This window comes from Gossypium hirsutum, chromosome A05 (assembly GCF_007990345.1).
Source record: "Gossypium hirsutum isolate 1008001.06 chromosome A05, Gossypium_hirsutum_v2.1, whole genome shotgun sequence".
Taxonomy (NCBI): domain Eukaryota; kingdom Viridiplantae; phylum Streptophyta; class Magnoliopsida; order Malvales; family Malvaceae; genus Gossypium; species Gossypium hirsutum.
The window spans coordinates 14,245,850-14,308,358 of record NC_053428.1 but is presented as its reverse complement, the minus strand read 5'-3'; the positions used below and the strand labels follow the sequence as shown (position 1 = coordinate 14,308,358).

The window sequence follows — 62,509 nt, the reverse complement described above, 5'->3', positions numbered from 1 at the left end:
ACCAATCTTTCTCTCTTAGTTTTCTCTCTTCTCCCATTTGAGAATTCTTAAGGAATTCTATTTGTTTGTAATACTTTGGAGATAGTAAAGTTATCATCTGGTGTTAGTGCCCGAGGACGTAGGTATAATTTACCGAACCTCGTTAAAACTCTTGTGTTCTTTCTTGTCCTATTTTTCTTTCAATATTTGAGGGTATAATAGTAGTATTTAATTGTGCTATTAAATTACTATAGAAGGGATATTCTGTCTAAGGAAAGACTTGGTATTTAAGAGATCCATGTGATCCACCTCTCTTTCCTGGGAATTGAACTTTGTGTGATTTTTTAGTACAATAATTTACACGCTTCCGACCCTATTGGAACAACAAGTGGTATCAAGAGCCGAAGGTTAATCGTAGTATGCTCTGTGGTTGCAGTTTAAACTGATCTTCCACATCAGAAAAGATTTCCTTAGGTATATTGAAAGATTATGGAGAAAACGGTCGGTGTAGGAGCTTCAACATCGTCCATGTGGACAAGACCGACAATTGCAAATGCAAGATTGGCCGTGGAGATCTTTGATGGCACGGGCCATTTTGGTATGTGGCAAAGTGAGGTTCTAGATGCCCTTTTTCAGCAGGGTCTAGACATTGCCATTGATGAAGAGAAACCAGATGATGTACAGGAGAAAGATTGGAAGGCGATCAATCGGTTGGCATGTGGCACAATTCGATCATGCCTTTCTCGAGAGCAGAGGTATGCTTTTTCAAAGGAGACTTCTGCAAATAAGTTGTGGGTGGCACTTGAAGAAAATTTTTTGAAGAAAAACAGTCAAAATAAGCTCCACTTGAAGAAAAAACTGTTTCGCTTCACATACGTCCCAAGTACCACAATGAATGATCACATCACCAAATTTAATCAGTTAGTCACTGATTTGCTGAATATGGATGAGACATTCAAAGATGAAGATTTGGCTTTGATGCTGTTGGGGTCACTTCCTGAGGAGTTTGAGTTCCTAGAAACTACTCTACTTCATGGCAGGAGTGATATATCTCTGAGCGAAGTCTGTGCGGCCTTATACAGTTATGAACAGAGAAAGAAGGACAAACAGAAAAACTCAATCAGAGATACAGAAGCTTTAGTAGTCCGAGGTCGTTCATACACTCGGAAGAAAACTCAAAAGGGGAGATCAAAGTCAAAGTCCAGACTCGGGAAAGATGAATGTGCTTTTTGTCATGAGAAAGGCCACTGGAAGAAAAATTGTCCGAAGCTGAAGAATAAGGGAAAAGCTGCTGTAGATGCTTGTGTTGCTAAGCATGATACTAGTTACTCTGAACTATCACTGGTTGCATCATCATCGTCGTTCCATTCAGATGAGTGGATATTGGATTCGGGTTGTACCTATCATATGTCCCCTAACCGGGAGTGGTTCTCTGATTTAGTAGAACTAAATGGATGAGTTGTTTATATGGGCAATGACAATGCCTGTAAAACTGTTGGGATAGGTTCAATCCAATTAAAGAATCAAGATGGATCAACCAGAGTTCTGACTGATGTTCGGTACGTGCCCAGTTTGAAGAAAAATCTCATCTCATTGGGAGCCTTGGAATCCAATGGTTCAGTTGTTACTATGAGAGATGGGATTTTGAAAGTGACATCTGGCGCACTTGTGATATTGAAGGGCATCAGGAAAAATAACTTGTATTACTACCAAGGTAGTACAGTTATTGGAGCAGTCGCTACAGCTTCCGGTAACAAAGAATTGGACTCAATGCAGTTGTGGCATATGAAGTTAGGACATGTCAGCGAAAAATCCTTGCAAATTCTGGCAAAGCAAGGATTGTTGAAAGGTGCAAAGGCTTGCAAATTAAAATTTTGCGAGCATTGTGTTCTGGGAAAGCAAAAGAGAGTGAAATTTGGTACTGCTATCCATAATACAAAAGGTATTTTGGAATATGTTCACTCAGATGTGTGAGGGCCTTCCAAGACACCTTCATTGGGAGGAAAACACTACTTTGTTACTTTTGTTGATGACTTTTCCAGAAGAGTTTGGGTGTATACCATGAGAACTAAGGATGAAGTGCTTAGAGTTTTTCTTAAATGGAAAACTATGATCGAAAACCAGACTGGCAAGAAAATCAAGCGGCTTAGGACGGACAATGGAGGGGAATATAAAAGTGATCCGTTCTTCGATGTGTGCCAAGAGTATGGTATTGTTCGACACTTCACAGTTAGGGATACACCACAGCAGAATGGATTGGCAGAGCGTATGAATCGAACATTGCTGGAGAAAGTTCGATGTATGTTGTCCAATGCTGGGTTGGGCAAGCAATTTTGGGCTGAGGCTGTGACATACGCTGGCCATCTTGTTAATCGTTTGCCATCATCTGCATTAGAAAAAAAAACTCCTATGGAGGTATGGTCTGGAAAACCGGCTACAGATTATGATTCCTTACATGTGTTTGGAACCACTGCATATTACCATGTGAAGGAGTCAAAGTTAGATCCGAGGGCAAAGAAAGCTCTCTTTATGGGAATCACTTCTGGAGTGAAGGGATTTCGTCTTTGGTGCTTAAGCACAAAGAAAATGATCTGTAGCAGAGATGTTACCTTTGATGAATCTGCCACATTGAAAAATGTAGCAGATAAAGATATTCAGACGAGCAATACTCCACAGCAGGTAGAGTGTACTCCAAAACAGGTGGAGTTTGAGCAGATGGGGATTTGCCCAGTTAATAAGTCTAATTCTCCAGCCACAATGGAGGAATTAGAGGTTGAAGAGGTTCTGACCCAAGAACCACTAAGTACACCAGAACCAGTTGCAGTTGCAAGGCCACGGAGAGAAATTCGTAAACCTGCTCGATTTACTGATATGGTGGCCTACGCCCTTCCCGTTGTTGATGATATTCCTATCACTTATCAAGAAGCAATGCAAAGCTTAGAAAGTGATAAATGGAAAAGTGCCATGGATGAAGAAATGCAGTCTCTCCGGAAGAACAATACTTGGGAGTTGGCGCAATTACCGAAAGGTAAAAGGGCAATCGGATGCAAGTGGGTATTCGCAAAGAAAGATGGATCTCCTAGCAAGAAGGATATTCGCTACAAGGCAAGATTGGTAGCTAAAGGCTACGCTCAGAAGGAGGGAATTGACTACAATGATGTATTTTCCCCTGTTGTGAAGCATTCCTCCATTAGAATTTTGTTGGCCTTGGTAGCACAGTTGAATTTGGAGCTAGCTCAACTTGATGTTAAGACAGCTTTCTTGCATGGTGAGTTAGAAGAGGAGATCTATATGACTCAGCCCGAAGGATACACAGATGCTGGTGGTAGAAATTGGGTTTGTAAGCTGAACAAATCGTTATATGGATTGAAGCAATCCCCGAGGCAGTGGTACAAGCGATTTGATAGCTTTATGAGAAGGCAGAAGTACACAAGAAGCAAATATGACAATTGTGTATATTTGCAGAAGCTGCATGACGGATCTTTCATTTATCTACTCTTTTATGTTGATGATATGTTAATCGCTTCGAAGAGCCAAAATGACATAGATAAGCTGAAGGCTCAGTTGAATCAAGAGTTCGAGATGAAAGATCTAGGTGAGGCCAAGAAGATTCTTGGCATGGAGATAAGTAGAGATAGACCGAGAGGCAAGCTCTGTTTAAATCAGAAGCAATATCTGAAAAAGGTATTACAATGTTTTGGTGTAAATGAAAACACAAAACATGTAAGTACCCCACTTGCTTCTCATTTGAAACTTAGTGCTCAATTATCTCCGAAAACTGAAGAAGAAAGAGAATATATGGCGAAAGTCCCATATGCTAATGCAGTTGGGAGTTTGATGTATGCGATGGTGTGTACGAGGCCTGACATTTCACAAGCTTTTGGAGTTGTGAGCAGGTATATGCATGATCCTGGAAAAGGACATTGGCAAGCTGTGAAATGGATTCTACGGTATCTTCGAAAAACCGTAGATGTTGGTTTAATTTTTGAACAGGATGAAGCACTTGGTCAGTTTGTAGTTGGATATGTTGATTCCGACTTTGCTGGTGATTTAGATAAACGTCGTTCAACTACGGGGTATCTGTTTACTCTTGCGAAAGCCCCAGTGAGTTGGAAGTCTACCTTACAGTCTACAGTAGCTGTGTCTACTACAGAGGCAGAATATATGGCAGTTACAGAAGCTGTTAAGGAGGCTATTTGGCTTAATGGATTGTTGAAAGACTTAGGAGTTGTTCAAAGTCACATAAGTTTATATTGTGACAGTCAGAGCGCTATTCATTTAGCGAAAAATCAAGTCTATCATTCAAGAACCAAGCATATCGACGTAAGATATCACTTTGTGCGGGAAGTCTTTGAAAAAGGAAAAATTCTACTTCAGAAGATTCCGACAGCAGATAATCCCGCAGATATGATGACCAAGGTGGTAACAACAATCAAGTTTAATCATTGTTTGAACTTGATTAACATCCTGAGAATTTGAGCACCTTCAGGTGTATGGCGCTCGAGAGTGCATTTGTAGGCACTACAAAAGATAGCTTTATCGAATTTGGGGAGTTGAAGGAAGTGTGTGAAGATGTGATTATCCTAATCAAATCTTCAAGGTGGAGATTGTTAACATTAATGGGAGACAACATTAATGGCAAACAATACAAAGTGGTGCAAGTTTAGCACCCTAAAGTTGACTTTGAAAAAGTGGCATGGGATAATTTTTTTTTGGTCCTTGAGATAATGGGCTATTTATTGTTTGGTCCTTAAACCTCAACTATAAATAGGCCTTCTCATTTCTCATTTCAATTCATCCCAACCAATCTTTCTCTCTTAGTTTTCTCTCTTCTCCCATTTGAGAATTCTTAAGGAATTCTATTTGTTTGTAATACTTTGGAGATAGTAAAGTTATCATCTGGTGTTAGTGCCCGAGGACGTAGGTATAATTTACCGAACCTCGTTAAAACTCTTGTGTTCTTTCTTGTCCTATTTTTCTTTCAATATTTGAGGGTATAATAGTAGTATTTAATTGTGCTATTAAATTACTATAGAAGGGATATTCTGTCTAAGGAAAGACTTGGTATTTAAGAGATCCATGTGATCCACCTCTCTTTCCTGGGAATTGAACTTTGTGTGATTTTTTAGTACAATAATTTACACGCTTCCGACTCTATTGGAACAACATAGGATATGGAAGAGTACGGGTTTTTTCTGGCTTACTAATCAGGCACTTATTTGCCGACTACTGTTACTGTTACTGTTACCGTTACAGTTATCGATTCAACACTTTGTGTGTCGAATACTGTTACTGTTACTGTTACAGATTCAGCACTTTGTGTGTTGAATACTGTTACTGTTACTGCTACCGTTGCTGATTACTGTTGAGGTATTGTGTACCGTTAAGGCACAATATACCGTACTGGTGTGTTGGTTGGAATCCGTGTATCCGTCGAGTCTGAGTCAAGTTAATAGTGACAAATGAAATAAATTTACTGATAAAACTAAATTTGAATGATATGGCATATGTGAAAGTTGAGAATTGAAATAAAGAAATAAGAATGGTATATATATATAACCAAAAGATAGCATAAAAAGATTGAATTGTTCATTAAGTGATGATAATTGTAATGTAAAAGTATGTGTGTGATTTAATGTATTTAATTATAAATTGAATTATAGTGATACCACTGAGTATATGTATACTCAGTGTACGGTTGTTTCCGTGCGCAGGTTGTAGTAGTCAAGTACTGAACCAACATCCAAAGCCAGACTCGACTTCAGCAAACTTTTGGTGATGCATATTTTCTTTTGGTAATGTGGCATGTACATAGGATGTGTATAAAGGTTATTATGTTTTGAATATAAATGGTTAAAAATGTTAGTATTACAAGTCTAAGAATTGTAATGAAAGAAGTTTATCCATTTCAATTTAATTTAGTACATTGATAAATTTAAATTAATATTATATTGATTGAGTTTGATTAGAAGATATTTAAAATAGAAAATGAGTATGTGAAATGAGTTGGTTAAATTGGTTATGTTTGAAATGGATACGGTTTTAATTGCAGGGGGTTTTATGTAAAAATAAGCAGAAATGCTATCGAAATTTATAATAAAAAAATTCTGGAGTACTTGAACGAGTCCCGTTTCACTTTTAATACATGTTTTAGACTTCGAGAGTTCATTATAGGGACTTAGTTATTAAATTATATTATGAATGTTATTTTATTTGTGAATTACTCGTAAGTTGTTTGATATATCCGGTAATGCCTCATAACCCTGTTTCGACAATGGTTTGGGGTTAGGGGGTGTTACAGTACCAACAACTGAAATTAAAGTTTTAAATTTAAAAAATTAAAATAACAAAACTCTTTAAAAATATATTGGAATTGAATATTAAATGCACAAATATTAAAGCATATTAACCTAACACAAAAATATGTAATAAAAGCGTAATCCCAGGCTCAACCAAATGCGGAGTTGAGAACTTAACTCAGTCACTTAAAAAAATGACATGAGCAACATTATTATAGTTAATTTATTATTATAAATACCGCTGACCCATTGGCTGGCAACCCCAATAGCTGCACCATGTCCATTATTGAAGAGCAATTAATCTGAGAAGAGCACCGCCATATTTCTCCCCTCTACATGCTACTATTACTTTAATTCCAAACTTTTTGTTGTAATTCGAGACTTAAACAAATAAAAAGAGTGTGATGTTTTTAAGGTTGATTATTATTTTTATCAAATTTCAATTAAAAACTCTTTTGTCTCGATAAGAATTTAGGATTGATGTAACCTAATTAGACGTCCTATGCAAATACATTAAGAATAATAACGTAAAATACTATCACTTCCAACCTTCATAATTAAGAATCATAACAACATCCAAAGGAACGAACGACCAATAAGGTTATTCCTTTGAAATATTAAATTTAAAATTAAAAAAGAAGAAGAAGAAGAAATGTTATTCCTCTGAATCTAAGAGTTCAGTTTAATTAATTAATATAATTATTCTTAAAATATAATATTTTGTAAGTTTAATAGTGGAAACATATCAGCTACATTTTCCCTATCTGTAAAAGAATATATATATAATTTAATTACCTCTACAATTTTGATCCCTTAATCAAAGGGAATAAGAATAGAAGTTAAGACGAATTGACATCATTTGATGAAATTTTGTCAATTAATCATGAATTAACTGACGTGAATACTAGACATAGAAATTATTATATCCAGTTTTCTTCCAAAATGTCACAACCAGCCCTCAATCTTCAACCTTTCTTTCTTTTTAAGTTCCTTTTGATACTTGTTGAATACCTAATTCAAAACCTTTTTCCTAGATTTTTCTATTTGTATGAAAAAGAAAATGACTGTATCAATAAAAACCTAACAGCCAATAAGTTACACATATAAGCTAGTAAGGCATGAACCAAACCAAATATAAAAACAACAACAATAATAAAAGTAGCGACCCACCAAAAATTGAATCATTTAAAACGTGAACCATACTTTTGAGTTAGCTTAGCTAATAGCTAGAGTGAAGGCTCCAATAACTCGAGAGTGCTTCAAATCAAAGTGGCAACCAAATCCTCCAACCAAAGACATATATATATATATATTAAACTAGTATCCAATGAATCCAATAACTAAAAGCAAAAGCATTAGGAATGTCTCAAAGATGATGGCCTCCATTATTTCTGCACTGAGTACGAACCCATTTTTTTGTCCATATAAAAATGATGGGTAGGGCATGGAAGTTGGTTAATTAATTAAGCAAAGGTCACATGCGTTGGTATTGGATTTGATAAATTAATTAATTTTAAACCTTATGATATATGGGGATTAAGGAAAGAAATGATGATTCTGGTTGTACCATAATTCTCATCCATTTCGTAGTTGATGTCCCCCTCCCCTCCCCTCCCAATATCAAAAACCAAAATAATATTATAATATTGTTACTAATGAGGCAAAATGAAAATTCGTACCCGCAGACGTGTTCCTCGCAATCCAATGTCGGTTAAAAAGGAGCCAACCCTTAATCTAATCACCCTAGCAGTAGCAGAGAGCCACTCTCTCATAATTACATCATTTTAAAAGACTGTCTACGTTTTAATGTATATTTACATTAAATTAAGAAAGTAAAAGTGTAATGTTCGAGTAGTTCAATAGAAAAAGACTGGGAAAGAAGCAAAGGCACGTGTCATGGTTACAGAGGGCGTGCAATCTAGCTAATATCAATGCACTTGGCTGACTTCTCGATGCCACATTCTGAAAACGAAAACAGAAACAAATAACACAGTCATGTTATTATTATTGTTTTCTAGTTTGATGAGTCTCTGTCTCTCCACCACTTTCTACTCCGTTTGCAAGTGTCATGGTCTTGATGAAGAAGGTGTAAAAAAAAAAAAAAGCAGTAGTCCAGAGCTTTTAGCTTCCTTTCACTCAGGGTTTTCACTTTTAGCTCAAGTTTTTACAGTTTTTTGTTTTACCTGCCTGCCTTGGTCAACACTTAATACCGCTCTGACATCCCATGACACCATGGGCTAATATTTGCTAAGATTTATGCTTAAAATGTACCAGATAGCAAGGACGAAGCACTAAAATAGATTGGGATAAAAATACAATTATACTATAATTTTATTAAAAACATTAAGAGATTAATAGTAAATTTATTATTTTTAGGAGCTAAGGTTATTATTTACCCCTTTATTATTACCTTATCATATCAATCTTAAATCAATATAAAAACTAATATTTCCTACCATAAATTGAAGGCATGATATTTAGCCATGGTTGAAATCCGATCCACAATAATGAATTAATCATCATTTGATATAACTTGTGTGTTGTGACCATCGTTTAATTTTGAGAAAAAAGGTTGAGGGAATTGTCGAATGATACTATATCATCGAGGTCGTCGATGCATTTGGGCAAACGAGAAGTTCATGTTCTTTATGAACATATCAGGCTTTGCTAATGAATCCATTACAATATTGTTATTTTATTGATCACTACATACCATCATCTCAGACATCATCATTATCATCAAAAACAACTACATAATACTCACCTTAGTAAATAAAAAAAATCTACTTCAAACTAAATATTCTCTTAATATCCCTAGCCTAAATTTACTTATGAATCCTATTTCTTCATTTTATTCAACCTGACATTATTCCTAAACATTATGTTAATAGAATATTACGATGGAAAGATTATTTGGTCATCTTAATTGGATTGGTTTGAAAAATTATTGAGTCATTATATAATGGATTGGTTTGAAAAACTATTTGGTCATCTTGTTAATTGAGAATATAAGATATTAAAATTATGAGCAATAGTAACAAATTTAAGAATTTTTTAATAACATATCATAAAAAAAAACACTAATTTTATACTATGACAATAAAAAATAACATAACATGTAACATCTCAAAAAATATTAATTTTTTACTTGATGATAGTTTAAATTTAAATTTAAATTTTATTTAATTAAAAATGTTATATTTCATAAATTGGTTAAAAGTGTTAGAGTTAGCGATTAGTACCTAAAGTAGTACGGAATAAAACTTTAGATACTTAAATGAAAAAAGAAATTATATAATTTAAATAATTATTTTTCATATAAACCCTAAATAAAAAGCTCAGCCAAAACAAATACAACGAAAACATGAATGGTTTTGATATATATATTTAAATGAATCTCTTCCAAACAAGAACTAAAATTTAAAAGGAACTTTCTACTTTGAGGAAGGGTAGTAAACGTTAAACTGGGAGAAAATATAAAATTGTTGATTACTCAACAAACACCCCAGCTTCAGACTCTAAAATAAGAGCAGAATCAAAGATCTTTATATAATGTTAATCATCAGGGGATGTAGCTCAAAGGGGTAGAGAGCTCGTTTTGCATGTGAGAGGCATTGGCTTCAATCCCCTGCATTTTCATTGTATTTTATTTTTCTATTAACAAATATTAATTGGATGTGAATAAGTGTTTGATATATTATATTTTGGTGCAATAACAAGAAGAATTGTATTATTAAAGAAATTATTTTAGTTTAATCTTTGAAGATAATATTATTAAAAGAGATAACTACGAATTTTAAAAATTATTAATAATTTTATTAAGAGAATTTGGACATTAGAGGTATAGTGTGTTTGGTGTTGGCTTTTGCTGTGAAAGAATGAAAGATTTTCATGCTCACTTTTTAATTCAAAAATGATGATTTGAAATATATATATTTATGCACCCAATTTATTTGTTTAATGTGTAATTAGATGGCATTGGGAGTTCAAACTGAGATTAACAGACTTTTTCCTGTTGTTTTGAACAATCATTTGTTAATTTGCAGGCAGGGGTATCTGGGAGAGGTAGCCACTTGCTGGCTTTGGTTGAATGGTATAATTTAATTTAAGTACTTCTCAAATACATATTATTTAATTTAAACGCTCTTAAATTATATTTAAATGGACAAATTGCAATTTTGGTCTTTCTTATAAGTTTACAATTCAATTTAAAACATTTAAATGTAATCTTTTTAGCTTTGACCCCAATTTTTTTAAATTTTATCTCGACACTATCATATAATTCCTGAATTTGACTTTGTTTACGAGCTTCTGCGTGTTATAATTTTGTATGGAGAAATGAAAATTATATGCTGATAACTTAGTAGTTTGGATGGTGTTCCCAGGCTGAAGAAATTGTTTTAAAGTTAAAAAACATATTTATATTTATTTACCTAAGTCGAATCACTAACATTGCGGGGAACTTCACACACACTTGAAGCTTACAATTAGAAATGGGTAATAAATATTGTTTCCTGGTGGTGGGTGGGGAGGAAAGCTAAAATTGACAAGTGTGGGTAGCTATGCTATCCGCCACAACTGTAACAGTGTAACTCCATTAAAAACTCTATAGGTTTTTTTAATCTTTGCCCACTTGCCCACTTCTTTGCATGAGTAATTTATGATGTCGACAAACTTTGATGACGTAAGTCAGTGAGTGCAGGGTTTTGATTTCGTAAGAATGTTCATATCTAATTCAAAATCAAGAATTTGTTTTTATTTTCATTGATAGACTGTTCAGCGAAAAGGGGAAACCTTTTTATTTGAAGTAATTATATATAATGTGTTGGGCTAGTCCTACTTAAGCTTGAGCCCAAACCCAATCTCCTTCTTCCTTCAAGTCCCTACTTCATAGTCCTAGGGTTCTAATTTTTTCACTCATTTTCCTCTTTCCCTTGTTTAAGGCTGTCGAATTAAGTAAAAAGCGGAAGATGGCTGCAAGCTTAGCTTCCAGATGCTCCAGGGGTATGTCATGTGATTTTTTCTTGGTGTGGGCGTTTTTAGTTTTTTTCTAAGGGTTTTTGTTGTCCTTTCTTTCTGTTAATGGACATTTTCAGATTACCACCTCTTCTATGAATAGCTTACAGAGCATTCCGATCCAACTACGTCCATATGCATATAGTTTAAGTTTTTATTGTGTAAGTTTTTCTTTGATTGATATAGAGGAAAAATTCTTCTAGTTAGCTATAAGTTTGGACCGAAATGAATAAAGGTTTTTAACCATTGAACCCTGGAAATTCAACGATATTATTTTTTGGAGGGGTTGAGATGGGGTTTGCTGGAACTTATTGAAGCTTATCTAGTCTCAATAGTGTTGCTTCTTGCACATCTTCATATGGAAGTCTTTTGGTGATTCGTTAGCATTTTGTATCCTGTCTACAATTCTGTGTTTGAAACTTTTTTCACTGTGTTTTATGATTCTTTTAGTCACTTATGTTTCGTTTGATGAGGATAGCTTTAAGAAGACTCTTACTATGTGGGATTTTAGGATGACCTGTTTATGAATTTTGTTTGTATCTATTCTATCATGCTGGGTTTTTCTTTTTCCCCTCTTCTTACCTGTTTACGTCTTCTAGATAAGTGCCGGGAACCATTGGTTAGGTTCTTAATGCTTTTAATCTGACTATCCGCTGAACTACATTGGTTTTGTTCCTCCCACAATTGATGTAAATATGTTTTTGTATCATAAGATTAAGAGACCTATATGTTCATAATTCATTTTGTATCTAGTCTTGTTTCTCTAGCTTTTGTTTGACTCTATGGTATATGCAGTGGGACGTTCATTGATGGATGGCCTTCGAAACAACTTCTCTAATTTACCAATCACATCAAGAGAGACAACATTTGGCAGTTTCCTGTATCAGGTCAGCAAGGTTTTCTAGCATGATGTTTCTTTTTAAGCTTGTACTGCAATTGATGGAATCATTCACGTGGAGCACATGCTAGTGTTCATCCTATATTAATATTATCCTTGGAAATTTAGATCAAGTTTCCCAAATCTCCGGGAATAGACAAGCCTGTGGGAACAGCTTTGACAAGGTTGGTCATGATGTCACTTTTTATGGGCTAGTCTGAAGTTATGCATGTCTCATTAGCCTAAATGGTTCAAAGGGATAAACATATTGTTAATGAGCATCAAATTTTTACTAAAGTTTTCCCTTACTTCCTATCTGTTTCTTAAGCATCAAACGTGTATAAGAAGTAAGAACCATTGAGACAGCTTTTGAAGAGCTGCATATGAGCCCGATAGGATGGCAGCCTGAACTACTTAAATATGATTTCATGATGTTGATAGGAGTTGAACCTATTGTTAACGAAAGTTATTTTTTGAGTCTTTTGTTAGGATCCACATAGCTTATTGGAATAGGATAATTACTCTTGTAGCTTGATGTGAGAGTGAAGAGAATTTTTTTGAATGTTCAATATTGTAAGTGTATGGTTTAAGTCCTGACAATATTCCATGGTTCTATGATAATTGCCTTCGTGATATTTTCTTTGATAGGTAACCTTTATATTTCATTTCATTCTGCAGCAACAAAGGACTTTCATACAGATGAGAACTGTTCTCAAAGTAGTGGACAACTCAGGGGCAAAAAAGGTAATGTGTATACAAGCATTGAAGGGGAAGAAAGGGGCAAGATTGGGAGACACCATAATTGCATCTGTAAAGGAAGCCATGCCTAATGGAAAGGTGAAGAAAGGAAAGGTGGTATATGGTGTGGTTGTGCGTGCTGCCATGCAGCGGGGTCGTTGTGACGGGAGTGAGGTCAAGTTCGATGACAATGCAGTTGTTCTTGTTGACAAGCAAGGCCAACCAATAGGGACCAGAGTTTTTGGGCCAGTTCCGCATGAGCTGAGGCAGAAAAAGCATGTCAAGATCCTCACTTTGGCAGGGCACATTGCCTGAGGCATGGATCCATAATATTTTTCCCCCGAACACAAGTTTTTTTTAGCAATCCAAGCATTTAGATATTTTCATGTTGTCCCAATAGCAGGAAAAAAATGGGAAGAGGGAAGAACTAATCTGTTGTTTCTATCACAATCCTGGGCAATGATTAGTAGATGTTTGCCTTATCTTTAATGAGAATGCAATATATCTGATGAGACAAAATTGCATTGATGACCTCATGCTGTTCATACCTGGTTGAATAATTAGGAGATGCTCAGAAGAGTCTTTTTGTAGAAAAAAAATTATGATATTGAAAAGTAGTTCGCAGTTACATTTGACAGTTAATTCATGCCCTTGAAGTACTGCTATTTACCGTATAAAATACTTTATACTTAGAAATGCCTTAAAGAAGAAGCTTGGTACAGAACATGTATGGCCATTTTCTCACACTGAGATCAGTTCTGTGGAGAGAAAAGAGAGGAAAATAGCAGCTTTGATTATCAAACTAATTGAAGATGCAATGCCCAAATTCAAGTAGCTTGGCTCTTCTCATGTGGTTTATTACCTTTCTCCCAGAACTTGTAGTGTAAAGCTCTACCCTCCAACATCTTCTCAATCTCCTCGATAGGCAGCCCCTTTGTTTCTGGCACATAGATGATCACAAAGAGTAAAGCCACCACGGAGATTACCCCAAATATTAGGAATGTCCAAGATGTTCCTATTGCTTCTGTAAGTGATAGAAAGGACTGGGCCACTATGAGATTCGAGATCCAATTAGCTGTTGCAGCAATTCCCCCACATAATCCTCTGAACCTGAGTGGATAAATCTCAGAGTTCATTATCCATGGGACACTTCCCATTCCAGGTGAGAAGAATATGATGTAGAGAGCCAGACCGATCAGCGCGAGCCATCCATATTTGCTTGGACATCCCCTTGTGTACCATAGCCTAGTTTCTTTATGGCACGTATCCTTCACTGCGTCATTTGAGATCAGACAAGCTCCTGGCAGCAACTGAAATAACGAGAACTGATTAATGAAGGCAAAACATGCGACTTTATCAAAAGTTATATTTGGATTTTTTGTTTTTCCATGTGATTTACCTTGTTTGTTGGTGAAGAACAGAAACCACAATCTGGAGATGAAGCCTTCAAACACGTCATGCAATCCCAAGCACCGGAGTTTAAAGCTGAACTATAATCCGGACATGTAATGTTTGAAAAGTGAGATGTTTCAACCCTGCTAACCATTGGAGAATGTGTTGTGGTCTCATGGAAAACTCCTGATAATACACCAAGTGAAACCACCACTCCAATTAAACTAATTATTAGCAGCTTCTTCCTCCCTGTCCTGTCAATAAAGTAAATGCTGACAATGGAGCCAAAGGCATTGAGGCCTGCAGTGACAAGGGAAAGGAGGAGAGCTGTCCGGTTAGAGGCAAAACCAGCTAACTGAACTATGGTCGGACTGTAATACATGACTGTGTTTATGCCAACAAATTGTTGGAAAGCTTGGAGTCCTACGCCAGCAGTGAGCCCTCGCCTCACTGCTTTGGTTTTCAACAGTTTAATAATGTTAATCGTTTCGGAAGACCCTTCTTCCTTGATTTCAGCCTCCACGGATTCCTTTAAATCTTGAATTTCTTGTTCCACTTCATGAGCTGGGTAAATTTTCCTCATTATCACTTTGGCTGCTTCTTCTCTTCCCTGTATTTTTTATTAAGACGACAAATAATCAATATTTAGAAGCTTGAAGACCAAATACATGCAACATTAGAATTCAGGGAACCTTGCGGTATAGCCAACGGGGTGATTCTGGAAGAAGTAACATTAGAATGAACTGCAAAAGTGCTGGAAATCCTGCAACTCCAACCATCCACCTCCATGTCCCTGGTGCCTGAACAAAAACATTTATTCAGTTTTTTGGGGGCGAGGGCTATCATTTGCTAACATGTTTTGGTAGCTTACTTTGGTAAAAGCCAAGTTGATAAGGTAGGACAGGAACTGGCCACCAGTGATAAGAAATCCGTTGGTACTAACAAGGGCACCACGGATTTTGGCCGGGGATGCTTCTGAAATATAAAGAGGAGAAGTCATTGACGCCATTCCGACACCGAGTCCAACAAAAATTCGGCCGACAATCAAAAAAGCAGCACCAGGAGCAGAGGCCATGATTACAGCTCCAACAAAAAACAAGAAATCAGCAATGATAAGTACTCTTCTCCTTCCAAATCGATCATTCATCCACCCACCCACTGCAGCTCCAATGATGGCTCCAGCAACTGCCATGCTCACTATGCTCTCCTGTTACATGTATACATCGAAAAAACTGGTCATGTAATCAAAATGGCTTAAGTAGCTAGTAGTAAATTAGTTGCTACATGGCGATGGAAGGACCCAGAATTCGTTTCTGCCAAGTTGCCTCGGCGCTTGAACGAAATTCCCTGATAGTAAACTGTTCCAGTTTCAAGGGTGTCTGGGTTTTGAGAACATTCTCTTTTGTATTGAACAAAAGCCCAATCTCAAACAGCCCAAGTCATGTCTTTTATATATATAGTTTTATTGTATATCTGCAAGTGAACTTTTCAAGACAACAATAATCAATTCAAGTCACGCGAACTGCAGAAATTTGTTGAAAAGGTTCAAATGTCAATTTTTTGTAAAGGCAAAAATGATTATAAAAGAAAATATTTCTGATGAAATCCAAGAAAACGTTGACGACAAACAGTTTTGCCAAATCAGAATAAACAAGCTTGGGACAAGGACTTTAAACGAAACCAGAGGCCCCAAAGACTTGTACTTAGCTATAGAGAGTTTACAGTGTTTAAGCCAACAATCCAGTGGGATTATCACCAATTTACCAGCATTTTTAGATGAAAAAATGGTAACCGATTGCATAGCCAAAGGCTAGTTTAGCCATTTCAAGGGTCTACGTAAGAGCGGTTGGTGTTGTATCTACTTGGGATAAGTAAAGACAGATCCATTAAACGGACAATCATTGTCCAAAAATGGACAGATAGACCAAGAAATTTAGACAAGAACCTGGAAACATTTACATCAAAAAATTCATAACATGAAAGTAGAAGCAAAATATGTAAAGTTATGTGACCTGTAGAACAGTCTCTCTATCCACAGACTTGAAATCATCTCTAATGTAAAGGAGAGCACCAGATATCACACCTGCAAGAAATATATCTATATATATATTTCCAGTGTCGTAGAAAGAAAAAGGAAAAATTATATCAAAGAGATGCATAAAAAAAAAGGAAGAAAAAGAACCAGTGTCGTAGCCAAAGAGAAGGCCACCAATTCCAGCAGAGAAAGCAAGGCGAAGAACATAAGGGTTTCTCCATGTTAGAGAGAGACATTCCTTGAAAGCTGAGGTATCAGTGCTTGTATGTATCCCTCCTTCCATTTTCTCCCCTACAAAGGCTAAAAGATTTTGCAAATTACTTGAATATTCTAGCTCCCAAAAACACACCAATATATATATAGCTTATAATTTCCAATGGAATTGTTTAGATGGGCAATAGAAAGATAGAGGGAGTCAAACAATGGGGTTTAGTTTTGTTTCTGGTTTCCTAGAAAATTAGAGAGAAAGAGAGGGTGAGTGAAGAAGCAAAGAGAAAAATGAGGGAAATCGGGGAGATAAGAAGGATTTGTGTATTTGAACATCTCAGCCTAAGTGAAGACTGAAGAGTCGACCAACTTTTTCGTCTGCTTGCTTAAGTGCATGATCCCTGTGAAAACAATTATAAACGCTAATTAAACAAGATTAAGAAACACGCCCTTAATTGTTATACAATTTATTTTTAGAACAAATTTCACCAACCGTTTTAAGTTGGTCTTCAAACTTTAAAATATTCTAATTACATCCCAAAACTTGGAGGTTATATCAGTCAAGTCCTTCCGTTACTAAAACCATTAATTCACCATTAAGTGACACCTCCTATCCTATGTGGAATAATTTGAAATTAAAAAATTAAATTTATTATCCAAGAAAATAATTTTTTAATTAATCATTTTTAAAGAGAATTAAAAGTTCACTTGTTTTCTATCGATTAAAACAAAGTAAAGTGAACCATCCCAATCAACATGGTTGACAAATATTTTGGGAGACAGCAAACTCAAAATTAGGATATTCTAAACATTAACATCTCGAATATAAACTTCAATCGTCTTTTTCTTTTTCTTCAAAAAACCAATTATATATAATCCCAGCTTTTATATGGAAAGCATATTTTAGAATATTAATATATTTCTATAATTAAATTTAGATAATTAATATTTTTATTAATTAGATGATGATCATAGTTGAACCTTGCTCTGGAATATCATGTTTAAGATCAATCATTGAGTTTTCAGCCTTTTTTTTAGTATGACTAGGTATTAAGATCATTAGGTCCATATATTGAATAAATTGAATTATCGATGGCATTATTACGAAATAAAGCTTCCTAGTATTTTCCCACAAAATAAGATTATGAAAAAGAAATTCACTTTCCATCTTCGAGCTTTAAAAAGAATCTACCAAGGGATAAAATTTCTGTACTATATATAGTATATTTTTGTTCGTTCATTAAGTAACATCAGCAGCACGTAGTGTGAAGGAACTTTGTAATGCGGTCCTTGGATGTTCAAAATGGACGTATGCTATTAAACTACATATTATTATCATCATTCAACTTTAGCTATGAAAAATAGCAAATGACATTGGTTCATCATCCAACCCCAGTTGCCATGTATTGACCTAACAGTAGCAAATGGCAAGTTGGATTTTGCAGTTTAATGGAAGAAAAATATCGAAGTCCCAGATTCCTCTGCCTTCTTTTCTTAGCGTGCTGGTATTCAACTTTTAAGGGACGGATCAAAGTTTCAGTCCTAAAACCTTTTTAATTTGTAAGACAAAACATGTCCCTTTCATTTGCCTTACTTTTTATAAAATGACTTTTCAGCTATTATCATGAAATATACATTTTATACACTGAAAAGTGGGATTTATGGGAGCTTTTGCCTTGTATTGTTCTATGACCACAGAGACAGATCAAAGTTGCTAAGCACTTGCGGGAAAAAATGGATCAATCAGGCATACATAGAAATAAAACTAAACAAAACAAGAATCATATCATTATTTGCTAAAAACCCATGCATGTTAACTTGCATTTGATTTGAGTAAATCCCAAGCAATAATTCATTTATAACGATTAAAATTCAAGCCTTTTAAAAGGAATTGGATAGACAATTCAAAAGGATGAAAAAGCAAAAAGGAAAAAGAACAAAAAAAAACCATTTCATTTTGAGGATTATATATTCTTATGCAATTCATCTGGACTTTAAAAGCATGTAAATATACTTGGGAAATGTTTTCCTATGAAATTAAGCCTCTCTCAAAGAGATTCTTCAACACAATCATGGTGGGTCACTTTCAATAATATTTTCTTAGCACATGCCGATGTCTAAAAGAGGAATGGGAACCAACACAGCTTTATATAATTACATGAGCTTTGACAGTTCTTATGTATGGATATGATATGATATGATTCAGGAGTACTGACAAGAAGTTTCCTTAATTTCTCCTAAACCATATGGGTATCCTACCATCTCACATCTTTCTCTTAATCTATTCATTTAATGTTTATTAATTTTTGCATGTTTGTTGCACGTGAATGATTTAAAACATTTGTATTGTTTAGATTTAAAAATACTTAATTCTCTAAAATCATGTCTTTTATATGTGCTTTTCTTGTTTTATAATGCAAAATTAATTTTCTTTTATCGTATAAACTGACTATTCAAATAATCATACAATCCAGACTAAAGTTGATGAACTGAACTAATTAGTTATTAGACTAAAACCTACAAATAATAACTATACGTCATAAAAACTCGAATAGATGTATATATATATTATTGTACATAATAAATTTCAAACTTAAATATTCAAGTTACATGAAATAGTTAAAATTTTAAATCACCTTTTTTTACCATACAATAAATGGAGGCCAATTGCGTTGAAAAGTAATTTACGGGACAAGTTAAGTTATATGGCTATAGTCTTCAAGATTATAAAGGTCGGGATACTAAAATGTAATTATATTAAACTTGTTTTGGTATATTATCAAAAGGAAATTATTTTGGTATTTTTTTTATTTTGATTTTTTTTTTATATTTTAGTCATTGATTTTAGGTTTCAATATGAAATATAACACATCCAAAGTTATATTCAATATTTCTATTATATATATATTTTTTGAAGAATCATTCTCGAAATTACTTTCAAATATGTAAAAAAATTAATTTTGTTTATTAAAAGAAGAAACATAAAGTGAGAGAAAAGATAAAAAGAGTGTCTAAAGTTGATTCTTTTCCTGAATCTATCCACTACTATTTTAGTAATGTTTTCCTTAAATTTATGATGCGATATTGTGGACAATTCTTAACCTTGAAGTGTCAATATCAATTAACTTTGTTTACTTAAATAATTTTCCTCCTCTCTTTATGCCGTCATTTCTTTTTTACATATAAAAAGGAATCTCTCTTTTGAACAATCAAGCTTTTAAGATAATAATTTTAATTATTCTAAGACTACAAACTAATCCATATAGATGCTTATATCCAGTCATTTCAATGTGAAATGGTGTAGCCCATGACCCAGAAAAACAACACAGGCTAGCTCACTAGACCCAAGAACTTTTTAGAGATCTACTGTAGAATATAACTTTCATTTGTATGGGATAACCACCATTTATACTACAAAAATTAATTAATAATATATATATATATATATTTTATGCTTATAAATAAAGATAAATCTATATTAATGTTAGCGTACATAGGATTAGTATGCATAAAGTTGTTAATATTATATAACAAAACAAATTATTGTAGTTCTACATCGACAGTTTTAAAATCTAGACTTTAAATCCCTACAAGGTCATTCATCTTTGCTTACAAGGATAAATAAATAAACCATTTATATATCAGAAATTTAGTATAAACAACCTGCGCTTTATATGTTTTCTAACGTCAACATAATTTTATGTAATTGTGTAATAAAATATTACGTATCAAAGAAACAAATTTTTTTATGCAATATCTATCAACCATTTTTTATCTGAGTTTGAATACATTTTGTATATCGTAGTATTAACTCATTAACGGTTCTTCAAAATAAATTTTTATAGAGAATTTTGGGTCCAAAATCATAGAGTGCAGCGACAACTAGTTTTAGATAAAAGGTACAAAATTTACTTTTCCATGTAGATGAAAAGTAAAAATATACTACTAATGTAAAATTATCATTATTTTATTTTAATTCTGAATATTAATTTATTCAACCCTGTCTAACAATTTAATTCTTTTACATAAATACATGGTTATATTTAAAAAACATATGCAAGAAAATAAGAGAATACAAAAATGTTGAAAGAAGTTCTATATAATCATTTCTCCCTTATTGACTTAGTATTCATATTCGTCCTTGCAAAAACAAAACTTTTAAAAATACATTTATATTATTAATTATTTATTATTAAACAATATATTTAATTGATTGGGGTGCATTTTGAGCCATAAATTGATTTAGAATCCATACATGACCAAATGATGGAAAAAAAAACTACTACCTATGTGAGGAAATGTTTTCAATTTAGTTTTAACCTATAATAAATAAAATTTCATATATACAATATTATAATATTTAAATAAAAAGGATCATAAATTTTATTTTTATCTCATTTAATAATATTAACTTTAAAATATTCATTATTAATTAAATATTAAAAATAAAAAACCCCTAACAAGGTTATAGGTTGGTTGTTTATTAATTGGGTCGGATTTTGATTAATCCTAACCATAATATCAATATTATATATAATTGCTTAGATCTAGCGTGAAATATAGGTCTAAAATTTTACTTAAATTTGTCTGTATTTTTAATTAATTAATTCAAGTTCGTTTAGACCCTCCCATGTTATTTATACTTGTATGGTTCCATGCTTCACAATGGGTTTAATCAATTTTTTTTAAAATCTGACTGATAGTTGAACCTGTCAGGCCACCAATTCATTAGTCCAATTAAAAAATTACTAAAATTAAAAAAATTTAATTTTTTTTGTTCAATCAGTTCGTACCAATTCTTAGTCTAGCCAATTCAAAGCCACTTTTTAGACTGCCCCCTCAGTCGGATCTCGGTCCAACTGGTCCGATTGACCAGTCCGATCGTGTTCAAACAACATTGACAATTACAAATAAAAACTTGAATGTTAGTGTAATATCCCGAAAATTTTTACAGTAAAATATTATTCTTAATATAGTAAAATAAAGAAATAAAGTGACAAAAAGGGAAAATTCTAAGTTATGTCAACATTGGAAAGTATATTATGATATATTAATTCAAGAAAGGACTAAATTGTTAAACTGAGAAAAGTTTTCTTGCACAAGAGTAAATACTCAAAATTTGAAGGGTTAAAATGTAAATATGAAAAAGTTGAAGGACTAACAGTGAAAATATTTTAAGGGTGGAATGATCTAAAAACTAAGAAAATGGATGAATTAAGACTAAATTGAATAGGAAAAGAATTATGAGGGACTAAATCATAATTTTACCAAATTATGTGATAATTCAATGATGGAATTTTAAAAGATTACAAAGGGAATGGTCAATTGGAAGAGAAAAAAATCTAGAAAGTAATGATGATGTTGATGATATTTTATAATTATTAATTAGATAAATATTATTTTATTAATATTTTAATAAGATATTTTATTATTTTATTATTATTTATTAAGTATAAAAGGAAGGAAAGATGAAAAATTTTCATCATCTTTCCCATGCAAACCAACGTGAGAAGAAGAGAGAAAGAAAGAACGAAAGTTTCGCTTTCTTTACAATTTGGTCCTTTCACTAAAAATCCACCATTTTCACCTAGAAATCAAAAGAATTTCCATAGCCATTAAGAGAGAAAGATCACAAGGAGATTATGGGGAGCTAGAATATAAGTTAGATTCAATAAATAGAAGCTGTAGGAGAGAGAAAATTAAGTTAAAGATTGAAATCAATGGGACATGGTAAGAACATCAAGATTTCAATATATTTTTAAGATTAATATTATTGAAAAAGCATGGAATTGATGTTAATGTAGAGCTTTCTTATATATGGTTTTATGTTCTTGATATGTTAGTGAAGAGAAAATAAGAGAAAGTAATGAGAAATAATGTAGAGAAAGAAAATAAGGGTGGTATAAACATAGTAAATAAACATCTTGCACTAAAATAGTTTTGGATAGCAGCAGTAGGCTAACTTTGAAAAATCACCATAAATTGTGGAAATCGAATTAGAGGATGAATAAATATGTAATTAAAGCTTATTTAGTCTAGTTTCGTATAGAAGAAACAGTATAAGCAATAGAATTGTGAATTGTGAGATATAATAAATTTAGTGAGACAATGTCAGAATGATTTCGGGTTCCCCTGTTCTGACTTTGGAAAATCATCAAAAATTGGAGAAAAATAATTAAGGGCTTGAATTTATATGTTTAAAATACTTAATGAGTCTATTTTCAAGAGAAATAAGTGGTAATCTTGTACAATGAGATAATTAATTCTTAGTGAAGAAGGGTCGGAACTATCAGACAGCAGAACATGGGTAACTTTAAAGAATAAACTGTACTTATTGGCTAAACCAAAAATTCTGAAAATTTTATGGTAAGAAGATATGTGAGTCTAGTTTCAGGGAAAATTAGTGAATCTTAATTTGGAGTTCTGTATCTTAAGATAAAAATAATTTAGTGACTATGATACGGATGGATAGCTTTGAATATACATATAAGTCAATAGTGAAATTATAGACAATGTTACTTATAAGCATGATATATACATCAAGGATGTGGAATGGAGAGGAGGAGGAGGAGGAAAATATATATGAATATTCAGCTAGCATGGCTAATTTGCGTGTTTTAAGCTTAGGGACTAAATTGAATAAAAGTAAAACTTTATGGGTAATTTTGTAAAAATGTCAGAAGTGACTAAATTGCATGAAAAGGATTATCTTATTATTTAAATTACAAAATTGAATGAAATTATTAATTTAGATCAAGATCGGGTGAAAACATGTTTTAGGGATTAAATTGAAAGTGTTGAAATTATGGAAAATTTTGTTATTTTATAGAATTCATGGGCTGTCATCAATATATAAGAATAATTAGGCTCAAAAAAGGATTAAATTGCAAGAACTTTATTTTTCTTAGCCTAAGGATGAAATTGTCATTAATCAAAAGTTCAGGGGTAAAGTGGTAATCTTGCCTAGAGCATTAATTGAACGTATCAGAATATGAAATAAATAAAAATGATGATCAAACTTATTTATGAAAATCCGGGCAGCTCAAATATGAGACTTGAACGTGGAAAAAAAAAGTTTTCGAATTAGTGAAATTATAAACACGAACAAGAAACGAAGTAAGTTCATGCAACTTGAATTGAATTATTGAACGTCTGAATTGTATATTTATGTGAATTGAATGTTTAATGTATGTTTTGGGCTTCGAGGGCCCATTGAAGGACGTTATGATTATTTTCAAATATATGAACAATAAATGATTCGGAATTATCTGAAAATGTTCAGTAAACTCCGGTAATGTCTCGTACCCTATTCCGACAACGGATACGGGTAGGAGGTGTTATAGTTAGAATACGCTCTAAGTCTCTATACACTTTGTCATTTGAAATTTAACCCATTTACTTTTATTTTTAGTAAACTAGTCTCCATACTTCTCAAATTTAAAAATTAAAGTCTAGCTATTACTACCATTAAACTTCTTTTATTAAATTCACTGTTCTACAATTTTAAAATTAAAAAACTTGGTGGTGATATAACAAAAAAATTTTGCATTGAAAATGTCGATTTAATTTTGTTGGAATAATGTTAAGAAAAATGACTTGACATTAACAATATTAATCATTTAAACTAACTAATCACATTATAAAAGTAGAATGACCAAATTTTGTAAAAAATTAGAGTATATGTATTCAATCCAAATTTCAGCATAGAATAAATGTTAATGTTGAAATTTGATTATTGCCTTATAATGTAAAAAAAAAGCAAAAGAAAAAAGCAATGTAAACTCGAACGATATGTCAATCTCTAAAACTTTTGGAGCATTTAAATTATATATAGTCATGTAATATTTTAATAAAAAATGTAACAATATTAATTACTTGGACTAGTTAACAACATTACAAAAATATAAGAATCAAATTATGTTAGAAATTAAAATATAAAAATCAAATCTTAAATTCATACAAAATAGTGAGACTAAAACTATAATGTAACCCTGTCTTATAATGTAAAAAAAAATCACTTAATTTTATATATAGTATATAGATTTATTTAAAAATATAATTATTTTTATTTGATTCTATCTATATATTTGTTAAGATTTCAAACCTAAACAATTTAATTTATTTTTTAATATTTATGTCATAGTATATTTAATTTTGAAGGCTAGTATTATATATTTAATTTAATATAATATAAGTTATAACATATATATAATTAAATTAGATAGAATTTAAATTTCAAATATTTAAATACGAGCTCAATCTATATTAGAAACCTATTTATTTTTTGCTCGTTAAATATTTTTTTACCTAAACATTTCCAAAAATCTCAAACACGATTTGAAGAACAAAAAAAGAAAAATATTATGGCATAAAATAACTTTTAAAAAATCATTAGAAAAAAGTAAAAATGACAAAGATAGAAATTAGTTGCATGTTAAAAAAATGTAGGATTCGGAAGGGCAGGCCCAGGGGTAGGGGTAGCGAATCAGAGCCGTAGGGATGATGTTTAAAATAACAGACAGGGCATAATCTGACGGCGCCACTGCAAGCAAAGGACAAACCCCTCCTCCTGCGGCTGCCACTGCGTATAAGGAAAGCGACGTACTGGCCTCCCCTACGACGGCGTTTCAGTCGTTCCTTGTCGGCTTGTCGGTTTTCCCTACATGTTTCTAAAGTTTTAAAACGCACCTCCCAAGCCTTTCTTTCATTTATATCCGTTCATTTATTTTTCCTAAAACTGAAAATTGAAATTCTTCCCATAAAAGAAAATAGAAAAATTCCCGTACTTTGTACTATAGGACACGAGTTTAAAGAGAAAAAATATATATAATATTATTAAAGAAACATGAGTTTTATTTAATGTTTTCTTAAAGGAGAGTGTTCTGTTCTTTGTCTGAAATTGGCGTGAACAACAATCCTTTTTCTGTTGGGATATTTTGGAAGTGTTTCATATATGAAGGGTCCCACTACCATCCTGGCCCCACCCTCATCCATTTCACACTACTTAATGTATTTGATCTTCTTCGTTGTTTGACTGCAGGCGGGTTTTACTTTGAAATATCTAACAAGGTTTTTTTTTTCCATTTAAAAAATAATCAATCGAAAGTGGAAACTCAAGTAGTATAATATTATTTATTATATAGTTTGCTATTTGGGTCTGCACGTCAAAGAAAGCAAGGCATGCCTCAAAAGTTGGATGAGTAGAGGAGGAAGGGTTACTGAGTGACAGACTGTTGTCCGTACACTGTTTAGAAGGTAAACAAAAAACCTTTGGCAGAGCTTAAGCCCTCCCCGTCAGGTTTTGCCGGGCGTACCCACTCAGTTTCAGGTTCGACCTCTCTCTTCTCAGGTTTTATCATATTCTCTTTTTATTTCATATCTTTGATTCTCTCTCTAGGTCTCTCTTTCTTTCACGTTTTTGCACCCCTAGCATGGTAGAATGTTTCATTTTACCCTAAAGAAAAAGTATTTCTTTGGCCTAATCTAGAGGTGTTTCTTCGGCTTAATCTTGATGTGTGCATAGCCCTGGACCGGCTCAACTTAAATTTTAGCCCGTTTGCTAAGTTCAGGTCTAACACAATTAAAAAATGAGTTTAAAATTTTATCCAAATTAGACTCGGATAAAAATGTTAAAATTTGGGTTCGACTTGATCCGCCTATATTAATTTTTATATTATCTTTTATATAATTTTAAAACATATATAATACATCAAAAATATTAAAAACATCAAAATAAATATTTTTCAACAAATTAAAATAAATTTTTAAAAATATGTATACTTAAATAACACTAAGATAGATGCAACTTAATAAGCAAATGTCTCTAAAATAATAACAAAATTAACAAATGTCTATCAAATAATAACAAAATTAACAATAAAATAAGTTTTATACAATATCCAAACAATAACAACAAAATAGTAACAATATAATAGTAAAATGGTAACAAAATAGGGAGAAAACAATAAGAAAATAAATATTAAAGAAAAAACATTTTTTTTATTTAGTGAATTCTAGCTAGTCTGAGGTCGGGCCCGGGCCAAAAATACCTTAACTGAGACCTGGCTTGTTTTCTAAAAGGCCTTTATTTTTTTATCCAAACCTATTTTTTGTATCTATATTTTTTCCCAAACCTTTTTAGGTATTATTTATTTATTTATTTTAATACTTCTATATTATATTATATATATATATGTACACAGTGTAAAAGCGATCAGAGTCAATTGTCACTGTTTCGTTTTATCTTTCTATTCTCAGCTTCAAAATATATACCTACAAGAAAGCTCTTCATTTCACATTCCATTTTCACCACTCTTCTCATTTATTACTGGTTTTCATCATCCCCTTCCTCTCTTCAACCTGTAAAAACTCTTTCGTTTTTTTTCCCTTCAAAAGTTTGTTCACATATTTATTCGTGTTCTGCTATTATCTTTTGTTGTTGTGATCGAACCCAAAGATGCAGGTGACAAACAAAACTGGGATTCGGATGGCAAGCAACATAGGGATAGAAACCGAGGCATCAGCAACAACGATGATGCTTGACAATCCATACAAGATAGTGAGGCAGCTGGCTTCCACAAACGCAGTAGTTCTGTTCAGCATGAGTGGCTGTTGCATGTGCACTGTGGCTAAACGCCTCCTCTTCGGCCTCGGCGTTGGTCCCACCATCATCGAGCTTGATCACCATGGAGCCGGTCCTGATATCCAAGCCGTCCTCTTCCAGCTCGTCGCTGATGGTCGACAGCCTGTCCCTGCCGTGTTTGTGGGTGGCAAGTTCCTTGGTGGCATTGAAACCCTCATGGCTTGCCACATCAATGGCACATTGGTCCCTCTCCTCAAAGAAGCTGGCGCACTTTGGCTCTGATTCTCTTGTTTAACACTCCAATGTTTAACAACAGTTTACCGGAATATTCTGGTCTACCTAGGCCTAGCTAACTCTTAATTATTATATGAATTAACTTTTACGTTTATATTTTATCAGATTTATATATGAATTATGATTTGCAATCTGTTTTACTTTTTCGTTTTTTTAATTAAAATACAAGGTTTTAAAATAGTGTAAGCTTTCTTTTTCAACAATAACTGGCTAGCTAGGGTTACCGTGCAGAGTACGGAGTGACGCCAATGTGAGCTGAGCTTATTTCGTGCTTGTCAGCTTTTTTTTACTAAGCATTAACTTACAGATTTTCTCATCTTATTATTATTCACAACTTTAATTCTTCTTTACAGAAATCTATGACTTCTAGTATCAAAATTTTCTTTAGCTTGGTATATGTGATCATCATCATCCAAGAAAGAAGAAATAATCTTATACTACTATTCTTTTTTCTTTCCATTTTACAAAGAAAAAAAAAATCCATCAAGCTTGCCGGAATATATGATGAAGTGATCGCCGGCCACATAAAGAAAGAAGAAAAAGAAGAAGAGCCATGTGGAAAGTGGGGGGAACAAAATAGGGATATATGATATATCATAATATTGCTTAGGATAAATGGTTAATGTGGAATGCATGGCATGCATGCATATCATGAGGAATTGTGAATCCCTGGGTTGACAAGCGAAATTTCCCCAGGAAAATGATGGACTGTTGTTATTAATTCTTCAAGAAAAAAAGGAAAAAAACCTCTCACTCGGCTATCTAGGTTGTCAGTGATAGTCAGATGGCGTGAAATAAAAGGAGTACTATGTGATTTCTTTCTTGCTTACTTTTGCAGCGCACTCCTTACTTACACAAGTTTCCCTCTAATTAAAGCAATTTGTAATGTAAAATAGCACTGATTTTTGAAGTTGCAAAGATGGTTACAGAGAAAAATTAGCGTGAATTGAAATACAAATTATATAAATGGCATGCAGCGAGCGGATATGAAGAAGAAAATTAGATGGTCATAATAATTATTTTCCATATGTGAAAGCTTTCACTGTCTCAACTACGTAGTCTGTAGTGATGAAGAAAATAAAAGTGGTGAAATTCGTCGCAGTAAATTAATGATTACACTGTCGATTTACCAATCATTTTCTAATATTCTTCCGGGGATTTATGACACATATTTGACCATGATTGTATATAATAAGGTAAAAATACAAGCAGACCATGATTTTCTCATTTCCTGAGACAGAACAGAATCATGATGAATGAAGCCCCCCAATTCTGTTTGGAATTTTTTTTTTAATTATGTTAATTAATTTCTCCACATTGACTGCTTGTCAAACTTTGTCTGACAGTGATTGTTATATCCAACGGTACATTGATGCTATAATTTTGTTTTCCTTCGTACTTTAGTTTTTTTCTATTTGAGAGCCAACCAAAGTATGCGAAAATATTCGATCAAAAACAAAAATATGCGAAAAATAAGAACCTTATTTTAACCTACATAGATGATTAGAACCCTAACAAATCTAATTATGCCAAATAACAAATAATTTAGATAATTTTTTTAAAAGATAAATTATAATATGATAGAGTCAGGCGAGTGTTACTGGTTCAAAACCCGGATCCTGTTCACTTGAATCTTCTAAAAGCAATCCATTAATAGGCCCAACTTTTAAACTAACAATATTTTGAAGGTTTTTTCCCCCTTAAATATCAGCCCAGTCAAGTCTCTTATTATTAACGATGAGTAAAATTCGATTTGATTCGAAAATTTTGATAAAAAAATTAAATTTTTTAATTAAATAGTTTGAGTTATTCAAGTTAATCGAGTTATTCGGATTATCTCAAATAAAAAAAATCAAAATTTTCGATTTAACTCGAATATGAATTACTCAATTCGAGTTATTCGAAAATCTAAATAAGAAAAGGCAAAACTATGTCGTTTTGATAAATGTTTACCTTTTCTAAAGTTAAAAGTTAAAACTACATTTTTTTAAATGTTTACCCATTAAGTTAAAAAATAAAACTATTATATTGTTTACGTAGTTAAATAATCTTGTACTTCGTCTACCCAGTTAAATAATCGGTTCATGCAAACGTAACATTGAGTACAAATAATAAGATTCGTTAACTCGACTCGAATCAACTAAAATTTTTTTGATTCGATTCAACTCGATTGAATACTCACCTCTACATATTATTTAACAATTTAAAATTTAGTCCCTTATTTTAATTTTGAGAAATTAGGTTATTATTTATTTATTTAATAATTTGATCCTTTCGCTAACATCCATGTAGTTTTGCTATTAGTTGATGACATGTTAATTGTAAAAATTGGCGGAATCATTTACAATTTTTGTTAATTTTATCTTTGTTCCTTTAAAATTCATTTCAAATTCTAATAAATAGAATTTTTTTTTACATTTTGTTAAAAATCCTAAAAATTTGAAGATATATTTTTAAAAAATCTAAAGATTATGAAAGCTATTAAAATTTTTTTAAAATCTAAAAAAAAAATTAATCTTTCAATTTTGGTAAGTTTTCAATTTAGGCATCTAAAATAAAAAAAAATTGTAAATTGGGCACTCTTATTGACAACTATTTTATTATTTTAATCATTTAACTTTATTAAATTTTTATTTTAGTCACTCATATTAATTTAATGTTATTACATTCCACCTAATTTGGCCATCAAAATTTATGATTGCTCTACTGAGAAAAGAAAATTATTTAAAAATTAAGTGATACTTATATTTATATTTAATTAATGTATCATTTTAAATTTTAATAAAAAAATGCATTTTACTGTTTAATTGTTCATAAACATGTAATATATAATTTTCATGTAATTAACTTGAAACATATTATTTTAATATTAATATAACATAGAAAATAACAAATTCAAGTAAAAAATCATTAACTTTTTTAGTGTCTATTTATTCATTAATTTCTGGATTTGGTAAATGCATTTCAAAGTTTTCTTTTAAATGGTCAACGCGAGTCAGGTTCAACAAACCGACTCAAAACGACATGTTCCTCTGTCAAATATCTACACATCTTTTTAATGCACTGATATAAACAGCAATAATATAGATCGGTATGGATTTATTTATATTTGTGTAAATTTTAAATAATTTTATATTATTTGTAATTTTTACATATTTAATATTTTAATAATTAAATTGTCATATTTTACACTTCATTTATGTGGATCATGTATAATATTTTTGTTATAAATTAAAAATTTATAACTATTCATTTTATGTAAAATACTTTCAAATATTAAATATATATTAATATAAGTAATATTTTAAAAATATCATATTGTTTAAAAAATATACATGTATGACAAGTACATATATTTTGATAAATTTAATGGTGTAAAAAATTACAAAAATTTAATTTTACATTGGTGTAAGTAAATTCATCACATCTAAGTTTGTTATTTATATATAAATCACAATAATTTAAGTATAGTAAAAAATATCCTTAGAATTCATTAACTCAAAATGTTAAGATTTGTAATTGTTTTTTTTATTTGGATAAATAATTAATTTAAAAAAATAAGTTATTGAAATTTTATAAATTAAAAATAATTATATTATAAATAAATAATATAAAATATATTTAATATCGATATTATTAAATTTATAAAATTTTATAAATAGTTTTAATAAAATAAAATATTAAAAATATATATTATGATTAAATAAAAATGATTTTTTATATATTTCGTTGTATGAATAATGAATGTGTTTTTAAATTAATACCACATCTACGAAAAATAATTATAAATTTAAAATTAGAAAAAAAATGAATATTTATGAAAATCCGAATATGTTATATCTGTTTCTTACACACAAAGGTTCTTGTTCCTGTTTTTATTTCAGAGGTACTACATTAAATTGGGTGCACCCTCAAGCACCATATCGCCCCCTTCCATTTTCTCCGTGTTCCAATGGTTTGAAACGGTACAGACTACAAAGAAATAAAACCAGAGACCAAAACACCAAGAGATTTCTTAGATCATCTCTCTCTTCTCTTTGATCCCCTTCAAATCCCAGATTTTCACCGTCTTCTAACCCCAAAACCTACTCTTGCAAATAACACAACCCAAAGCACGAAATTCCATCACCTTCATCACGACTATATTCTAACAGAATTAGTATCGTTACCATTTTTTCTTGTTTTCTATTGAATTGCAGGACACAAAACAAGGGGTTTCGGAGTTTTGGTGCTCTGGATCCTTTTTCTTTTACTTCGTCGAAAAGGTGGTAGATGGTGGAATCAGAAGTAAAGAAGATCAAGAAGGGGGATAAAATGAAGTGGAGATGGGTGATCGGAGCTTTCACTACGATTCTCCTTGCTATCGCTTTGGCTTCAAGAAGTACACCAAAGATCCCTTTTAAATCTGGACAGTTTAGCAAGTCTTGTCATTGTCCTCAGGTTTCTCTTTTCTCCCCTCTTTTTCTTCTTTCCAATTTGTTAAATTGGAAGACGTGGTTGGAATGAAATGAAAAAAGAATTTTATGTTATTTCACTTTGATTTTTATTAAATTGGCGCCAAATTCAACTACTCATTCCCGTATTCTTGTGATCTTATCCTTCTGTTTGTAAGCTTTTAGTAGTGTTTAGATGAATTCATTGGGTACTAAAAATGTAGTCTCTTTCACATTTATGTGTCTAATTGATACAAATTCAAGTACTCTGTTTCACTTTTATGTATTTCTAGTGAACCTAACTTCTGGCTTACGAATATCTTAGTTGCTTTTACATGAATTTCTTGAAAAGTTGTTTCCTTTGTTGAACCCCTCTTTTCTGTTTAGGTTGAATGATGAGATAGTTGATTTATTTTTTTTTTGGTATGGCAATGACTCTTCTTGAATTTGTGCAGGACAAACACAGGTATAGTGGGATTGTAGAGGATTGTTGTTGTGATTATGAGACTGTTGACCATCTTAACGAGGAAGTATTACATCCATTACTTCAGGATCTTGTTAAAACCCCATTTTTTCGGTATTTCAAGGTTAGATTAATGCCCAATACCCATTCTATGATTGAAATATTATGTGAATATTTTAGTTTGTTATTTTAGAGATAATGTTCACAATGTTGATGCTGGGACCTGAAAGCTTTCCAATAGAAATGTTTATATATTGCAGTTAATTACAAGAAATTATCAGATAAATGGTGTGGTAAATGGCGTGTTCCGCAGTTATAAAATTCTGTTCAGTAATTATAGTATTCTGTCTATGTAGTTTGAGCTTCCATTTTCATTTGTCTGATATTATTTTCAATGCAATATTCATACTTGCCGTACTTGTAGAGTGCAAAGGAAGTGATCATAGGACTTGTGCAAGTTTTGAAATCTAACATGTTTATAAAATGAAAAATGCACACTAGTTTAAGTTGTTGAGAAGTCTAATTATTATGATGCAAACATGGAATGAATTAAGGAATAAGAACAGATTGCTCCCATTTGAAAATCATGCTCTATATAGATCCCTTACCTGATTTTTTTTTTTTTGAATCCTAGTTTTTTCTATTGCCTTGGGCAGGTTAAATTGTGGTGTAACTGTCCATTTTGGCCCGATGATGGTATGTGCCGTTTGCGGGATTGTAGTGTTTGTGAATGTCCAGAAAATGAATTCCCTGAATTATTTAAGAAGCCCTACCATCATGGCCTTCCATCAGATGACCTTAAGTGCCAAGAAGGAAAGCCGCAGGCTGCTGTTGACCGCACACTAGATAGTAAAGCTTTTAGAGGGTGGACAGAAACAGATAACCCCTGGACATATGATGATGAGACTGATAATTGTGAGTCCGAATCTGTTCTTGACAGTTCAGACTAATTTAAGTTTTTTTGCCAGTTTTTATGTATTGGATGCTCTCAAGCTCCATGTTTGTGTCCTTGAGATTAATAGTTAAATTGATGTTTTGCAATGAGTTAAGATTCAGTGTTGCTCTCTTGGCAATGCTAGTTACAAAAAGACTTGCAGTGAGAATGGTGGTGTTTTAATATATTCCAAAAAATTGAACTTGCCCATTATTAAACAATTTCAATTTTGCAGCTGAGATGACATATGTGAACCTTCAACTGAACCCGGAGCGCTACACTGGCTACACTGGTCCATCAGCCAGAAGAATATGGGATGCTGTGTACTCGGAGAACTGTCCCAAATGTGAGTTCTCACTTGTTATTCTGTAAAGCGTGAGTGAATGCAGGTCACCTAAGCATTTTTTGTACATTTAGAGGCGTTAGGCCCTTACTCCTTAAAAATTTGATTTTTGAGTAATAACTAATATTGTATTTCCTTTTATTAATTCTGTACTTGATTGTCTTAAGGAGCTTGCTGTGAGTTTTGATCTCCTGATCAGAACCTGATACATAGTCTTTATTAGTGTTAATATATTTGCGACCAGGCTTGTCTCATAATACTGGTGTTTCTGGCTTTTGATTCCATCTTCCCTATTCTCTAGATCTGGCATTTATGTATTCAGATTGTCATGTTTGTGTGTTTTTACACATTATAATCATGTTTAATGTATTATAAAATTATATAAAATTTTATATATTTTTACCACTTGTCTTATAAATTTGCCACAACCATGATTGTATTCGTGTTGTCACATTAGTGTTGTGTAATCATATCATGTCTGAAATTACCATCTCTCTCTGACATACACAAACAAGCTCGCAAATGTTCATGTATTGGATTCTTTTGCTATTTGAAGAATTTATTAATTACCACGATTGGCATGATTTATGTTCTTTCATGTCCACTTTGTTACAATTGTCCTTACTGGAAGATAGGAATATACTGATGAGTCACTTTTTTTTATTCCCTCCACAGAAGTTACTTTTAAAATTTTTCTCTGCTATGCAGATCCAGCTGAAGAATTGTGCCAAGAGGAAAAAATACTTTACAAATTGATTTCTGGACTTCACTCATCTATTTCGATCCATATAGCTTCTGATTATCTACTTGATGAAGCCACAAACTTGGTATAAATTCTTAATTTTGTGTATCTTTATTCGTAGGTGCATCATAGTTCTATGGATATTTATCTTATTTGTTTTTATTTTCTTATTTCAGTGGGGCCATAATCTTGACTTAATGTATAATCGGGTTTTAAGATATCCAAATCGTGTGCAGAACTTATACTTCACATTCCTCTTTGTGCTCCGAGCTGTGACAAAGGTGAGTAGCATGAGTCCAAGTACTTAATAAATCTATTTTTACTAGTCAAGTATTTATTAGTTCTGGAGTCAGTTATTTTACTAGAGGTTGCTTGATGCATTGCAGGCAGCTGATTACTTGGAACAAGCTGAATACGATACCGGTAATCCAACCGAGGACCTGAAAACACATTCCCTAATGAGACAGCTACTTTATAATCCAAAATTGCAAGCTGCATGCCCACTTCCATTTGATGAAGCTAAATTATGGAAAGGACAAAGAGGACCTGAACTGAAGCAGAAAATACAAGCTCAGTTCAAAAATATCAGGTTTCTCTAATTTCCTTGTTGGCAATGCATTTAAAAAGCGACAATTTCTTATTTCTATATTATGCATTGGAAGTTGGAACATATAAAATGAGAAACCATATTTACTTAAATCGTACTTGCGTCAACACATTAAGATGGCTGAATTCATTGAAAACTTCGACATTCTCAAGAGGAAATGAAATCTGAAATTGTATATTTTAACTTTCATTAGGTTCTTAACCCTCACTTGCAGAAGAACTTTAATGTACTGTTTCATCTTTCTCTTTGATTTCTGACGTTTGATATCTGTGCCACTGATTTAATTTGTGTAGCTATGATGTAATAATTGCATTTGGTTTGCAGTGCGTTGATGGACTGTGTAGGGTGTGAGAAATGTCGACTTTGGGGAAAGCTTCAGGTTCTTGGTCTTGGAACTGCATTGAAGATACTTTTCTCTGTTAATGGTGAAGATCACTCGCATCAGACAGTAAGGAGTTCCTACTTTTCCAACTCTACGAGCTAGAATTTTGCTTATGGAACTTTTGAAGCCATTAAAATTATGAATTCCTGTCTACAAGATGATGTCTTGTATAATGTCTTCATTCTCTGTTGCAGTTAATAGGGTGTTGCTAATTATTCATCTTTTGATTGTGTTTTTGTATCGTGAGATTTATCTAGGTTGCCGTTGGCAACTAGTTTATGTGTTCTCTTTGCATGGGTGTACAACTTTTCATTTGGACTAAAGTTTGGTTCATTGACCCATAGTTGGAGTTGCAACGGAACGAAGTGATTGCCCTGATTAATCTACTCAATCGACTATCCGAGTCTATAAAATTTGTCCATGAAATGGGAGCAGCAGCTGAAAAACTCAATGAAGGAACAGTAACTTCTACTAGGTTGAACAGCCTGGTGCAACAGGCATGGGCGTCGATTGTTAAGACATAGGTAAGATGTTATTGACATCCTGGCTTGTTTCGTACATGAACATACATGTTCGACTTTTGGTTTTGCCTTACCACACGCATTCTGTTGCTTGCAGGTGATGATCCAACTCCAAAGAACTGCATCGTTCTTCCAAAAGCTAGATTAGGGTTTTGAAGAAATATAAGCATGGCAAGTGTAGAACCAGCAGTTTTGCTATAGTTGCATATTTTGAAATCTCATGTAAAACAAGAACTATAAAAAGGTAACAGAGAAATTAAAATTATCCCGAGTCAGAATCTGTATAACAGATTATATGGTATATGAACAATAGTTTACATATGAAATGAACCCTTTCTTCTAGAACCAAATTTTTGGTACTGAAAGAAGTTACAATCTTGAGATGGACTGAAAATGTTGTAGATGTTGGTTTCGAATGTCAGATAATTTATCTTTTGACCTTTTCAGGGGTGGTTAATACAACAAAAACTGGAAATAAAATTAGAAAACACACCTAAATTCCTATCTTTAAATAATTTTGTCTTGTTTTGGTCCAAATTGCCAGCCAAATTCGTCTTTTTTCCCCCTCCCGATCTTTCTTCTATTTTAAGTCTGTGGAATGCGTCTATATAACAATCTCCTGAAACCATCAAGTGTCATCGTCAAAAGAAAAGCCGAGCTGAAGCAACTTCATTTTCATCAAGTGAAAGAAAAACCCAATCTTGGATCAGCTTTTGAAGTTAATAATGAAGGAGGTGGGATACAAGCGACACTGGTGCGAAGTAGCTACTTCCCCTCTTATTACTCCAAGAAGATCATCATCTTGTCCACGGCTAGAGACCATTCTTGAAGAAGGGAGTGAAAACAAAGGTGTTTCCATTCCTTCAAAGAAAGTCTTCCTTCTTGTCCCGGTCGTCTTGTCTACGGTTTTCTATTTCTTGCTTAAAAAGGATGTCAACTTTTCTGCATGAACCTTCCTTGTTTCTGCGTGACACCAACTATCTGTGCATGGAGGAACTTAAGAAACGCTTGAAAGATAATGATCAGAAGCATGGTTATGGAGAAGAAAAAGGAAATCAATGCTTTGTTCAATAAGTTTTTAGCATTGTAATATGTGAGAATATGAGATGGAGTGTTTGGAGAAGAAATTTGGTCAACTTTTTTTGCAATGTTCCAAATTTATAAACCATGTTTTATTACATCAATCCAAACATCTCCTTGTCTCTGTATTCTCAAAATTTATGATTGCAAGATGTTTCTGTATTTCAACGACCAGTATCAAAGTGCATTTGTTATATGAACTCCTGAGAAATTTAAAGAAATGGATTGTGTTAGCAAGAAATTAACTATATATGAAATTGAATGCTCTCCATAAGTGAATTTCATAAATTTGGTTTTGGCCGTTATGATTAGAAAGCATATGACAAAGCTGGTTTAGGTCAGACATTTTCTTCTGTGAAATCAGTGTTTGAAAATCATACATGTCACTTGTTCACTCAAGTAACAGATTCTGAAACTGATTTGTTTTCTTGCAGATTGCACTATCGGTGCGAGCTGTTCAATGTTCTTCAACTTCAAACAATTTAGAGTGTGTTTTCTCTGATTTTTAACTTTATGATTAAGTTTGCCACCTCTACTTGAGATGGTTCACTTCTGATTTCTTAGCATGTGGTAAAAATCTAACAAGCCATACCAATGCATGCTGTTGATGCATGTAAAAACTTATTATTAGCTGCTACATGGAAACTCTTCCCTTCCAGAAATGGCTACGATATGAGTATCAAATACAATAGTTTAATATCTCCTCATCTCAAACAAGACAAGTTTCTAACATGTCCCCAAGATTAGCATCTCCTTTTTTACATCCATCGCAATCAAAACTTTTCAACATGCCAAATGGCAGCTTTAACACGATGCTAACGGGATTGACATTGTAAAAATATCATCCAGTAACTTGATGCCGATGGAACAAAATCTTACGAAATGCTGTCAGGAAAAAATCTAGACCAGAATTATGGATCTTCCAGCTTGGGAAACGAGGACACCAATAAAAATTACCAGCTACTGCTGCTGCTTTGAATTGAGAGCAAGATGGAGACCCTACCAAAACCATGAATGACAAATTCCATTGGATATATGAAACCAAGAAAGTGCGAGTATAGATGGTGTAATTAACAGTATAGATGGTGTAATTAACCCAAATCCTGATTATAATCATTAATTTCAGAACCCTTTTATCTGTTTTAATTTAGTTTCTCCATTTCCATCGAGTTTGACATTTTTGAAACTTCCTTGGAGCTTAAAGATCATTGTAGGCCGAAATATGTAATTGCCAACTATAAAAATTGTCGTGGAGACAACATGAAATCTCCATTATATTGATACCAAAATAATTCATTTTGGAGTGAAATTTCTTAGCATTCGACTTTTCCTTTGAATTTCAAGTTTTAAAATTCAGTTCTTGTTAAAGTTTAATACTCCTTCCAGGGGATTAATCTGCCTTTTTTTGGACTGATAAATAAGACGAAGAACAAAAGTTGTAGCATTCCAGGCAAATCGGTTTTCAAAGGAAACAATAAGAAAACAAAACCTCCAGAAATGAAAATAATCATTTTAATATCAAGTGTATAACAAGGGAACTGTAACATAATATCGGCTATTCGTTTCCCAAATGAAACCTTGTTTAATGTTCCCCGTCCTTCAGATTCCTCCCTTTGAATGTTGTAATGTCAAGCAATGTATCTATACAACAAAGCATACAAGGACAGAGAAAGCAAAATCGGAAGAACAACAATGACCCTCTTCGGCACACGTACTCCACCACGTTCCTCTTCGACGATGGTCTCCAATCGCGGACTGCTCGAAGATCTCTGGCGAGATATCAAGAGGGCGGGTGCCACTTCGCCCCATGTTTGCATGTATCGAATGTCCTTTGCCATTTCTTGCGTGCGTACGACGGAAGCTCTCAAGAAAGCTTGTATTTGAGGAATGGTGAAAAATCAAATGTTGTTGCTCAAAATTCCTGGGGAGAATCATCTGTGAAAAACTTGAAATTATATAAAGTTTTACGTTATGAGTTATCGAAGCTGAAGGGGGTAATTGGTAACAACTAACAACGTTAGACTAAACTATAATTAGTGCGAAAGACAGGCCAGACACTGTCTTGAAAAGTGCAAGGACAGTTTTAAATATTCTACCTGATAGAAATAGAAAATGGAGATTGGGTGCTAAAATTAGGGCAACCAAATGAGTTAGAATAGGATGAATGTGGTAAATTAAATTAGAACATGAACTGCTTTTGATAATCTTATCCCTATGTAGGGAAACATTAGTTTTAGTTGGAATTGAGTCCCGATAGTTGGCACTTGTTCAATACACATGATCATTGAGGAAGGATTTGTCATTAATGGAATTATTACAAGATTTTTTTTTATTGCATGTGATTTGAAGGATATTTTTTTTAATATCAATTGAAGGATATTAATGTGTTTAACAAAGGAGTAAAAACAATCACATCATATTTTAATATCAATTTCTAATATCTATCAAATATAAATATTTTTAAAATAATTAAATAACTAGTGAAATAATAATTAAACAAAAATATCCAAAACCTTCTGTCACCCGAATTGGGAATTAGTCCAAGTAAGCTAATTCTTAAAATATGTAATAATGTAAATTAAGAAAATTTGAAGTAAATCTACCACAATGTTTAATTCAGACCTTCCTTCAAAAATGGTTTCAAGAAATTTCTCCGACCAAAATAGTGAATGTAAACGTGACAAAACCAGTTTTGGTCATCAAGGCAAAGGGGAACAAATTTGGACCATTCAATCAATATAGAAAAATCAAGATGACAGATGTCAGAAAACTGGTTGGTGCCGGTTAAGCTCAGAAAAGTGAAAATTTGGAAGCTATTGATTCCAACAAAACTCGTATCTCATTTTTCCATTCAAACTTCGACACATAAAGGATAAAAAGGTCCCACTCCCGCCGCGTAGTTATCTCTTGGATCTGCTATTGCAAGCATCTAATACCGTAATACTCGTGCAGATTAATATCAACAGCAAGTGGCGGCACTAGGTGTTAAATATTTTGATTAAGACTCATTGACTAAGACCACTCGCTCATTTTATGCCTAACGATGTTGTTATAAAATCTTACTCATACCTTCACTCTGTGCTCATATAAAACCAGGATGTTTCATTTGTAAATCCTTGTTCCTTCCTACGGTTTTCACATTTCAGCCTTTTTCCTTCTTATCAGAGATGGCCAATTCACGTATCCCCAGGTTCGTTATGGAGGTTGCTCCACCACAGTTTATTACTGTGATGAGGCATAGAACAAGGAAGATGTTGGACACTATCAGTGAAGAGGATAAAGATGGTAGCAGCTACAATGACTCTCTTTCTGCTGCTTCCAAGGCCTCAGCAACTGTGCCTGTGGGTGCCATGCCTGCTGCTGCCAATACTGTGACGGCTAACTCCAACTATATTCTCAAAGGGTTGTCGAGTTTTTCAAATTTCGATAATTAGAGAGCGAGTTGCTTTTGGTGAAATTGAAGATGCATGTACTTGGTCATATTGTAACCTGTGTTATGATAAGCCGAGTAAAATTGTTTGCATGGATGCTGTAAAGTAATGGGAAATTTGCATGAATAAAAACTTTTATTGATACTTATATTTTTACTATATTGAGATCGAGGAGATTCGGTTGTTATGAATGCTCAATGCCTAGCAATTCGGAGCACTGTTACGTTTTGAATCCATAACTTTAGACATCTAGCCCATTGTTTTGTATTTGAATTATATAAATCTTAAACATTTTTTTGGACATCAAGACATTAATAGCTAGTTTTTCACTATTTCAGTATATTCTCAGATGTAGTCTATCGCTGGCAACTGAACAATAATATTAATATCTATGGAGAAGTTATCCCTTGGTTTTAGGCCATTCAGATGACCAACTTTAAGTTCAAGTTGCTCTAATGATGTTCCCTAACTTTGTTAGAAGTGGGAACATCTTTAAGCTCTAAAAAATTCCAATTTTTTTTTTTTGGTACCAAATCTGGATTTGTATGTGATAGTTTTCAGTATCTTGGGTCTGAACAACACTAGGGTATTGAGAAAAAGTAATTACTGCTCATTATCAGCTTATAAGCAAGAGTGGCCATTATGCCCATGTAGTTTTAACATAATAAGAAAATCCCATCCAATCCAAATTTGCTTAAAAAGTCAAAAGACGTGAGCCTGATAAAATTTGAGTACCAACAATTCAAGCTTAAAAAAATCTAATATGAAATAAAATTAAGTCGTAAAATTTGAGACGGCTTTAATGTAAACCCGTTATTCAAAATATGGAAAAGTCTAAATTAATAATTAAAAAGCAAAAAGCAAAAATATAAATATTATTATATAATGAAACTTAAAATATAATTAAATTACAATTTTTTATTTATAAACATTATATAATTACTCATAGTTGAAATATACAAAATTTAGATTTAATAAATGTATTAAAATTTTAAACGATCTCTCCAACTGATCCAAAGTTAAAACTAATTTAATTAAATTAAATTGACCAAAACGGCTTAGGTAAGTCAATTTCAATTAACTTTAGTTCACCTTTGGGATGTGTTTGGTTCAATGTTAGGCAATATGAGATTCCCAAATGACATCTTCTCATTTGGGTTTTAAATATTATATTGATTTAAGATGCTTGAGGAACTGATATTTTTAGGAGGTGTTTGATTTACAAAATGTGATATTACTTTTAGTAATAGGGTTGTCAAAATTTAAAATTACTTAACACATAGCTTCAAAAAAAAAAAAAAAATTAACACATTATTGGATATGTTTCGTTATCATGTTTATTCTTCTCTTTAAAACATGTATAAATAAAAAAGTTGAAACTATAAATTATTAGCACGAAAACTATTTCTTTTTAGAATTTACAATATAACTAACAAAATATATTATAAATTGCATAAAATTAAAATAAAATAAAGTAGGAAATTATTAAAAAAATGAATACATAAACTAAATACAATAATAGATAAAACGAGATGCGACTTCCCCCTAGATATTTTACACTTTCTCCCACAAAAAAACTTGTAATGCCTACTCCATTTGTAATTCCATCGATTACTCGCCTATCAAAAAAATGAGTTAATTCGGCCAATCCTCTTATACCTTTTGTTAATGATATTGAATAAAACATATCTATGTAACCACGATTATATGACCAATCATATATCAAATATATCATTTTATCCAATAAAATTCTTTTAGGACCCCTTTTCACAAATGAATTTAGTAAGTTTAAATTTTGTACAGATGAATAAAAAGGTTTATATAAAAGGAATGTTGTAAATATTCCGAAACAAGCTATACTCACTGAAAAAGTTGCATTTTTAAAAAATTGATACGAATCCTCAAAATCATTTGAATTTTGATGTAAAAGATTTATATTTATTTTTTAAAAACATTAATTATACTTATGAAATTAAAAAAACATATGATAAATATATATATTTAACTCAAATGTGAAACAATACTAAGGTAAATTATTGGATAAAATTTTGTGTAATTGAAGTCGATCCATTTTGACAAATAAGTCTTATGCAATCTAATTATTAAAGTAGTTCATTAATTCCATCTAATTTAAAAATGGTTAAATTATCTCAAATGATAAAAAAAAAGACAAAAATAAAAATAAAAATAAAAATTAGAGAATAAGTTGCATATAACACTCAGATATTATATTAGTGATGTAGTATAACATATTATACAATTCGTATATATAACTATTAATTATAGTATTGTACGTATAGATTGATATAATATAATATATATTATTTCCATAATTTTGTAAAATTTGAGCTAAATTCAATTAAATTAATAAGATAATGAATTGTTTAGTATAAACAACAAATGGAGGAGAGGATAACTCACAAAGTTTAGAGCCTAGTTTTTTTGGTGGGGCTGAATTGTTGCTTCGTTTATGATACTAAATTATTAATCAAGCTCATATTACTTCATATATGCTTTATTAATCATAAGTATATGCTATAACCAGATGACGTACGTATAGCATATGGTTGATGGTTGTATACTCAGTATAATATTATATACACATTATAACATTGATAGTTTATTATAATACTAGATGTGTATATAGTTTAATAATATATAAAATATGTAATCTTTATATTATATTTTTATTTAGGTTTTTAAATTTTACAAATTTTATTTATGTATTGGATTTATTTTATTTTTGTAATATATTTGTGTTTGGATATAAATATTTTTATGATATGAGTTTAACTTATTTTTAGAATACAAGCATTGAGCTTATAAATTTTAAAAAAAAATATTTTCTCATTTAAAATGAATAATAAAAATAAAAATCATGTGAATGAAATAATTTAGCAACAAAAAATATATATTTTTCTCCTTTTTAATTTTTTTTAAACTCGTAATTTTATATACATTATAAATAATCATTTAGATATACAAAATTCATATACGTATATAATCATAAATATTAAATATAATTATATGATAAACACTTTCTGTTATATTATATAAAATATTTCTATTATATGTTATAATAATAAAAAAACATCAAAATAAATTTTCAAAACAATTTGAATTGTATTATCATTATATAAACATATAATTAATTATTACAATTGAAATAAAAAAAAATTTATGGATATGAAACTTCAAAATTATTTGTATCAGATTATGCGCAACCGACCTAAATTGATCCGAATTAAAAATAATCTGAATCTCAGAAAAAAAACCAAAACTAAAAAGATCCAAATCCAAAAAATTCTAAGCGCGGCAATCCAAGCTTAAAATAATCCAAATCCGTGAACAACCTTCTGAACTGCTCCAACCCACTTGGTCGTCACCTCTATGCACCCAAGCATGAGAGTATTATATTTGTGTCTTCATATCAAGACACGGATTTTTTTGCCTGTGTTACAATAGATCATCCCTTCCGACGGTCTGTTGGCTTGGTCCTGCTCAATTTCGAAAACTTGGAACCAAATTTTCTCTTGCGAGACGCTTCTGATTCAACCGTCTCTTTCAATTTTCCTAGGGCTGATGATACATTATAAACAATGAAAACCTTTAGTTTTAAGGCTTAAGAAAAACCCTCTATCTCACTTTCTAATATGTCAAATCATTTTCAAGCAGAGGCATGTAAGTCAGTGGAATAGCCATGGATAAGGGACCAAGAAATTACCAGAGTTATAAGCAGCACGCAATGACTCAATTGAACTAGAAGGAACAGAATAATGAGGAACCGACTCATTGTCTGCTTTCTGCAACATCTTCTTGAAACGTTTCACCTGAAACAAGTAAAACAACAAATAATTTCACAGCTCAAATTTTACCAGAAGAAACCCAACGTTCTTTGTTAACATGTTTCAAATCGAGCAAACATTTGCCTCGCTGAAAAAGGACAAAAAGGTTAACGACAACAAAGCTAGAAGACAAGTCTTATCCACATATGCTCATTGACATATAATAACCACCACGGTTTGAAGCAATAACAAATTCACATACCTCGTATTTATGTAGCAATGTGAAGCAACGCCCAGCTTGACCTGCTCTAGCAGTTCGACCAGCTCGATGAATATAGGTCTTTATAAATGCAGGAATGTCATAATTAATGACATTTCTCACCCCTTGAACATCCATTCCACGAGTCATTGCATCAGAGGATACAAGTACTTGCACCTTTCCTTCTCGAAATGATTTCAACGTCTTGCTGCAGCACAAAGTTTCATTTCGTTAAAACTCATCGAGCATATATATAATCGCCTCACAGACATTATCAAAACGTTGTGAATGATTGTTATCAATATGATATAAAGTGGCTGAAAATAATCCAGGCATTACCTTCTTCGAGACTGATGTTGAAGGCCTGAATACTCCTTTATTTTTATACCTAAATCACCAAAAAGGTTCAGCAACATACAAAGGCGGTGAGTTGACTCAGTGGATGAGGTGAAAACAATACACTTCTCTTCTCCTAATTCTTGTAGAAGGGCAACCAAATACAGTGGCCTCAGGTTCGATTCACAAATCTGTAGAATACATAGAAATTTAATAAAACCAGGAAAAAAAAAAGGCACCTGCAATAGAAACTAAATTTCAAAAAAAAATTCATAATTCAAAGCAGGAAAAAGGACAGCACATGAATTGCTAAAACTTGTAACACATTTGGTTATTGTCTTGACATTTCACAACAAACTGATGAAGAACTTTAAGTGAGCTTTGGCCAAAGGAAAACAATTAAGATTCAACTTTCCTTGCAATTAAGTTTAAACCCCATATTTTAATCAAGCTGGAAAAAAAAGAACTTGACAATGTTTGAGCTCAAGAGGTTGTTGAAACACTAATAGACTCATGAAGAACACGCCATATATATTCGCAAGAGTTTTGAAGAATACGAGTTTGTATGATTCCAATTTTTCAGGAAGCTGGTAACGTCTTTTCCCTGTTGTCATCAGCAAAGGGTGATGAAGATTAAGCTGAGCAAGCTTGCTTGGATCTTGGGTTAAGGTGGCAGATAAAACCATCTTCACAAGCCTAGGGTGAGGTTTACCCTTGAACCCCCTTTCCACACCACTGCATCAAATATGCAAACCATATAAAATATCTTGGGATATATTTTGAACATATCATTATTCAGAGGATGGTAAACTTTCAAGAATTTGGTAAAGGAACTCAGTTACTATTCTTGACACTCAACAGTTCCAAAGACACCAAAGGAGGTAGTTTCAAGCATTTATAGATCAATATCCAAGAGAAGACTATTTTACACAATTTTACTAAATACTATATGAAACCCATATGATTAAAGAAAAAGGCAAATCGTTTATACTAGACCATGCTATTTGTCAAAAGAAAAAAAAGATGAAAAATCTGATGAATGGTTAAAGCAATCAAACATCCACCCCTGCAAGAAGGCTACTTCCAGTATGAATACATACACAATTACACGTATCCAAGCCTGTCTAAATATGCATGTAAATGCTTCTAAACAAAAATGCACATCTTACAAATAAAAATGTACAAACAAATGAGAAACTAAGTTCAGATAATTTTGTGCTGAGGCTCATTGCTAAATAGTAAACATCAAAGATTAAGAAATGAAAAAGAGCATAGAACTTACCATCTCCTTATGGTTTTTAAGGAACCAAAGGTAGATGAAAGAAAAGAATTAGCAAGAGGAAAGAGGCTTTCTTCATTAGATTGAGTAAATTGAAGTACAGTTGGTAGCCAAGACTGATATGCTTCTCTGAGCAGTCGATCTGTTTCATCAACTACCTGAAATAATTTACCATAGGAAGTCAAGTTAGGATAGAGAAATTATCAAGTCTCGAACAGAAAGATCTCAGGTAAAATGTTTCAATCCCATGGACAATGTTTAGGAACAAACATTCTAAAAATACTATTGGAAATGGAGTCAAGGCCCAATAGTAGTTGCAATGCATACAAGTAGGCAACCACTTACAAGGTAACAGAGATGCTCCAGTGTAAATCCCTTTGTAGAGTTAATATGGTCCATAAGCCTCCCTGGGGTTGCCACTAATATATCAACTGAACTTTGCAATTCACATGTTACATCTTCTGGGTCATAACATATGCCTGCCTCAAGCTTAGGTCTCTTTATAAGCTCTGATATTTCATCAGCAATCGAAGATTGACCCACCGCTAAACCAACAGATAAACCTACTGCAGGTGCAATGGCTGCAAAAACTTCCTTAACCTGAACAAGATGAACCAAAAACCGACATGTTAATCCCTCCTAGCAGCGAGACAAAACAGAACTAACTTGTAAAAGGAGGATACAAATGACCAAAGAAAAAGCATATGAGATAGTTCAGGCCATTGTAAAGATTTCATAAGAGGGATTTGAGTCACTTTACAAACAGTTCACCTGCATGGCCAAGTCGCGTGTAGGCAAGACCACCAAAGCCCGTAGACATTTAACAGAACGAGTAGACAGCTTCTGTACGATCGGCAAAGCGTACGCTAAAGTCTTCCCACTTCCTGTTGGTGAATTTATGCAGAGATCTCGCTCGAAAGCCCCAGGCCCTATTGTCTCTTGCCAAACAGCAACTTGCACTGGGAAGAGTGAAGAGAAGCCCATTTTGTCTAAAGCCACCTCCAACCTAACTTGAAAGAAATCGATAATCAAAATTGTCTACCTTCAAAAATTATTCAATATTCAAAGTCAAAATGGGAAACCAAGTTAAAGCTTAAAGGGTGAAAAAAGAAAGAACTTCTAACCTGGGGTCAAGACAAGGGACAAGATTGAGAGCACAAGCTTCAAACTGATTCACGTCAACTGGGCTTCGCATCCATGGAAGAATTGGGGTACTTCTTTTCTTCACTTCCATCGTTCTTTTTTCCTTTCTGATTCAAGCTTGAAACATTAAGGAAAAAAAAAACCTTAAACCCTAAACTGTTAAATCTCAGAACAACGGTTTTAGACGCGGGAGAAAGAAAGGACTTGGCTCAATGCTCTATCGGGCCTTGTAATGACATTTAAATTCTACAAGTGTGGATTTTCCACTCGCTAATCTTAATTACCTCCTGGTTTGCTTCAAGTCTATAACTTGAAGGCCCTGTCTGAAAAGAATAGAAAAAAGTGAAGAAGAAGACAATGACAAGGAAGCAAGGCCTGGGAGGCCCGAATACCTGGAAAAAAGCCCGACCCAGGAACAATATAATACTGATATTTCAAAAGATTTCATAGGTCAAGTGGAGGGAAATCGCTTCAACGAGGGAAGAGGTTATTAGCTCTGTTGGATCATAGGTCCCACCCTGCTTCGAGGTACCAACTCTCCCTCTCTCGGGCTCCTCTCCTTTTTCATATATTTTTTTTGTGAAGATAGGGCTTTTATTTGCTGTTTTTCTGTATGAATGTTTGTGTTAGGTTTAGTTGGGTGCATTTGGCAGCTGGGGAAAACAAGAAGAGAAAAAGATTGAGAGTTCAACTGTTTTGGAGGTCAAAAGTGATTCAGAGCAAGTTAAAATCCAAGAAATTTTTTTTTTTTGGGGGGGGGGGAGAGGGGAGAGGGAAGAAGGAATAGGAAAAATTGAAAACAATGAATAAGTTGATGTATATCTGCACACACGCTTAATCATGGATTTCGTTGGAAATGAATCGGTTGCACCCACTTTTATCCCTTCCGCCTTGCTCTTTTATTATTATTATTATTGGTTGGGTTGTTCACTTTTATCTCTAAAATTATCAATCTTGAAGGAATTCGTGCCCCTTGGTAATAAGCAATAATGTAAGAAGGCAGAAATTGTTGCTTGAATTTTGAGTGATTAAAACAACAGAAGAGTGAAAAGCCATGATGATCTAGAAAACATAATGACGTGCCTAATCCTTTATATTCATTCATCCATTTTATACGAGAAGTCATATTCACGATGTTTCATTAAAAATTCAAAAGCAGTTTCTCTATCTTGTGTTGGATCCCCACACCACGGATTTCACTTAGCAGTAGTGCCGGTGGATCGTCAATAACTTTGTTTTGATCCTGGGGAAGAGGGGATCGTGATCGTCAATAACGCTTGAATAGAAATGTACTAGTGGATACACTTTGGGTAGTTTGGCTCTATTTTTTATTCACTAAGCTCCAATGACACATGAATAAGACAACAAAAATCGCTCATTAGAAAACTGGCTGTCAACGAAAAAGTAACATTCCCCTCTTGGACTATCAGGTGTGCACAAAATAATTCTATATTTTATGATATTCGTAAATTCTGTATCTGTGCTGGATATCTCTTGCATTTAATGTAAATGAGCTCCATGGTTCTCTGTCTCTTGTTTCCTTTTACTAGTTGAGTAATGACATTGCATTCCTGAAATCTAACCATGTGACTTGCGAGTGTAATTGTTTGAAACAGCTTTTTGAGAACTTTCTGAGACAACAATCTGTTGTCACTGAATTGATACGATGCAACTTCAGATTGTCATTCGCTTTCAGTAGTGGTAAACCGTAGTATGGCTTGAATCGCTTTCATTCAGCATGCTGGAGCAGTAAAACTAGGTATTCTCAGGATCATAAATATTTGTGTCTTCTGGGCGAGGGTTAATTCTATTGAGTGCTAAGTCATAGGCAATTCTAACTGACATTACCTTTATCACTTGACTGACTTAAAATCATCTCAGACTTTAGTTTGCGTTGAAACTATTTGTTTCATTTAACTGCATGAAATATCGAAGGTGGCACTTATTTGTTTGTTTTCAGGTTAGAGAAGAGGATAAAACCAAGAAACATTAAAGTCTTACAAAGTGGGGTTAAATTGCCTGTGGCTAACATGCTAAAGACCACTGGTGAAGGCAATAGCTGATGATTTGTGGTTTTCTTCTTTGTTTGAACCTTGTGACATATGTAAATTTTGCCAATTCTTATATTGCATTGTAAATGAAAGACCCAAAACAGTAAGATTACCTTGTGCTGTTTTTTAACTCTTTTTTCCCTCAATCCACATATGGAAAATTACCATATGTTTGTGCAATTAGGCAACAAATGGACTATGTTATCTTTATGGACAAAAGATTAAAGGCTCAAGCCTCAAGGCTTCGGTTTTTACTTTTTACAAACACTTATGAAATCTTTTAAAAGGAAAAAAAAATAGAAAACCACAATTGTCCTCTTTGACTGATAAAGGCACAAAGATAATGTAACCAAATCAATGACCCACATCTAATAATGTTATTCTGTGTTGCTGTAAGACTTTAAATATTTCTCGGGTAGTTTCTAGGATTTCTGGGACTTAAAGAAAAAAACCTTGTTCTCTTGTCTTTAGCACTTTCGTTTTTCTCCCTGTACTGTACTGAAGATTGAACTTGGCTTACAATCATTCATTCACATTTGTGTCAATGCTTTTTGCAGAACAAGACCCTCATTTACTCTATCAGATTGAACTTGTCTTATAAATAATTCATTCACATCCGTGTCAGTGTTTTTTGCAGAACAAATCCCTCATTTACTCTATCCAGTTCGATTCATTTTCTATATAATTTATAAGTATAAATAGGTCCTTGTTTTTTATCGTTATTTCCAAAATTTGTTTCTGATTAAAAAAACATGGTGTACCATTGGTGGGCATAGTTGCATGATAGTTCAGGTTTTAATTCAGATAGGTCCGTTGGTGGGCATAATTGCATTATACTTCAGTTTTAATTCTGATAGGTTAGAACTCATAAAGATCAACCCTCGATCAGAGAGACTGAGTTATCTTGGGAGTATCGAAGGTGTGCATAGTTGCATTATAGTTCAGTTTTAATTCAGATAGGTTAGAACACAGAAAGATCAACCCTCGATCAGAGAGACTGAGTTAGCTTGGGAATATCAAAGAACACTTTTAGATATTTTTTTTCTCTGGCAAATTTGTCTACTGAGTCATCATGGTCAAATCAAAGGCATAGAGTATATATATATTATAATCCTTAACATTATTTTCAAACAGCATTTTGATTGATTTTCCGGTTATTGGGTCTTCCTGGATGAATGAGAAATGTAGAATGTAGGTATCTTCACAAAACATCAAACCACCAGACAAAATTCTTGCATATATGGTCTAATTTCAGTTCTTACCATATCTACCAAATTAACATAATAGATACTTCTTGCACATTCCCATAGTTTTTAGCCTTTTAAACAGACCTCCTCAATCCTCTGAGTCCAAGGACTGTTTGTTTGTTACAAGCTTCCTGGAAAGGTTCCGAAATCCCCTGGGGTCTTCGACTAGTTGAAGAAGACATCTTGGGAGATGAAAGCAGCCCATGCATCCTACAGTGTCATATAGCATCAAATTAAAACCTGAATTTCCATTGAATTTCACAATGAGTCACTTCTATTTCCTTAAAATTCAAAGCGGAACCCTCTTTGTGTTACCTGGAGGATGGAAAAGACCTTCTCTGCAACATATTTTTGCGAAAGGGATGCACCTCTTTGTTGCAGTTTGTCTGGGTGAAGACATAGCCTAGCTTTCTGATAAGCTTTTTTCACTTGTGAGCTTTCTTTAAGACTTGTTAACGGGATCATGTTCCAACCGCTATTAGGCCACAGAATCTGAATACATTTTCAATTAACCAACCAATAAAAAAATTACATGTTATAATCTCGCCTGGAAAAAAATGAAATCCTTAAAACAAGGTAAAGGTTACTTAAACATCTTACATGATGAAGTGTTGAAAGGAGCAATTGGATGTTATTTTCTTTCCCAGATGACCAAAGCTTGACATCATCATCCAAAATCCCCATTTTAATCTGCAGTTGCATCAAAGGAAAAAGTACATGTTGATCAAATCTTGCTCATAAACCAGTCAACAGAAAGAATCTATAATGGCTCTAACTTACATGCTCTTCTGTTCTGTCTAGTTCTTCTTTTACTTTCAATTTCTTTTCTTCATCTTCCTGCAAATTAAGAAGTAAAAGCAAAAACATGTTTTATAATTCGTCTGTGACACTAAAACTTTGCTTCTGAAGAGGAGAGAGAGAATTTACCATTGGAGATTGCATTGTTCCATGGCCATCCATTTGCAGGTCAAATGATTCATGGGAATTAGACCTTGCTGCAAACCATATATGAAGATCATGTTATTTTATCCATCCAGCTTAACTTTGATCACAAAAATTCATAATTCACAATCTCACCTTCTGTTTCAGTTGACTGGGTTTTTTCAGAACTTTGTGAATTGTATCTTTCCTTTGCCCAAGCAATCGCTTCATCAATTGAAACTGCTTCACCATTACTCTCTCTAACATCAGAGTTGATCTCAATAACATAAGAACTCATAACTTCTTCCTCGTCTTCATCTTCATCTTCATCATCTTCTTTTTGGTGCATTGAATCACTTGGGACACTGACTGGTTCATGACAAAGTGAAGAGGCAGGAGATGAAGGGGAATTGAACTCAAAATCATCAGCTGATATTTTGACACTTCGAAAAGAATGCGGTTCCAAGCTTATGATTTCTGGAGAAGTGGCACGCCGACTGAATCCATAGTTGTACGATGAGCTTCTCATCAAGTTGTCGACCACATTGTTATTGTATTCATTTTCCATGTAAAGATTTTCGTTGTAGAAAGTACGACTTCTTGGAAATGCTGGCATCCCTTGTTGTTGCTTTGCTGCTTCCTCATCTGCCGCCGTTCTCGTTGAGTTCCATCTGCTTGGTACATTGATTGGCCTGCACCTCCGAATTTACATGTTTTTCAAATCAATAGCTTCTGATATATGCTGAAGACTTGAAATGGTATAAAAACATACCCAGAAATGGCTAAATTATGGCCTAATTAGTGATACTTTGGAGTGATCAAATCCTAATTAGTTGTTGGAGAACGTTAAATCTGACCTAAACCCCTATTTAATTCTAACGAAAAAACGTTGAATAAAAGAAAAAAGGAAATGAACTTTGAAATTAGCTCAAAATTTTTAAACCTGACTTAAATTTACCCGATTCACTAAATACACCTGAGTAGACTGGGATATAAACGTCAGAAGTATACGACAAAGGCAAAACAGTTGAAATTTGAATAACAGTTATTAAACAACTGGACAATTTTTTTTCTTTTTTATAAACTTATTAGACTACCTGAGCTTTGAAGCAATAGACGACAAACCGACATCATCTCCGACCGGCCGGAGAGGGCTCAGCTCCTCCGAACTCAGCACCGACGATGAGTTTGACTTCGCTTTTGAATTTGACCTTGACCTCTCCCTAGACCGCCAGTGATCGTCAACCGGCCCAAAAATGTCACTGTAGAACCCTTCCTCCCTCGACGGAATCTTAAACGCCGGAAAATTCCGGCCATCCTTCATCGAACAAGATGAGATGAACTCCGGTTGCCGGAAAACCTCTTCGTAAAAGGATGCCGACCGGGTGAAGTCGCCAGATAACTTCCGGCAAAGCACACTCCGCGGAGGACCGCCGAAGACATCGGAAAATTCATCCACGTCAAGATTATGATTTGGCACCACCATAGTGACATGGTTCAACGAAAAAATGGAATTTTCCATAGATTTCCGTCGAGGAAGATGATGAGTAGTTGACATTCCCATGCACATTCGCCAAGACTCGTCCATTTAACTTGGAGAAAAGCCTTTGCAAGACCCCCCCCCCAAAAAAAAAAAAAAGAGATGAAGAAATTTCAATTCTGGGTTTGCAAAAGAAAAGATGATTACTTGTATATATATAAAAGAAATGAAAGTAGCAAGAGCTGGGGAAAGTGGCTTTTAAAAAAGTTAATAAATTTAATTTAGTTATATGTTTTTTTTAAGCTTTTATGATGATGAAAGTAGACGCACATACAGGCCTGCTTGCCTGGAAAAGCTTCTTTTTTTAATTGTGGTTTTTGAGTCCCCACTATGAAATTATCCTTTTTATTTTTCCTCTTTTTGTTGTAAAGTTGTTGCATTTTGATCCAGAAATAAAGGAAAAGGAGGATTAAAATTTTTGAGGCTGTTCGTTATATATATAAACAAAAATAAAAAATGGGAAACGTACAAATTACCTTTATATATATATATATATTTTTTAAATTATTATTTTTATTTGAAATGATGAGAAATTGAAACTAAAAGTTAAACATTTTATTATTGAAGTATTTTGGTTAAAAAGAATGAAGTTATACATATAGGGGTAATTTTAGATTGAAATGATTTCACTAATTATTGCATCTATTTGTGGAAATTTTTTTAAGGTGGAACTATCGCCTGATGTAAGCTTTGATTATATTACAATGTAAAAAGAAACGAAAATTATGATGGTGAAGTGAGGGTTGATAACTGGATAGCAGACAATGCATGCTCTTAAGTTGATTACTATCAATTGCTTTTTGCCTCAAAACCACCTACTTTTCAACACAAGTCATCATCAAAATCTTCAAACCCAAAGCATAAAATTATTAATCACCCTCCTTAAAATAACACCGTTTGGCGTTAAACCAAAAAGGGTAAAGCAAGAAATAGAATACAAGGTGACAAGCTAATGAAGATAAAACAAAAAAGAGAGGTTAAATTAAAATCAATAAACCCCATCAAATGATGAAATGGCACAAAGTTAGATCAATGTCTTAATCTAATACAATAATCCAAGTAACTTACCAACAAATACAATACTCTGGGTTTGCTTTCAGTGTCGAGCTGGTGTGGTCCAAATACATGGCCTAACACAATGTAAGCCAACTCCGCTGCAAATAAGTGTGGTGGGGGAAGGGAACATCTCTATTCCAAAACACTGAAAAAGTGAAAATAAATAATAACAGGATAAGAAGGAAGTGAGATTACATTACATTAATCGTAGATAGATAAAAACAAATCAATGGGTTTCTTTCAACATTGTACCAAATTGAGCACTGAAAAGGTGTGAGCTAAGTTGAATAAAGTAAGTTCAAAGCTTGTTGGGTTCCATGAACATTTGCTAGTTTCCGCCATGGTTTTACATCTATCTCTAATTTTGTTTTCATAATGTTTATATACCTTGAAACTATTTTGAATATTATATCTTCTCGTAGTAGGATATGTTAGAGTTTATTGTAAATTTGGTACAACATAATAATAAAATGAGATCACTTTACGATCATTATACTAAAAAATGCTTATTTCCTATTTTATTTATAAAAATAAGTCATTTTAAAATTTATTTACCGTAGTGGACCAAAAAATTTAAAACACGCCTATGTGAAAGCATTTTAATGGGAAATTTCATAAAAACATGTTGACAGCGCTTTACATTGGGTCAGCAAAAACGTGCCAACGTGGACACACTTTTACCTGTTCTTAGACTAAATTTAAAAAAAAAAGTCATTTTTTTAAAAATATTATAAAAATAAACCAATTTTTTTGAAAATAAAATTTACAAAATATATTTTTATATAAGCTCAAAATCTCATTTCACTTGTTTTCTTAAGTAATATGTAATGTGAGATATGTGTATATATAGAGCGATGAATAGGTTTACAACTTGTTTCTAAACAATGTGGGATTCCTTCCTCTTTTAACTAACAACATAAAATTAAAGGTTACACTATATTTTATAAATTTTTTACAAAACAATTTCTATTTTTTTTATATTTTGTTAACATTTTCTCATATTATAAAATTATCTTTTGATATCTTTAATATTGTTGCATTTTAGAATTATTAGGATATTCAAAAGGACTATTAAATAAATAAATAAATTGCGCATATGAAACTTGTACATGCAATAATCTTCTATTCAATTTTAAATGTTTGAAGCTAATATCTATGTAATTCTAATTTTTAAAATAATTTTCCATTATTTAAATTTCGAAATTATACTTTTAATTTTTTTATTATTTATTTTATTTTATATTATGAATGTTTGATTAATAAATAAATGGGGAGTATTTGGTACTCAAATAGTAAAATTTTGATATATCTTTTTTAAATATTTATTTATTTTTAATATTTTAATATACTCATTAATTTTTTTAATCCTAATTTTATTTTAATTTTCATCACCTAAAGAATGCTAATAAATTTATTTCAGATTTATTTTGACTAGATAGATAATCTATTTAAACATAGTATATAATTATGTTAAATAAGTTTTTTTTATAGAAATATAAAATATACATAAAATATAATAATTATTTTTCATATTTTTATATCTAGATTAAATTACATTAGTAGTCACTTAACTATGATTTTTTGGCTATCGAATTATAAAAACTTACAAAATATCATTCAAACTATTACTAATTTTTTAAATATTTATTTTTTAATATTTTACCATACTCATTTTATATTTTATAATTTTTTTACTTATAGAGTTTAAAAGTTTTATTTATAATGTAACAAATGTTAACTTTTTGTAAAAAAAAATTAAACTCTATAACTAAGAAAATATAAAATATAGTGTAGCCTTTAATCTTATGTTATTAGTTAAAAGAGGAAAGAATATCACATTGTTTAGAACAAGTTGCAAACCTATTCATGAGTCTATATATACACATATCTCATATCTCACATTGCTTAAGAAAATAAGGGAAATGAGAGTTTGGGTCTATATAAAGATTTGCTTTGTAAGTTTTATTTTCATATTAATTAGTGGCACCTTAAAATAAAAAAATAATAATATTGCCATTTTAGGTCTTTATAAAGGCTTGTTCTCGTAATTTTTTTTAAAAAAATTGGTCTATTTTTATAATATTTAAAAAAAATGATTTTTTTTGAAAATTTAATCCGAGAATGGGCAAAAGTTTGCCCATGTCAGCATGTTTTTGCTGACACGGATTAAAATACGTCCTTGTCAGCGTGCTTACATGAAATTTTCCTTTAAAATGCTTTCACGTAGACGCATTTTGAGTTTTTTTCCCCATTTTTATAAATAAAGTAGGAAATAAACTTTTTTTTTTTAGTAAAATGGTCTCACTTTACAAACCAATTACAGAGTACAAACTTTAACCTCCCATAATTTATCTTCATCTTGCAGGAATCTAACATAACTCAATTTCCTCTTAAAATTCAATATTTTCAAACTGTACCCAAGATATTTGCAAATGAAAAAAAGCATGCAAAATTTTCCAAAATCTTCCAAACCAAATAGAGACATGGGAATGTAACCTTGTTTAAAGTGACTAAACATGAAATAGGGGGATGAGTTTGGTCATCCTTGTACCCAAAAAAGTTCGTGTAAATTAGGAGATGAAGATGATGCGATGACAAAATGTCCATGCATATAATTGCATACTTCGAATAAAATAGTATAACAGAAGTCAAAAAATAATGCATTATATATAAAGATGCATGTGACTTCTTATTGCAAGGAATTAAGACATGGATTGGTTCATTGTAAACATCCCATTTATGATCTTTCATATTTGGCGGCCTCCTTTGTGAATTAATAGGACGTTGTTGCTGAATTCATGAATGAAATTATTGGGATGGGGTTTGTTTTGGCCTTCATAAAATTGACGACAGAGGAGAGTGTTGTTTCGATCTTTCTGGACTTAGTTAATTACCTTTTTAGCTTGTGCTTTCGGAATTGTAAGAAGCTCCTTGGCCGTTTCTCAATTCCGTCACGCTTCTATTTAAAATATCTAAAATTTCCGATAACAATTAAAGTTTTAAAAAGAAATTCGAGGAGTTTTTGGATTTTACATGGACAAAAATTCAAGCTTCAAGTCCTCTAAATTTGAGTTTTTTTTTAATAATATAAAACTCAAATTAATTTAATTTAATTACATATTTATGAAATTTCATTTATAATACTCTATTCTAATTCGTAACTATTTTTCTTATCATTTTATCTTTAAGATTCAAACTCACTACTACATCATGCGTTTGTTCGGATAAACCAAACAATTAAACTGCCAAAAGAGCACGGTCCAGTCGTGTCACAACTCAGGGGAATGAAATTCACAAGGGAAATAGAATTTTATTAAAACACTCAAAAGGACATGAACAGTAGAATCTATGGCAGGTGGATGGGTCGGCCATGAAGTAGACATGTTAGAAGGTTCCACATGGTGCCTTTCGACATAAGATACCCTCTTTTTCGATCAACCCAATCGAAATGCTACAGCAAAAGGCATGAAGGCCCCCACCTTTTCTTATTGTATTTCTACTTATTATTATTATTTCATCTTTCCAGATTGTTTGACTCCCTTTCAGCAGGGAGGACGTGCCTTCAAAGTGTAGTTCTTTTGCAAACAACGAAGCCTTGTTAAGTATTTTAGTGTGATAGTATGATAAGTTACAATATATCACTGACAGGTCAAGAGTGGAACAATATCAGTCCCCTGAAAAACAAATCCACTGCAAATCTCTAAAAGTAGGGTTTGCCTAGTTGTATGGATGATGGATCCCTCATGACAAAGCTTTGAGTACTTTGTCATGTTTGTGGCCACAAATAATGAAGGGGATTCGCATGGACATCTGAAGATCAAGAGACGTCATTTTGTTATATCCCAAGACGGAAATGAAAACATTATACTTACACATGAGGTCGCAGATAGGTAATTATGGTGGGAGTTTTAAGTTATTATGTGTTATGCTGATGATTTTCGTTCATAATTAATCATGAGTCCACACCAGCAGCAACGCAGAAAATTCACCAGTTTTGCTTATCAATTGAGTAATCAGTATTGTTGGATAAAAGTTGAACAATTAACATTATTGTATAATTGCATTGAATCTCCTCTTCATGCATCTCTGTTACTGTTCAGCTCTTGCATATGCTTCAAAGTAACTTGGGTAGAAAATGGTTCGTATATATAGGTATGTTAGGTGAAAGTACTGTTAAGTTTTCTATTATAGAGGCTGGATCAAAATTAAAATGTATTAATTTAATTTTTATATTATTAAAAAAATTGAACAATATTAAATTGTAATAGAGTTAACATTTAATATTAATTAAATGATGTGATTTCTTTTTTTCATTTATAATTTAACTCCAAATAAATTATTTCATTTATTCCATAAAAAGCTTTCAAAATATTAACTCTGCTAATAGTAAACGACATTTTTTATAGAGTATATTTTAATTCTATTGAAATTTAGACTTAGTTTATTCCTTTTATACTACATGGCCAAAGTTGATCTATTTAATAATAAAGAGACTAATTTAATTTGATTCTCGTAATATAGGGGCTTATCAAGTACATTTACTCATTTCATTAAATAATTTTGGATTCCACATTTTTATAAATTTTGTTTGTTCTTTATATATACACAAAAAAAATCTAGATTTTTTTAATAAAAGAATAGATTGAAGAATTATATAATAAGTAGTAAATGTAAAACTAGTTTCTAAGTACAATCTAAAGGATAATACAATCTTAAAAGAAATTGTAATAATTCGGTTTTCAGTGGTGACAAAAAATGTGGTTTTGAAATCTTGTTTTCATAAATTGAGTCCTTAAATATTAGATAACGAAATTTACAGAGTTATTGTATAGTTGAATTGAAATTTAGATAAGTAATTTAGCCAAAATTGTGAGTAATTAGTGCTCAGGGATTAAACCGTAAAAGTTTAATCGCTATAAATTTTTAATTAAGAAAAGGTTAGGAGACTTGAATTGCAATTATCCAAAGGGTCAAAATGATTATAAATCATTATAAAAATATTTTAGTGGAAGGTATTGATAATTGATGATTAAACTAATTAATTTTAGTTAAAACTATAAGAAATGATTAATTAAAGGTTAATTTAGATTAGTAAAGCTTAATTATTCATATAAAAATGAGCTTAGTGGAAGGAGAGATGGTACTTCATCTTCTTCAACCGGCCAAAGAAAAAAATTTAAGAGAAAAACACCATTTTTTGTAGTTTGAAGCTTTCGGGACCTAATTCCAAGTAAGTCCCTAGCCATTTTTCATTAATTTTTATAGATTTGATGTCATGGGAACTTGATTTAGTTAACCCATGTACTAATTTGTAAAACTATTAAAGTTTTGAAATTTTTCATTCTGGAGAATTGAATGAAATTGGTGTAAAATTGTTTGAAATTGTTAGAAATTAAGTTTAGTATATGAAAAGGACTAAATTATAAAGCTAAATTGTTAGTTTAGTACATTAGGGATCAAATAGAATTAAATGCAAAGTTGTCATGAATTGTTGGTAAGGATAGAAAATAGAAAGCCCTAATCAGTCATGGTGAAATCAGATTTTAATTCAAGGTCTTAAATTGAAAATTATGTTTGTCCCGGTTTTAGCGACTAAATTGAATAAATTACAAAAATATGTTTAATTGGGTCTTTGATTCTGATTTGGCTAGAAATTTATTGTATGATATTTTTTATGATTATTTTTAGCTAATGACAACACCCAATAGTTGAGAGGGAAAGGAAAAGCGAAAATCGTTGATAACACCGTACAAAACCCCAGTTTGTACTTTTATGATTCAGGATAAAAATATTTGATCGTATATGCATTTATTGATTTGTGAGTCATTGGGATCCTTTTATTGCGATGATATGAAATGTTTTTATTGAATTGTTATGGTCGATATTGAATATCGAAATAGGGATTAAATTGAATAGAATAGAAAGTAGTATGATCTAATTGGTATATGATAATTTGTATGAAATTGAGTTGAAATATCTATGTTACATGATAGATTGATGATGAATTGTAAATAATGTAATGTGAATTAAACACTAATACCCTTAACTAGTTGGGTTGAGTCAGATATAGTTGGCATGCCATAGGATTGGATTGTTTACTAGTTTATATGTTTACGCACCAAGATGCACTTCTCCAATATGCATTTTACGTGTCTATTTCCCTTATTTGAATGGTGTGTTGGTTAGACGACCCGTGTATCCGTCCAAATTCGAGTTAGGTTAATAGAGGTCATCAATAGTAAGTTTGATAACTTATACTGAAATGAATTGATATGATGCTTGAGATTTTGAATATGTTCATATATGAATTGAAGTAAGAAGTATGTATCTTATTATGCAAAGCAAGTGAAAACAAGCCCTAAGGGTCAAAACGATTATGAACGAGTCAATAGACTCCAGAAACAAATTGAGCGATAAGTATAAAGTAAATGAATTGATCATGATAAATTGATTGAAGTAATGTAACAACCCGTTTCTAGTTAAGTCGGAACAGTGATTGCAGGACCATAAATCCGAGCCCGAAATGTAATGGCCCAAATTTCAGTGATATCGGAACAGTGATTTGAAATCACTAAATCTGACATGTGAGTTTAGATATTAGTAAGTAAATGTTAAGTGTGGTTTTAGAAATAATTTTGAATTAAATGAAATTATGTAGTATAGGAAGTTATAGATAAAACAGAATAAAAACGAGGTACCGAGACCTCGAATTCATAAATCGAGGCATAAATATTTTTAAAAATATTTATGGAGTGTAAATAAGTTAGTATTAAGTTTTCGTTAGAAAATTTTAACGTTTGGATAGTCAATTAATTAAAAATGACTAAATTGAAAAAGGTACAAAACTTGATAAAATGATTAAATGGCTCAAGTGTTAAATGAGGGAGGACTTAAAAGGCAAATTAGCCTAAAGGAAATGGATGAGGCGGCATAAGCAAGAAAAAAATCTGGAATCAGGTGAACTAAGGGTAAAATGGTAAATTTTACAAAATTAAACAAATAAATTGAAATTGAAAGAAATTTCTAGGCCATTCTTCTCATAATTTCGGCCAGACAGCCATGGGAGAGAGCTTTTAAGCTGGTTTTGCACAATTTCACTGCATGTGAGTTTATTTCTTGCCCTTTTCTTATATTTTTTGTATTTTTAAGACTTTTGCAATTAGGTCCAATCATCTAATTCATTAGTTTTTGATTTGGTGGGTGAAATTGGAAATTACCCTGGCTGAGTAAGAGCAGTATATGATGAATTATTATGAAATTGAAGTTCTAATTTCATATTAAGGTTGTTTTATTAAGTCATTTTGATAGAAATGGTATTTAGGACCTAATTGTGAAAAAGTTGTGAATTAAATGTTAGTGTTGAAATTCAGAATATCAAAGGTTGTGAAATAATTTATAATGATAAAATAAAATTTTAATTGAGAAAAAAATTAGTTCAATTGATGGGTGAAATGAGCAGGGACTAAATTGTAAAAACTGTAAATTTTGGGGTAAAAGTGCAATTTCGAAATTTGAACAGCATAAATTGTGAAGTGAAATAGAAGTCAAATAAATGCTAATGAGTAGAAATACTTTATATTATAGATCAAGAATCCAAAGAAGAATGAGAAAAAGAAAAAGTTGCGGAATAGTCCCTAAATTTCAATATCTTCTACAAATCAGCCAGGTAAGTTCATATGTAAATGTTGGTAACATAGTAATTATTTTAAATATTTTTATGCTATTTAAATGATATGATAATTATTATGAAATATTATACTCGTGATAATTGTTTGATAATATGACAAATTATGTGATATACTTGGAAAATGTGAAATACTACCGAGTATCGGTATCAGCATTCCGTAGGAGATGGTTGAGACACATGATTCGGAAAAAGGTCCCGTTGAACCTTAGGAATGGATTAGGATACAAGTGACATGTCACTAGGATATTTGGGCATCCGAACTCGTTGAGTTGAGTCCGAGTTCACTTATGGATGCGAATGTCCGAACTCGTTGAGTTAGTCCGAGTTCGAGAGATATAACTAGGCATCCGAGCTCGTTGAGTTGAGTCCGAGTTCACTTATGGATGCGAACGCCCGAGCTCATTGAGTTGAGTCCGAGTTCGCTTATGGGCGGGTTACATGGTAGCTTGGCTACATATGTGGCACTTATGTGCAAACTTTCCATGTATCCGAATTATATTCTGATGTGTTCAACGGGTAAAATTCTACTCAAATGGAGGAATACTAGAGATGAAAGGGACGTATTAGTAAGTGTCGTGAAATGAATACTTTGAACAGGTTTGTACTTAACCCTCGGGTTGAAAACTCGACATAACAACAATATGGTAAGATTGTAAATGAAAATGTGATATGAATGTCTCGGTGATGATTATGAAAATGATGTTTTATGTTTGCTTATATAGTTGTGTTACTTGCTATTTGCATGTGAACTTACTAAGCATTTATGCTTACTCCCTCCTTTTCATTCCTTGTAGTTTTGACAAGCCAGCTCGGAAATCAGGAACGGTCGGAGGCTCGCTCACACTATCCG

The 62,509-nt window shown here is 32.4% G+C and overlaps 6 protein-coding genes and 1 long non-coding RNA gene across 10 annotated transcripts; 4 read left to right on the top strand and 3 right to left on the bottom strand.

Annotated features, from left to right (window-relative positions):
* Positions 1-10,961: 10,961 nt before the first annotated feature.
* Positions 10,962-13,551, top strand: LOC121229379 (50S ribosomal protein HLP, mitochondrial). Its single transcript, XM_041113544.1, has 3 exons — positions 10,962-11,282; positions 12,090-12,181; positions 12,850-13,551. Exons 1-3 carry the CDS (start codon positions 11,249-11,251, stop codon positions 13,222-13,224), a joined length of 501 nt encoding a protein of 166 aa, XP_040969478.1. The 5' UTR covers positions 10,962-11,248; the 3' UTR covers positions 13,225-13,551.
* LOC107959966 (probable inositol transporter 2) lies at positions 13,492-16,967 on the bottom strand. Its single transcript, XM_016896148.2, has 6 exons — positions 16,484-16,967; positions 16,314-16,384; positions 15,173-15,508; positions 14,994-15,101; positions 14,309-14,911; positions 13,492-14,219 (listed from the first exon to the last, which is right to left on the bottom strand). The coding sequence occupies exons 1-6, from the start codon at positions 16,617-16,619 to the stop codon at positions 13,737-13,739; spliced, it is 1,737 nt and encodes a 578-aa protein (XP_016751637.2). The 5' UTR covers positions 16,620-16,967; the 3' UTR covers positions 13,492-13,736.
* An 8,659-nt stretch (positions 16,968-25,626) lies between these two features.
* LOC107961491 (glutaredoxin-C9) lies at positions 25,627-27,540 on the top strand. Of its 2 annotated transcripts, none has more exons than XM_016897607.2 (2): positions 25,627-25,871; positions 27,000-27,540. In XM_016897607.2, the coding sequence occupies exon 2, from the start codon at positions 27,000-27,002 to the stop codon at positions 27,405-27,407; it is 408 nt and encodes a 135-aa protein (XP_016753096.1). In that variant the 5' UTR covers positions 25,627-25,871; the 3' UTR covers positions 27,408-27,540. The 2 variants fall into 2 exon arrangements, with proteins under 2 accessions (XP_016753096.1, XP_016753097.1); XM_016897608.2 differs by having other exon boundaries at positions 25,630-25,871; positions 27,006-27,539.
* A 3,747-nt stretch (positions 27,541-31,287) lies between these two features.
* LOC107959968 (endoplasmic reticulum oxidoreductin-1) lies at positions 31,288-36,194 on the top strand. The gene is made up of 10 exons (XM_016896150.2): positions 31,288-31,859; positions 32,308-32,439; positions 32,972-33,230; positions 33,485-33,595; positions 34,301-34,419; positions 34,511-34,615; positions 34,721-34,923; positions 35,266-35,389; positions 35,668-35,847; positions 35,942-36,194. Exons 1-9 carry the CDS (start codon positions 31,692-31,694, stop codon positions 35,845-35,847), a joined length of 1,401 nt encoding a protein of 466 aa, XP_016751639.1. The 5' UTR covers positions 31,288-31,691; the 3' UTR covers positions 35,942-36,194.
* A 7,296-nt stretch (positions 36,195-43,490) lies between these two features.
* LOC107959969 (DEAD-box ATP-dependent RNA helicase 1) lies at positions 43,491-48,037 on the bottom strand. 2 transcript variants are annotated; one of them, XM_016896151.2, is made up of 9 exons: positions 47,139-48,037; positions 46,786-47,020; positions 46,360-46,614; positions 46,018-46,172; positions 45,293-45,470; positions 44,739-44,926; positions 44,403-44,607; positions 44,080-44,185; positions 43,491-43,934 (listed from the first exon to the last, which is right to left on the bottom strand). In XM_016896151.2, exons 1-9 carry the CDS (start codon positions 47,246-47,248, stop codon positions 43,822-43,824), a joined length of 1,545 nt encoding a protein of 514 aa, XP_016751640.1. In that variant the 5' UTR covers positions 47,249-48,037; the 3' UTR covers positions 43,491-43,821. The 2 variants fall into 2 exon arrangements, with proteins under 2 accessions (XP_016751640.1, XP_016751642.1); XM_016896153.2 differs by having other exon boundaries at positions 46,786-47,024; positions 47,139-47,304.
* A 141-nt stretch (positions 48,038-48,178) lies between these two features.
* LOC121229378 (uncharacterized) lies at positions 48,179-49,338 on the top strand. Its single transcript, XR_005927115.1, has 2 exons — positions 48,179-48,916; positions 49,118-49,338. It is a non-coding gene; the product is annotated as an uncharacterized lncRNA (long non-coding RNA).
* A 1,070-nt stretch (positions 49,339-50,408) lies between these two features.
* LOC107905978 (auxilin-related protein 2) lies at positions 50,409-53,185 on the bottom strand. Of its 2 annotated transcripts, none has more exons than XM_016832784.2 (7): positions 52,474-53,185; positions 51,533-52,068; positions 51,383-51,450; positions 51,236-51,292; positions 51,056-51,145; positions 50,771-50,947; positions 50,409-50,665 (listed from the first exon to the last, which is right to left on the bottom strand). In XM_016832784.2, exons 1-7 carry the CDS (start codon positions 52,962-52,964, stop codon positions 50,621-50,623), a joined length of 1,464 nt encoding a protein of 487 aa, XP_016688273.2. In that variant the 5' UTR covers positions 52,965-53,185; the 3' UTR covers positions 50,409-50,620. The 2 variants fall into 2 exon arrangements, with proteins under 2 accessions (XP_016688273.2, XP_016688272.2); XM_016832783.2 differs by having other exon boundaries at positions 51,533-52,074; positions 52,474-53,060.
* Positions 53,186-62,509: the final 9,324 nt, after the last annotated feature.

Bases quoted from the DNA above. Each gene is read 5' to 3' on its own strand.
- LOC107905978 (XM_016832783.2), bottom strand. From the start codon at position 52,964: ATGGACGAGTCTTGGCGAATGTGCATGGGAATGTCAACTACTCATCAT. The intron at 52,075-52,473 runs GTAGTCTAATAA...GTAAATTCGGAG, and splicing joins TCTATTGCTTCAAAGCTCAG to GTGCAGGCCAATCAATGTAC. The intron at 51,146-51,235 runs GTAAGTTAGAGC...ATGCAACTGCAG, and splicing joins TAGACAGAACAGAAGAGCAT to ATTAAAATGGGGATTTTGGA.
- LOC107961491 (XM_016897607.2), top strand. From the start codon at position 27,000: ATGCAGGTGACAAACAAAACTGGGATTCGGATGGCAAGCAACATAGGG.
- LOC121229379 (XM_041113544.1), top strand. From the start codon at position 11,249: ATGGCTGCAAGCTTAGCTTCCAGATGCTCCAGGG. The intron at 11,283-12,089 runs GTATGTCATGTG...TGGTATATGCAG, and splicing joins AGCTTCCAGATGCTCCAGGG to TGGGACGTTCATTGATGGAT. The intron at 12,182-12,849 runs GTCAGCAAGGTT...TTCATTCTGCAG, and splicing joins TTGGCAGTTTCCTGTATCAG to CAACAAAGGACTTTCATACA.
- LOC107959969 (XM_016896151.2), bottom strand. From the start codon at position 47,248: ATGGAAGTGAAGAAAAGAAGTACCCCAATTCTTCCATGGATGCGAAGC. The intron at 46,615-46,785 runs GTGAACTGTTTG...CATCTTGTTCAG, and splicing joins CACGCGACTTGGCCATGCAG to GTTAAGGAAGTTTTTGCAGC. The intron at 43,935-44,079 runs GTAATTTCTTGG...ATGTATCATCAG, and splicing joins GCGTGCTGCTTATAACTCTG to CCCTAGGAAAATTGAAAGAG.
- LOC107959966 (XM_016896148.2), bottom strand. From the start codon at position 16,619: ATGGAAGGAGGGATACATACAAGCACTGATACCTCAGCTTTCAAGGAA. The intron at 16,385-16,483 runs GTTCTTTTTCTT...TATTTCTTGCAG, and splicing joins TCTCTTTGGCTACGACACTG to GTGTGATATCTGGTGCTCTC. The intron at 15,509-16,313 runs GTCACATAACTT...TACATGTAACAG, and splicing joins ATAGAGAGACTGTTCTACAG to GAGAGCATAGTGAGCATGGC.
- LOC107959968 (XM_016896150.2), top strand. From the start codon at position 31,692: ATGGTGGAATCAGAAGTAAAGAAGATCAAGAAGGGGGATAAAATGAAG. The intron at 33,231-33,484 runs GTGAGTCCGAAT...TCAATTTTGCAG, and splicing joins TGATGATGAGACTGATAATT to CTGAGATGACATATGTGAAC. The intron at 35,390-35,667 runs GTAAGGAGTTCC...ATTGACCCATAG, and splicing joins AAGATCACTCGCATCAGACA to TTGGAGTTGCAACGGAACGA.